The sequence below is a fragment of the Hevea brasiliensis genome, chromosome 17, assembly GCF_030052815.1.
Source record: "Hevea brasiliensis isolate MT/VB/25A 57/8 chromosome 17, ASM3005281v1, whole genome shotgun sequence".
Lineage (NCBI taxonomy): Eukaryota > Viridiplantae > Streptophyta > Magnoliopsida > Malpighiales > Euphorbiaceae > Hevea > Hevea brasiliensis.
The window spans coordinates 18196387-18267459 of NC_079509.1; the positions used below are offsets into that span (position 1 = coordinate 18196387).

The 71073-nt window shown below is 33.5% G+C and overlaps 7 protein-coding genes across 10 annotated transcripts; 4 read left to right on the forward strand and 3 right to left on the reverse strand.

Annotated features, from left to right (window-relative positions):
- Positions 1-5117: 5117 nt before the first annotated feature.
- On the forward strand, positions 5118-7708 carry LOC110639555 (3-ketoacyl-CoA synthase 11). Its single transcript, XM_021790558.2, has 2 exons — positions 5118-5329; positions 6003-7708. The coding sequence occupies exon 2, from the start codon at positions 6009-6011 to the stop codon at positions 7542-7544; it is 1536 nt and encodes a 511-aa protein (XP_021646250.2). The 5' UTR covers positions 5118-5329; positions 6003-6008; the 3' UTR covers positions 7545-7708.
- Positions 7709-8841: 1133 nt separating this feature from the next.
- On the reverse strand, positions 8842-11046 carry LOC110639558 (probable histone H2A variant 3). The gene is made up of 3 exons (XM_021790560.2): positions 10898-11046; positions 10680-10796; positions 8842-9466 (listed from the first exon to the last, which is right to left on the reverse strand). Exons 2-3 carry the CDS (start codon positions 10785-10787, stop codon positions 9170-9172), a joined length of 405 nt encoding a protein of 134 aa, XP_021646252.2. The 5' UTR covers positions 10788-10796; positions 10898-11046; the 3' UTR covers positions 8842-9169.
- A 415-nt stretch (positions 11047-11461) lies between these two features.
- Positions 11462-17527, reverse strand: LOC110639557 (uncharacterized). The gene is made up of 8 exons (XM_021790559.2): positions 17360-17527; positions 17112-17242; positions 16619-16754; positions 14711-14792; positions 13986-14161; positions 13358-13495; positions 13130-13269; positions 11462-12031 (listed from the first exon to the last, which is right to left on the reverse strand). Exons 2-8 carry the CDS (start codon positions 17227-17229, stop codon positions 11769-11771), a joined length of 1053 nt encoding a protein of 350 aa, XP_021646251.2. The 5' UTR covers positions 17230-17242; positions 17360-17527; the 3' UTR covers positions 11462-11768.
- A 147-nt stretch (positions 17528-17674) lies between these two features.
- On the forward strand, positions 17675-22481 carry LOC110639553 (26S proteasome regulatory subunit 8 homolog A). Its single transcript, XM_058139431.1, has 9 exons — positions 17675-17993; positions 18728-18825; positions 19613-19837; positions 19958-20020; positions 20110-20273; positions 20724-20880; positions 20972-21070; positions 21625-21735; positions 21976-22481. Exons 1-9 carry the CDS (start codon positions 17792-17794, stop codon positions 22114-22116), a joined length of 1260 nt encoding a protein of 419 aa, XP_057995414.1. The 5' UTR covers positions 17675-17791; the 3' UTR covers positions 22117-22481.
- Positions 22482-31513: 9032 nt separating this feature from the next.
- On the forward strand, positions 31514-32436 carry LOC110639544 (EG45-like domain containing protein). The gene is made up of 3 exons (XM_021790543.2): positions 31514-31727; positions 31813-32113; positions 32204-32436. Exons 1-3 carry the CDS (start codon positions 31595-31597, stop codon positions 32208-32210), a joined length of 441 nt encoding a protein of 146 aa, XP_021646235.1. The 5' UTR covers positions 31514-31594; the 3' UTR covers positions 32211-32436.
- Positions 32437-39275: 6839 nt separating this feature from the next.
- Positions 39276-43423, forward strand: LOC110639546 (uncharacterized). Of its 4 annotated transcripts, none has more exons than XM_058140281.1 (7): positions 39276-39953; positions 41092-41177; positions 41284-41430; positions 41871-41994; positions 42633-42919; positions 42994-43063; positions 43157-43423. In XM_058140281.1, the coding sequence occupies exons 1-7, from the start codon at positions 39734-39736 to the stop codon at positions 43171-43173; spliced, it is 951 nt and encodes a 316-aa protein (XP_057996264.1). In that variant the 5' UTR covers positions 39276-39733; the 3' UTR covers positions 43174-43423. The 4 variants fall into 4 exon arrangements, with proteins under 4 accessions (XP_057996264.1, XP_021646239.2, XP_021646238.2 ...); XM_021790547.2 differs by having other exon boundaries at positions 43006-43063; XM_021790546.2 differs by lacking the exon at positions 42994-43063 and having other exon boundaries at positions 39281-39953.
- A 1300-nt stretch (positions 43424-44723) lies between these two features.
- On the reverse strand, positions 44724-49891 carry LOC110639545 (potassium channel AKT1). Its single transcript, XM_021790545.2, has 11 exons — positions 49544-49891; positions 48035-48406; positions 47841-47898; positions 47423-47743; positions 47058-47303; positions 46844-46942; positions 46628-46660; positions 46328-46513; positions 45985-46179; positions 45794-45869; positions 44724-45662 (listed from the first exon to the last, which is right to left on the reverse strand). Exons 1-11 carry the CDS (start codon positions 49729-49731, stop codon positions 44797-44799), a joined length of 2640 nt encoding a protein of 879 aa, XP_021646237.2. The 5' UTR covers positions 49732-49891; the 3' UTR covers positions 44724-44796.
- Between the last annotated feature and the right edge of the window lie 21182 nt (positions 49892-71073).

A 71073-nucleotide genomic window follows, 5' to 3' on the forward strand; every position in this document is an offset into this window, starting at 1 on the left:
GCTAAAACTAGGTAAAAACAGTTCTTCTAAACCTGTGAAAATCAATTTACAGAAATATATCGTACACAATTTTAAACTCAATCAACTCAAGTCATCTTCTTTGATTCAACTAACATCAAAGAAATATATATTTCTCATATACAAATCAAAATAAATACTCTATACAAATTTACAACGAAAAGTTAACAAAATATTATTACAATTTCATGTGTACAACTGCTCATTTGTCTTTTATATACATGCAGGTCAAATTACATCAAAATAAATCTACACAAGGGTATACCTAATATATACCCGAAGCTATATCCAGTACTGCTCCACGCTACTCACTCTGCAGCTTTTTCTTTCTCCTTACCTGCGACAGCATGAAATAGCTATTGCTGAGCATAACACTTAGTGGTGCACAACAAAATTTTAAAACACAATAGAAGACATATTTATCAAATCATAACAAGAAATTTGAAATATATTCAAATTGACCACAATTCAAGAAACTGAAATCACAAATTTTAATAATTGTAAATCACTCATTTCAATCCCATTTTATCCAAAATTTTCACAATTTAGTGGTTTGCTAACAATTCTCACAGTTAGAACTATGACATAAATTTTCAATCAATGTCATGTTCTACACCATGACAAAGCCAATACGTTCCAATAACTAAAAGCTAAAGGGGAATACAAAGGCTAGATAACAAATATGAGTACTTATCCAATACGTCCTCAACTGGTAAACCAGAGAGGGAAAACTCAACCCACAAGTGGAGGAGATCATATCCATTATGTCTTACTAGGCAAGCTAATGAGGAACACAAATCATGTTGCCATGCTAACTGTGGTTCCAAAACAATTTCAATAAATTTCCATTCAAAGAGTCACAATCAATTCATCATAAACCCCTAAAAAGGGTTGGGAACACACACTTTCATTTCACAAAATTTAAAGTTCTCAAGACAAGGAAAAATCATCATTCATTCATAATAATCTCATTCAAATCAATTTCAAATTGAAAAATAAAGAAAAAGGTTAGTTGTGCGCAAACCTTTAATGAGTCTCCTCTTTCCTTGACTCACTTTTCCTTATCCTTCAAGGTCTCCTTTTGTACTGAAAATACACAATTAAAATATTTCAATAGTTCTCCCAATTACCTCCAATAGCTAATCAAATAAATGCCTAATGCATCCCTAAGTAAATTTTGAAATTTTAATATATTTTGGGTTAAGGGTAATTCTGGACCCTAGTTTTGTAACCCCATTTCAGCCTAGTTTTAATCACAATTTAGTGAAGTGTTCTTCATGAAACTTATTCCTCTATGTCTTAGTTTTATTCACCTTTTTGAATCACTCAATTTGGAGATCTGGATCTCAAGTTATGGCCAAATTACTAAATATTATTCCAAGTGCCATATCCTGAGATTCTAGTTTTTTCAAGATTTGTATCCTAACTTTGCATTCTATATCCGAGCATCTTAAACTCATAATTTGGCCCTATACCTAAAACAATGTTTAGGTCTTTGTTTTAGGTTTCCAAATCAATTTCAATCGCTTCAATTGGAGTTTTGTAGAGGAAGTTATGGCCTGATAACCATTCGGAGGTCATAAGGCCAATTAGCTAAGGTGCAGGGATTTCAGGTTTGGGATTCCTAACTTGTCCCAATAATTCCCCTACTTTGCCCTAAGAACTGGATTCTAGTAAAACATAAGTTTTTAGTTCTATGTCTTACGAGAATTTTGGCTTTGGAGTTACCTAATTTGCATAATTATAGCCCAAGTTATGGCAATTTTGCCAAAACTAGTCAGATAACTCATTGTTCAGGATTTCCAGGTTAGTCTAGAATCAGGGTAGATTTACTGGACCAATTTTATCTAGTAATTTGATCAAGTTAGGGTCATAATTTGGCTCTATGATCTTCATAAGAATTGTTCTCCTATGTCTCAGGTTTCCATTGGTTTAAGAATCACCTAATTTGAAGTTTTCTAGAATGAGTTATGCCTAATTTACTAAGTATTGTTCATTTAGTCATTTTTTGTCAGATCCAGAATTACAATCCAAATTCAAGGCTCATTTAAGGTAACTTATGATCATTTTCTGGGTAGGGTGTCTTCATGAAAAATTTAGCATTATGTCTTAGGTTTCTTTTTTAATTGGTTTCATATCAATCGGAGCTGTGTAGCTCAATTTATAGGCTATTAAGCACACTGGACTCAAGTGTCCAGATTTCAGCAATTCCACACACTACCAATCTATTCATTCCTTTCATCAATTCACATCAATTCTCAACCAAAACATACCAAATGACCATAATTTGCTCTTATAAACATCAATTGCATCACATACCACAAAAGCTCTAATTTCTCATAAACCTTAATTCTTCATCTTTTCAAATTCATGCAAACTCATGCAATTTAGCATACTAATCATATATACCACATCACTTAAGCTCTAATTCATGTTTAATCTCATCAAACACTTCAAAACCCCAAGTTCCCTCAAGCTGGCCAAAAATCAACTCTCTCATTTCATGCATGATTCTCATACTTTTTCATGTAAATTCATCAAAATCAAACTTAATTCAAGGTATATATAATAAATCAAGCATGAAAGAGAGCTCACCTCAATTGAGAATTTCCCAACATCAATTTCCTTCCAATTTTCTTGTTTTTCTCTCTCCCAATCTTCACTTTGAGGCTTAATTAGAGGTTTTCTGCTAATTTAGTGGAAAATTTAAGGAAGAAAGGTGGGGAATCAAAGCTTGGAATAATGGAAATGGAGGATGGAGATGATAAAGAGGGAGTCAGCTAATCTTTGGGAAGAAGAAATAATTTTTGGCTTTTAATTTATGTCTTGTCATATATATATATATTTATCCCAAAAATGAATTAAATTAAATTATAATTTTAATTGTGTCATGCTTGTATCATGCTTATGTCATAATAGTGATTAAAAATTTGAAAAATTCACTTCTTTCTTTTCTTTTTCATACACATTTCTATATTTTTAATTCTTTTTTAATATTTTAATCTCATACAATTTAATGGATATTTAGGTCAAAAATCACCTCTTAAAGTGAAATGACCGAAATGCCCCTCATCGGTTATAATTTATCTTTTTCCATAATGCCCGATGAGTCCTTAGGTTCTGATTCGCTTAATTGTGCTTATTCCCTTTTTATTTCTTTGATTTTCTAATTCTCAATAGTTTCATAATTAACCGTCAACTAAGGATGTCATGGGGTCCCACATGAATTTAGGGTAGCAACTGAGCTCACAGTCGCTTCCTAGGTCGGTCACCCATCGCCGGGACATTAGTCACCAAATAGACATTAGTCACTGGAACAGTAGAATGCACATGACTACTTACTTTGAGGGTGTTATAAAAACCATTATGAACTCCGAAGTACCCAAGATAAACTCCCACCGCCGCAGGACCCAAGCCATCAGATCTAGCCAAATCATAACATTCACCATAGGAGACTAACCAAATTCACATAGATCCAAGGCATTTTATTCTTTGAAGACTTGGGTCAGCCATTTAAATACTCGTTAGCGAACTTCTATACTAACCACCCTCCTTCTTCAATAGCAAACACCACCATCTAGCCAAATCACCCACCAACACAAGGTACCAAGATGGCTCTCTCTTGTTTTCCACACCTGTGCAAACTAGTAAACCAAAACCATTTGTGCACTAACCTCAGAGAGAGGGAGAGTTGACCTCAAGCGCTAGTTGGAGAAACCAAAACAAAGATCTCTTCCCCTACCCCCAAGGGGTTAGGAAGCAAACTTAGGCTGCTTGGCATTACCAAGAAAAGGAACCAAGAGAAAATTGTTGAGAGAAAAAGTTCATTTTTTACATAGAAAGCCCTTGTAGCTTGTTGAATCATCTCCATTTTTCTTTCACATTGGGGTTCATTCATTCGCGCAATGCTAAAGACAACAAGAAATATTGATGTAATAGCATAAAAAAAAGGTACATGTGATTTTTTTTATATTTATTATATTTATATCTAGCAATTTTTTTTGAGTTTGTGATAGATTCAATTTTTTTTGCCTCTAATGATAAAAAAATATAAATATTATTTTCTAATTTTATGCAAGATTGTAAAGTAATTTTATTTCAATAGACATTGTTGAACAAGTTTTTAGTGCTAGGATGCACGTGAAAAAAAATACCAGATATAACTTGATTTAATTTGAACTTCGAATTAAGAATGACAACGAGTAGGATACCTGTAAAAATCATCTTACTCTAATCCAAACTTGAATAATATTCTCAATAACTGAATTCATACTAAACCCTATTAAAATTTATATTTACTATTCGAACTCGTCTCAAAATCGATTATTATTATTCAAAAAATAATGAAACCTATTTAATTTTATATATTTTAATTAATAATTTACATAAAAATATTTTTAATAATAATTTATATTAAAAATATTTTAAAATTTTAATATTTTTATGAAATATTTAAATTCTATTTATTTAAAATATAATATATATAAAAATTTATAAATATTATTATAAATATATATATATTATATTTAATTAATTAGTTATATAAATAAATTTGAGTAAATAATACCTAATATTATACAAAATTTAAATTTGATTCAAACTTTTCATGAATATTATTTTTTAAATTTAAATTTATTTTAAACTCAATTATATACTATTTAAATCCATCCTATTAAGATTCGGCCAAATCAGATACAATTCATTACTATCCGTGCTCCAAATCATTAGAAACATGTTATTGTATCAAAGCCTCACATGGGCCAAAAGAAATTATAATTGAGACTACTATGGAGATAAATATTTCCTCATTTTTATTATTATAACTATTTAAATATCCGTAATAATTTCGGTAATTAATTTAATAAAGTGGTCTTGTAATATAAACTATTTAAAATTTAAAACAAATGCATAATTAACACGTGCATACTAAAACATAGTAGTATTTTATTTTAAAAGAAATTAAATTTTCTTTAAAAAAATAATAAAAAAAGGAGGAAAGGACTAAGGAGTCCATTTCCGTGGAAGGAAGGAGGAAAAAAGGGTCTAGAAGGAGGCCACAGTCAAAGATTTCAAACCCAGTTGGCGCCGCCTGTTGCTCTCTCTCTTGCTCTTGCACTCTCAAAACGCGTCCATTTTGGGGCAGCTTCCGATTTCAAGCTGGCTTCTTCTCTCCACTATAAATACCCTCTAATTTTACTCCCATTTCTCTTCACGAGCTTCTTTCTTCCTCTCCTCTCCTCTCCTCTCCTCTTCGCTACCTTATTAGTTTTTTCTTCTCTTTACTCGTTTATTTGGGGCTTGCCTATTCAAGGTTAGTATTTCTTTTTTCTTTTTTCTTTTTTCTTTTTTTTTTCTTCCCATTTCGTTTTCTTTTGGGCTTTGTTTAGCAATGCAATTTATATTATTTAATTGTTTTTTCTTGTTTTGTTTTTGGGGATCTGGGTTGTTTCATAATGTGGTTTTGACTGGGAATGGCGGTCTGGGTTTCGGTTCGTGGTGTTTCTAAACGCATGAAAGTTTTGCCTTTGATGTAAAATTCTGATCTGGGATTACTGTGTTCCAACTAATTTTGATCTGTAATGATGGATGATTTTTGGGTTTATACAAGGAGGGAGATTTTCTTATAGTAATATAATATTTTTTTGTAAAATACATATAAGTTAACGAAATTAAATTGCCTTTCTTCACATTTTCCTGACTTGGATCTTGGTTGTTTCATCTTTTCATTGTTCATATCACTCTAACATTTGTCGATTAGAGATAACCCAGTTTTCAGAACTTAAATTTGAATTCTTCAAAAAGATAGAAAAGACAGCTAGTCATTTTAGAATTGAAGTTAAGATTTTAACTAAACTAGATCATAGGATCTTTTTGAGTTTTGATCTCTATTCGTTGACTTCTTCACTTTCTTGAAATTGACTGTATTGTTGATCTTCACTTGCATGTGTTCTCAGTTCTCACCTAATTAATTGAACTTTGAACAGGGAGAGATGGCAGAGCCAAAACCAACTACACCCTTGATCTCACCATCGTCATCAAGAAACCTTCCTGATTTCAAAAAATCTGTGAAGCTAAAATATGTGAAATTGGGTTACCATTACCTCATCTCCCATGGAATGTACCTTTTCCTTTCCCCTCTTGTAGTCCTAATTGCTGCTCAGCTTTCAACATTTTCTCTCCAAGATTTTTATACTCTTTGGGAGCATCTACAGTACAATCTCATATCTGTGATAATCTGCTCATCACTACTTGTTTTCCTAATTACACTCTATTTTATGACTCGTCCTCGGCCTGTATACCTTGTCAACTTTTCCTGCTACAAGCCTGCAGAATCTCGTAAATGCACAAAAAGGATTTTCATGGATCAATCTCGGATGACCGGAACTTTTACAGAGGAGAATCTCAACTTCCAGCAGAGGATCCTTGAGAGATCTGGCCTAGGGGATTCAACTTATCTTCCAGAGGCAGTCCTCAACATTCCCCCTAATCCATCAATGCAAGAAGCTCGAAAAGAAGCTGAGGCTGTGATGTTTGGTTGTGTTGATGAGCTTTTGGCCAAGACCTCCATTAAACCCAAAGATATTGGAATCTTGATTGTGAATTGTAGCTTGTTCAATCCTACCCCATCTCTTTCTGCGATGGTTATCAACCATTACAAGCTTCGAGGTAATATAGTTAGCTACAATCTAGGTGGGATGGGTTGCAGTGCAGGTCTGATCTCAATAGCTCTAGCTAAGGATCTTCTTCAGGTTCATCCCAACTCCTATGCATTGGTCATCAGCATGGAGAACATAACACTGAATTGGTACTTTGGAAATGATCGATCAAAGCTTGTTTCAAACTGTTTATTTAGAATGGGAGGGGCTGCAATTCTCCTTTCCAACAAACGGTCTGACAGGAGGAGGTCAAAGTACCAATTAATACATACTGTCCGCACTCACAAGGGTGCTGATGACAAGTGCTTCACTTGTGTTACACAAGAAGAGGACTCCAATGGGAAGGTCGGTGTTACTTTGTCAAAGGATCTCATGGCAGTCGCAGGTGATGCTTTGAAAACTAACATAACTACGTTAGGGCCTCTTGTTCTGCCAATGTACGAACAGCTGCTATTCTTTGCAACATTAGTTGGTAAAAAACTTTTCAAGATGAAGATCAAGCCCTACATCCCTGATTTCAAGCTAGCTTTTGAGCATTTCTGCATTCACGCTGGGGGAAGAGCAGTTCTGGATGAATTGGAGAAAAACTTGCAGCTATCTGATTGGCATATGGAGCCATCAAGGATGACACTTTACCGGTTCGGCAATACCTCAAGCAGTTCCCTTTGGTATGAATTGGCTTATTCAGAAGCCAAAGGAAGAATGAAGAAGGGAGATAGAACATGGCAAATAGCATTTGGTTCAGGGTTTAAATGTAACAGTGCAGTTTGGAAGGCATTAAGGACCATAAACCCCGCAAAGGAAAAGAGCCCCTGGATGGATGAGATCCACCAGTTCCCAGTCATTGTTCCAAAGGTATCAGCTATCTGAGCCTCGGAATGGTTGGTTATGATGCAAAATTCTTGAGGACAAGTGAATTGATTGGTGTATGACAGGCATTTTTTTAATCATTGTCAGAATTAGGATGATGTTTATTCAGTGGATTGGAATTGGTATTTTTAACTGATATGTTCTGGCATTTTTTCTGCTTTCAATGTTAGCACCACAAGGATGATGCTCAAAATGCTTCCCATTCTGTTCTATCATATCACATTTTTAGCATAACGAATTGAATATTTAAGAGGAAGATAATGCTACGAGGCATTATGAGCAAGGGCAGAAGGTGATAAAGCACCAGCTCTTTCCTGATTTACTAATCCCTGCGAGGCAATATAACAAAAAACAATTTTTATGATTCCCTAGTTGCAATATTTAAATTATTTCCTTTAAACTATTGTCTAAACCATAAACAGCATGAATATCAAACATATCTTGAGAATTTCACAGGTACATTGTACATTCATTTACACTGCCAATTCTGCTACTGTTTAGCTGCTGATGGCGGTCAAGCTAATTTGGTATAGTTGGAACCGCAGTTTATCTTGCATATATACAACATGTGTAGCGTTAGCAATGGAATGAACTGTTAATTGAGGGGTCATATTGGCTGTTATAAGAAGAGGTTCGGACTCCGTAGTTTCTTTTACGTTTTCGTTTTCCATGGCCCCATTTCGAGGGCCCATGCAAATTTTTTCACGTTTCTGTAGAATTTAAACAGAAATAGATAGACGGGAAATGAATCTCGACTACCACTGGCTATTTTTGCTTTATGGTACAAATTGTCAAATGTTGATAATTTCTTAATCCTGTAGCTTGTCAAGTATTGTTCATTGCTTGGTGCAACAGAAAAGATTTTTGGAATTGAAATCGTAAATATCCATACTGAATCTTGAAAGCCATCATGCAGTCCCAGTCACAGTAATTTCTTATGTTCCAAATTTTCTAGCAGACTTTCAAACCCAAACCTCAAGAGAGGCTAGCACAGACCAGGAACACAAATACATGGAAAGCGGATGAAAATCTGGCCAATATAAAGATGGAATCATTAACAGAACACAGACATACCTTCTAATCCAAGTCTTTTTGTCCGTGCATGCCCATCATCAGGAGCTGTGCTTTGTCACCCCAAGGAAGATTTACTCTGGTAAATAAAGGAGTCCTGCACATCTCAAAGGTTAAGAAAATATAATACCCTTTTGTTTTTAAAATATTTGAAGAAAAAACAATGACATCATTGGCAAAATACCAAAATTTATAATTATTAAAGCAACTATTTATGCAAAAGATGTATGAAATAATATCACTCAAGTTGATATTAACATTAGTATAGTAATGTTTGAACAAAGATTAGATATGTCAAACACTGTTGATGATATATCCAACATAATTTGCCTAGTCCTAAACAAAAAGGAAACATTTATGAGAAGTATACTAAGTCCTCCAACTGAAATGAAAGAAAACAAGTATAAGCTAACAATTTAAAACTTAAATGCATAACCCTGATCACACAACAGGTTTTGAACAAATCCATGGCTGTGGATGGCAGGCTCACTTCAGCAAGGATTTTTTTTTTTTTCGCCATGGCAAACGGATGCACATAAAATCCTTTTAGAAAGCTATTCCTTGGATGATTTGTTGATAAGTGACTTGTGGATGTGAGGGATGACTCCACCACCAGCAATGGTGCCCTTGATAAGAGTATCAAGTTCTTCATCACCTCGAATTGCAAGTTGCAAATGCCTGGGAGTGATACGTTTCACCTTGAGATCTTTGCTAGCATTTCCAGCCAACTCCAACACCTCAGCAGTCAAATACTCCAAAATAGCAGCAGAATAAACAGCAGCCGTTGCTCCTACCCTTCCATGAGCCATGGTCCTTGACTTCAGCAATCGATGGATCCGGCCAACTGGGAACTGCAAGTTATGCCAAAGGACACAGTTGAAATGCGACTATCATCCCCCATTGAGGTTGCAATTCATAATAACTCCACCAAAGATCACCAAAAAAAACTGTCTAGAGAAAAAAGGTAGAAGAGAAAAGAAGGGACAAAGAGCATAGATACGCAAGGGGAAGGGAACCAGTCAGGTGAAATCAAATCAGAAAGTGCTACCCACCCCCCAGTACCTGATAAAAAATAAATAAGTGTGGGGGGTGGGTGGTTGGGGAGGGGGGTGGTGAAGTCGGGGAACAAAGATGCAAAACCAGAAATTCCCAGCCTTCAAGATTCACGCATGTTTCCTATGTTGACAAAGTAGCTTTTTGCAGAAACACCACTAGATCACCACTAAACAAATTCACTTAGGAGTTCCCAAAGTTTTTCCCAATTGATAACACTCTAATTAATCAACAGTTATTAATATGCAATAAACTTCTTAAAAGCATGGTAATTGTGTCAACAAATTTATACAACATATTTCACCTGACGTGCATAAAGGATTCACTAGTTATCACAGAGTAAACAGTTGAGAAAAATGTGAATCTCATATATTGCAATCAATGAGCACAGTGTTTATATACACCCCAGAGAAAAATGTCCAGCTGTATTATAGCTGAGCTGGCAAAACTGAAAGAATAAAATAAATACTAAACTAAACTAATTTCTTTTCCTAATTAACTTCTCTGCTGCAACTCTTTGTAAGCTCTTCTTGCTGCTTTGATTGATACTAGTGAAGGTACAAAACCTTGTAAACTCAGACAACTGTCTACATTCACGATTTAACGAGTTGATAATAGCAAATAAGAGTTCCATTTTCACTGGATTATTAGATTTTCTCTAAGAAATGTTAACTTCAAACCTTGGAATAAAGTCACAGAAATCATCCCCCACGTTTTCTGTAAAAAAAAGTTTTACGCATACCACATTTATGAAAAGAATTAAGACATCAAAGCCAAAAACAGAAAATAAAGTGCTCTATGTTCATACACTAGGGAAAGTTATAATAGCTCAAATGCTAAACATAAATCCCAAACCAAAATCCCAACAGTTTCAAAACCTTAAATCCTCAACTTTAAAAAAAGTAAAGAAAAAAAATCTATGCAACTGGGTAAAGTTCAAATACAAAGAAGAAAGGCAATTCAAAGCAAGAAAAAGAAGAAGCGTTGAGAGAGAGAAGGAGAGAGTAAAACCTGAAGGCCAGCGCGAGAAGAGCGAGAGGTGGGTTTCTTCTTGTTCTTATCCTTGTCGGTAGCTGAGGTCTTGCCCGTAATCAAACCCTTGGCGCCTTTTCCCGACATCTTTTGCCTCTAAAAACAAAAAACCAGAAACTAACAATTTATTTAGATACGAGGAAATGGAAGACAAAGGCGGTAAGAGTCAATGAACCAGAGAACAAAAAAGCACAAACCTTCCGGTCTCTGAGAGGGGGGGAACGGAGGATTACATTATATTATATTATTTATGACTATGAATAAAGAGGGTGATGAAGTCTTGAAAGATTACTTAAATAACCCTATTCTTCGATCAAATTTACCACACTGGTACTACTTTTTTTTTTTCTCGTTGGACTTCCGCGATGTTTGCGACACAGTTATTGTTGCATTCTGGTCCCTCTAACTCTTTTTATTTACAGTCATAACCAGGGTCGCAATTTTTAAGCTCTCAGGCTGGCCCTCAAAAAGTCTCCAAAGTAAATTCATCAATAAACTATGTTCTGCCAGAATGGAGAGGTCCTTCCGGCTAACCCCTAAATTCAATTGTGAAATCACATCAATTTTAGGAAACATATTTTTCTAGCATATAGTAATACACTACTTATTAGAATTAGAAAGAGACCGCTTGAAGAAAAGAACAAAAATACGCATACCAGAAAACAGACCAAATAATAATCGTGTGTTCCGTCGAAAAACAAAAAAAAAAAGGAAAGAAAGTGTGTTCCTGTACCTAAAAAGTGGAAGCCATTGTTCAAAACTATCAGGAAACTTTCCAGGGCTTTCATAAATGGAAATGAAGCTGCATTCAAGAATACGTGTATAGGGTTTTCCCAGCCAAACACAATGTAGACAGTAGAGGGGCAACAAGACTTGAGCGATCGATTTTAAGGCTAGCTCAAATGCAAAAACAGTATGATCCAGCCTATCTATGACATGCATTACTATCTAGGCCTCGTACAAAAATTAGGTGGTCTTAAACGGTAACAAGTCGGGTCAACCACATCAAACACCACCACCAAATGAAAATATATAAAAAAGAAAAGATGCGGTCAATTTTTCCTTGCATCAGTCCTTCCCTGCTTCTTCCTTGCCTTTGGCCTTCCCGTCGTCTGAAATGTGGAAGCCCTCAACCTTAAGCGAAACTTCTTCTGCTGTTACTTTCACCTTTCTAATTGATCCATTTTCTGTGAATCCCTCATTCTCATAATGCGACAAAGGGCCTGTCTGCCATATTCTGATGGTTCCGTCCTCAGATCCAGAGGCATATGATTCCCCTCCTGGTGAGAAACGCACACAGTGCACAGGACCATGATGACCCTTGTTGCATACTGCAAAAAATGTATAAGTCACTTACAGTATAGTATTTAAAACCAACAAAGAGTAATTTATAACATAGTCATTGAGTTATGCTAAAAACTACAGGGCAATCTCTATTGGTAAGGTGAAACAATTTAGCCCGAGATTTGATTCTACTCATAGACTGATCATTCCATTTAAATTTAGTCTAATTTACCATTAGTTACAAAATTTTGTTTTATTAACAAAACAGTCTCCATCCAAATTTTATATTTAAATAATAATATAAACATATATTATGTCTAAAAATATAATAAATATATATTTTTTATTAATGTCCCTTACACATCATACCCTAAGTTTTTAAAATTATTTGTGCTAAAATATTTATATCTTACGTTTATTTTTTGTCCATGTTTATAATTTATAGACCCATTAGATATATATAAGTGTGATAAGACACTTTTAAAATTATGAGGGTCAAAATTATTTCATCATAATTTTACATTATTAATAACTACAATCTTACAAGTAAATATTATATTGATAAAATTAATAAATTGTACAATGATAATTTTCTATTTATATAATTTTATCAGAAAATTGTCTAATCACACTTATCTTTTAAAAAAAAAAGCCAATTATACTAATTATGATATTATCATGAAAAATTACGATAAAATTATTTTAATCCTCCTAATTCTAAATATGTCTTAATAATTCATAAGCACGGAAACAAAATTCATTTTATAGTATATATATATATATATATATATATAATCATTCTTAAAAATTTAAAACACGACATATAAAACATACAAGGGACATGTTAATAAAAAATATATATATATATTTATTATATTTTGGATGGAGAAACTTTTTTTAATGAGACAAAACTCGAGTATAATCGTTTCAAATTGAAAATAGGTTTAAGAACATTTTGGTTATTTAATCTGTAATTAGTGGTAAATTGGATCAAATTTAGATGGAACGACCATTTTGTTGACAGAATCAAATCTCAGAGACTAATTCGTTTTAATTTGAAAATTGAGTATTGAATTGTAGTTTTTGACATCCTTAGAAGACTAATTTGTAAATTACCCATGAACAAATTATGTTTGAGAATGTACCTATCTCATCACCGGTATGAAAATCATATACATGAATCCACATATCTTCTCCCCCAACAATGAACTTATTCCCGTACTTGGGTTCCAATGAAGCTGATTCTACTGTGCAAGGCATGTTGTAGCTCTTCACTAACCCAAAACTGGATGGAGAAAAGGTCAAAATATGTTAAAACTGGCAATCACAGAACTTTTGCAATGAGAAACAGACCAAATTGGCCTCAAACTTACTGATTTGCATCCCAAAACGTCACCATAGAACCATCACAAGTTGTTATATACCGACCATCTTGACTCACTTCAGCACTGGTCACAGATGACTTGGTCTCAAGGGTTTGCACTATCTTTCCACTTCTAACATCCCATAGTCTGCATGATCATCATTTATTCCAAGAAATAGAGAAAAATGCAAATCCCAATAAAGTCCTCAAACAAACACCACATAACTAGACAAATCAATGGCTTCCAATTCTAAGTAATTAGAAAATATTTTCAATAGAAACTTAATGCTTGCAATTGGGAGTCTTTCCAACAACCAAAAACTTTCAAGCAACTGCTCTAAATTATCAAATATGACTAAATAGCTAGTCTTTTTTCAGATGGCCTTGATCCCAAAAATTTAACAAGCAATAAACCTAAGCCCATGCATGTTATCTCCCACAAAACTGCAATGCTAATCAAAATCTAGAGCTTATTTGCACCAGAATATTCCACCAAAAGGAAAACTTCAGGAAACAACAATTTTTCTCTTTTTTTTTTTTTTTTGACAAGTTACAGTTTGGTATATCTATTTCTCACACAAAATCATGCACTATCATAACAGCAGCTAGCTTTAAATATAATTAATAGGAGAAGTAACCTCACGCCCCCCATATCAGTGCAAGAACTTAGTATTGTCTGATCACTGTGTAGCCATGCAACAGTTCTCACTGAGCCAGGAGACTTGTCAACTTCTCTTGGAGGTGCATCTGGACGACTCAAATCAAAAATTCGGAGGACTTTCTCCACTCCCCCAGTGAGCAGAAGGCGAGTATCCTGAGGCCAGATTGTAAAAACATTTGCATGAGAATTGCAGAGAAACATAATGAAGTAAAGCATAGCACACCAACTCACCCACATCCATAAAATATGATTCCACAAGAGTCACATAAACATATAAATACATAGGTACAAAAATTACCATCTAGAATGGCCAATGAAGGTTTAAACAAACAATGTGAATACCATCTTAAGGACATGAAAATTACTATAAAGGTTTACCCTCTCCAACCTTAAACCCCCATTCTAAGAAACTATAGGAAAAAGTTTACCAACTCTGAAAAAAAATACTTTGACCTAAGTTTAATTGTTTTAATAAATTGGCAACTTTATCTTAAACATTACATCAAATATATAGCATGAGAGGTATCCAAGAAATGGAATGATTCAAAAAATATTCAGAGTGGGTAAATATTACCAACTTCATTGACCATGAGTACAAGAGCTCATGTCTTTAAGCATGTTAGTTTGCATTATAAAACTTGAATAGGACCATCCTTTATCAACTGAAAACTGAACAGGAAAAACAAATACTGCTAACTTTACCACTGAAAATGCACAAGATCGAACAATGTGTTTGTGTTCAAAAGAATGCAGTTCATCCCCTGTTAATGCATCCCACACTTTCCTGCATGTGCCATTGTTGAACATGTTAAATTCTCACCAATTAGCTGCAATTCCTTCACAGTAGTAATGATTATATCAATGTAACAAATGACGAACACAGACATTACCTATTCAACAACTAGGAAACTCAGCACTTGATCTCATGAAACATGATTATTACATTACAAGAAAACAAATCCATCTTATATATAAATAGGAACAGCTAACAGAGATAGCATATAGAATTGTCTGTTATATGCATATCAGATAAATCACATTATTAACATCTTCAAGCCTCTAGCAAACAAATAAAAGGATAACATGGTTAGCCTCCAGTAATTGAAGAATGACTCAGATGCGACAGGTTTTCGAGGACTATAAGAAGCTCATGCAAAACATGATGTTTAAGTTCATTCAGCAAACAACCAAAATGTAAATGCATTTCAAGAAGCCTCTGCCTTTGTAAAAGACACAATAATGGTACTAAGGAATGAAATAAGCATTGTTCTTCCCTTTTCTGAGCTCTTTTTAGTCGGCTAAACAGAACAGGTGATTGTATTTCTGCGACATCATAGTTCATAGTTGTCAAATCAAGATATGAATAGAGAATCAAAATTTTCATTTTGTGAATTGAGAATCGAATTGAATCGTAAGATTCAATAAAAATTCTCACAATTAATTAAAAATGATATATTTTTTAAAAATAAGTAAAAAAAATATCACGATGATATATTTGATAAATATAGAATTATTGTTTTGCTAATGAGAAGGATGCTTTATAATAGAACAATATATTCTTATTATATTATGCGGTTTGATGTTCTAAATTATAAATTCTTAAACTGTAGACAATGATTATCATTGTGCATATGCTCAAACTCTCATTTATATTTGAACAAATAATTAAAAAATAAAAAATGATTAAAAGGTCAGAATATATTAGTATAAATTGTCATAATTTGACAACTATAATTAGATAAGTATATTAACAAAAAAAAAAAAACAAAGAAAGGAAAACAAAAGAAGAGGGAGAGGGAAAAGAATTAGCTAGTGGAAGAAAAATAGGTAAGGAAAGGTTTAATGTGTATTTTTTACAATAAAAAATAAAGTTAAATATTAAATTTTGAAGCTATAGAGTCTAACAACCCTCTAAAAAAAAGAATTGACCAAATTGGTAGATTCATATCAATTCACCCGATTCACTATCGCATTGTATGATTCGGTTAAAATTCAGGTACATTTGATGTTCAACTATAGCTTCGAATCACTAGGATGGAAAATTGAATCAAATTGAAAGAATTGAATCAAGAATTGTAAGATTCTAACTACAGTGTGCAATATTTCAATGTTAAGTTTTTGATTCATGGAAAAGCCCAATATTGAAACTTGTAAGAACAGATAGGACTTGAATTCATCATCATATGCAAACTTATTATAATTGTATATGCAAAGGAAACAACAAACAAGTGAAGGTATCCACACATGCAAAGGGAAAATCCAAAGCCAATAGGAAAAGTAATGTGAACATGCTAACATGGACGGAAAACAAAATTTTAAATTAAGTGATGTGCAACATCCAACAAGATACCTTAAAAAAAGTTCAGTTATGCCAGACTACAGGGAAAACCTTATCAGAAAGCATTTAGAGAAACAATTAAGAAAATTCTCTGGCTGTCACAAACATACATTGACAAGTCGGCTTAAGGTTCCACACACATTCATAATAATGTATGCACATAAGGTGCGAATAGATGGAAAAGGAGACAACATTCACCAAGAAGCAGAAGAAAAATGATTATGGACTTTCAGAGCAAATAAAAAAAATTCAATAAATGGATTAATACATACGCAGTAAAGTCAGCAGAACCAGAAGCAGCTCGTAAAGCATTAGTATCCAAACAGCAACTCCACACCGCACCCTTATGCCCTTCAAACGTTCCAATCCAATCACCAGTCTCTCCATTTCTAAGCATGGGACTAGAATCTGAACCCACAAGAGTAAAACTTCCAAATTCAGCAAACGTACAACTTGTAAGATTATTTAAACTAATATTTTAACTCTCTTCAAAGTAGGTCTATGCTGATCATAATCTTATCATGAAAATGATCCAGCATTTAACATTGGAATCTCGTGATTGCCATAATTGACAAAACTCATAATAGGCAAATTTAAATGTTAATTAAATCGCCAAACGAAAAGGGTAAGCGATAGTTAAGATTATTAGTGGAGGTTTTTAACACAAACAAAATCCAGAACCATCAAATTTATGAATTTATGACAAATTAAAACCTTCAACTGAATCTAGAATTTACCCCAACGAAAGCAAAAATTGACGCGTACCCTTGCTCGCACTGATGAGGAAGAAGCCATCGGGAGTGACAGGACTGTAAAACAGATCAACAACAGGGCGAGAATGACCATGGCACACAAGTGGAACCGCCACCCTTTTCTTATCCATCTGGTTGTATTCTCTTTTTTTCCCAAAAAAAAAAAAAAATCAATTACCTAAATCTGTTGCAAAATAAACCCTTTTGATTATCTGAAATTTTTGAGAAATTAATAGTATAACAAAATGAGCGTGTCTATACAGAGACTAGATTAAAGAGAAATGGCGGCATTTGACACAGGCGGGAAAGGCTTGAATGGCTCTGCAGGACTGAAATGCTTGAAGCAGTTCAAGGGGAAAAAATGAAAATGTAAGTAGAAAATAATTTGGTTAGTCTACAGAGCTGTGAAACGGGGGCCAGGCGCAAGAGAAAAAGCTTCTGGGTCTGACCTTATATAGATTCTTATAGGGTATGACTTTTGGGTGTCTTGTCCTGATGGGCTTATGAAGCCCAATATCCTAATTGGGGTTAGTAGCTTTAGGCCCATTACCAACTCTACAAATATGCCTCACCGTAGCTGCGTGAACTTCACCGACGGTGCACCGATAATTCGAATCTCATTAGTCTTGTTCCCAAAGGAACCCCTCTAGACAAATATCTGATTTTCATCTAAAGCTTGCAAATCTTGCATTAATGGCAGCGGTAGGGGTGGAGACGAAGCAACCGGAATCAATTATGGTGGACGAGACATGCTCTGCCAAGGCGGCGGGGAAGCAAGGGGAGGGGCTGAGGCAATACTATCTACAACACATCCATGAGCTCCAGCTACAGGTCCGCCAAAAGACTCACAATCTTAATCGTCTTGAAGCTCAGCGTAATGAGCTCAATTCCAGAGGTACTTGCTCGAAATTTGTAATATTTATCCTCACCCTGATATATATTATATATAATTGAATCTGGGTTTTGTGGTTGCGTTTATTCACGTTTGAATTCGATATTTGGTTTTGGGATTTTAATCACTTGTCATATGGATTTAGTAGCTAGGGTTTGGCGCTTTGATTGCGTTACCATTTTTATTTTTGCAAAACTTTAGGTATAGACTCTGCAACGAGCAGCATTTTGGATTTAAAATCCCTGACAACCGTTGATGAGGAATTTTTTAGCTAGGATACTGGAAATTTGTTATGTGATTCAATCTAGAAAACTTGCAGTGGAACTGTATTGTCATCTTGTTGAATTAAGATGCTATTGAATGAGCTGGAATTGATAACTTTCAATGATTTGCATCCTGAGTTCGAATTCCTTGTGTGCTGCAAAGTTATTCATGATTAGATTAAGGTTGAGCTCTGGGCTTTGATGCCAACTTCATGGGCCTTTTGGAACTTGGAAAGTGGTTCATAAAGGGTAATGTTGCCTGTTGGAATTTGTGATTTTTCACGGCATTACCCTATGGTTGAATAATTAGCTCTTTTAGCTGGTTGCTTCTGTTATGAGGTACGGCTAACATGGCATGCGTGGCCATATTATTAATCTGGCATTCTTCTCTTAGTTTTAAGTTTGGTTGAAATTGTTCAGTTGGTCTATTTTCTCTATGATAGTTGTTTAATGTTTTATATTTGATTTGGCCAGTGAGAATGCTTAGAGAAGAATTACAGCTTCTTCAGGAACCTGGTTCATATGTTGGTGAAGTTGTCAAAGTAATGGGGAAAAATAAGGTGTTAGTTAAGGTACTGAGCTTCTTCCCCTGCTAGTGAAGTGTTTTGGGTCCTTATAATGCATGTTGATTTGTTTGTAGTTATCATATGAACGGTGATTCAAAGTTTGGGTTCTTTGTATTATTAAGAAAATAAACACAAAAGTTCTGGCTTTTTTTTGGGTTTGTTTCTTGTGAAAATCATATTTTTCTGCCTCTTTGTCATAATTTTATGGACTTGTTTGTTAATTTCCCTAAATGTTTGGATGCGCTACAATTTTTTTACCTGTGGATCCTTACCAAAAGAGGGATCTTGTAATAAATTTTCTTAAATCATGTGTATTAATAATTTAATATTTGTTTTGTACATGTGTGATTTATTAACATTTATCATAAACTCATTCAAACACACAAACAAAGCAACTATTATGTCAACTTCACAGTTTTATGACTATAATTGACATGGCTAAAAGCAGAGAAAAATGTTGATTTTTTAACCTTTTTTATTGTCTTAATTGCTTAATATTTTAGTTTTGTTGTCAACTACTATGTCATTCATCCATTGCTTAGTATTCTGTATTGTTGGCTATTCTTTTAGACTTGGTGAGTTTTATTTGTTTTACAACATAGCTGAGTGTCTCAGGCTCATATAACACAACAATGTAAGCAACACTTTTACTCTCTGTTCACCTGAATTTTTTAAACCCTAGTTTATAATATTTTTTCTAAGCTTGTCCCCCAATATATGAATGTGTGATGCTAAACCTGGCATACAAAAATTAGGAGATTTCTTTATGCTTTTTTACACGCTTGTTTTCCAGGTTCACCCAGAAGGAAAATATGTTGTTGATATTGATAAAAATATTGATATCACAAAGATCACACCATCAACAAGGGTTGCCCTCCGTAATGACAGCTATGTCCTTCACTTGATCTTGCCAAGCAAAGTGGATCCATTGGTCAACCTTATGAAAGTTGAAAAGGTTCCAGATTCTACATATGATATGATCGGTGGTCTTGACCAACAAATTAAGGAGATAAAGGAGGTTTGTGGATATCTTAATCTGTTCTGCCTATTTAAGCAATTCTAAATTGTTAATTTATGGCTTTCTTGTTAATTCGTTTATTGATTTCATGGTTAACCTTCTTTTTGTTTATCTCTTTAGGTCATTGAACTTCCAATTAAACATCCTGAATTGTTTGAGAGTCTTGGAATTGCTCAACCAAAGGTACTATAATGTTGTTAGCTATTGCATCCATTAATTAATTTTTTTTGCTGGACATTATTAGCACCAACTCTCTTGCTCTCTAATGATAGGGTGTTCTTCTGTATGGGCCACCGGGTACTGGAAAGACACTATTAGCCAGGGCTGTAGCCCATCATACTGACTGTACTTTCATTAGGGTTTCTGGCTCCGAATTGGTTCAAAAATACATTGGTGAAGGCTCTAGAATGGTCAGAGAACTTTTTGTCATGGCAAGGTTTGTGTCCTCTCTTCCCTTCGCTCTCTCTCCTAGAAGTGTTATAATTAATTTGTTATTTCAATGTCAGCTTTTTAGTACCTACTACAGTCCACTTTTGTTTATTTATTTGCATTGCTTATTATAGGCATTGGGACTGACCTTTTATAATAAATACAAAATCAGGAAAAGTGGTTATGCAATTGAGTTTCGTAGAGTTGGCTGGCTACAATGTTAATATGAGATGAAAGAGAATGCACATTATATTTATATCTTTGTGGAGATGTAAGAACTGATGACGGCTGAGTTAAAACTTTTTGTCTTGTGAACATTTTAGCATTAGCCTAATCTGAAATCACTGTAATGTCCTTTCTTGTTAAATTGTAGTGTAGAAAACTGCTTTCTTACATACTTCTGCTTAGAATTTCAGATCTTATGTCTAGTGGTTCTTACTTTTTGGTTTTTCTGCAGGGAACATGCTCCATCTATCATTTTCATGGATGAAATTGACAGTATTGGATCTGCTAGAATGGAATCTGGGAGTGGAAATGGTGACAGTGAGGTCCAGCGGACTATGCTGGAGCTTCTCAATCAGTTGGATGGATTTGAAGCGTCAAACAAGATCAAGGTACTATCAATTCCTGCAAAATGACAGTAGAACATTAGTTTTGGTACAGTTCTTGCTGTTTATTACCTATCATGCCATAACTTTTGAACAGGTTTTGATGGCAACTAATCGGATTGATATTCTGGATCAAGCCCTCCTCAGGCCTGGACGGATTGACAGGAAAATAGAATTTCCAAATCCTAATGAAGAGGTATGTTCCGTTGTTGATGGTTTTATCTTTTTTTTTTTTTTCTTTCTTTTTCAGCTGGCTCTATGAATGGGAAAACCTGATCCGCTCTGCTGGGGAACCCACCCCTGACCTGAACTCGGTGGGGAATTCCTGCCACACCAATGGTAATGAGGCAGGGATGGGATTAAGCCATCCTGCCTCAATTTTCGTGTTAATATAAAAATATATTTTATATTATAATTTTAAATTATATAAATATAAAAATATTATTTTGCTTTAAAAGCACCGTTTATTATTCATTTTTTTTAACTACAATTATGTAAGATATAAAATTTAATATAAATGTGTATACTATTTTATGATAATATATATATATATATATATATATATATATATATAAAGTGATTTGAATTATTATAGAGTTAAAAAAAAAAATTAAGCGAGGCCACTTTCCCACTCCAATATTTTTTTGCTCTGCCCTGATAGCCATTGGGATGGCAAAATCCAGGCCTGCTTTGCCTGCTGCCGTCCCTAGCTGGCTCAAAGAAGTAACATGCTGACTTTTGAATATGCAGTCACGTCTTGATATCTTGAAAATCCATTCAAGAAGAATGAATTTAATGCGTGGGATTGATTTGAAGAAGATTGCAGAGAAGATGAATGGTGCATCTGGTGCAGAGCTCAAGGTATTTTTCTCCCTTATATCAGTAAAATCTTTCCTCTTGCTTTTGGCATTCTCCACTTTTGGCCCGTAGTTGCTTTTTAAAAGATATATTACCTCAGCTTATGGTCTATTCATGTTAGATGCTGTTGTTGAATATTTTACGCAAGACAATTTTATTTTGTTGTATATATTTACAGGGGCAGAAATCAGAAAGTAGCTTCAAACTTCTTTTGTATCATTGATTCTCATTATACTTTTACAGGCTGTGTGCACGGAGGCAGGAATGTTTGCCCTAAGGGAGAGGAGGGTCCATGTGACTCAAGAAGACTTTGAGATGGCAGTAGCAAAGGTCATGAAGAAGGAGACAGAGAAGAACATGTCATTGCGAAAGCTTTGGAAATAAATAAATTAAATTCCAAATTTAATGTTGTGTTTTTTGGACCAACCAATGGGATCACGAAGAAAAAGAATCAAATGGTGTACCCATTGGTTTGCAGGATTGGTTATTCCTGCTTGGACTAGGTTGGCATCATGCATGTGCTTTTTATTCACAGGGTGTAAAGACGTCATTTTCCTAGTCAAGGGGCTCTAAGAGACGCATAGTTTTGTATCTTCTGTTTTAAACAGAAGGCCGAGCCTGTGGATTTTCTTTTTAATCGTGGATTCTCTAAGTAATTATGACTATTGCTTCTCTTGATTTGACTCCTATATTTTTCGCATCTTAGTATTACTTCTACAATGAGAACTCTACTTCCATTCTTTCCCTCATTCCTTGTGTATTTCATCTTTCAATCATTGGGCTTTCTTTTGATTTCTATTTTCATCTTTCAATTAAGATGTTTTGATAAATAAAGGAAACCAGAAAAGCCCTAAATTCAGTGCCATTGGAACATACACTCCTTTAAATTTATAGATATTTTAATAAAATATCTATAAATTAGTTCATATTATTTAGAATTATCATTAACTTACTATTAAATTTTACAAAAATACGTAGAAAGTTCTATATTTTGAAGTTAAAATAATTTAATTTTTGAGATTTTATTTTATTATAATTTTGTTTATTCTATTAAATTAAAAAATTTTAATTTTAAATTATAATTATTTAAATATAAATTAATAGTTCATTATGAAATTATTTATATATTGTATAATTTGGTCATTAAATATTATAATTATTTATAAATAAGTTATTATAATTTTTATAAAATTCTATTTATTTGATTATGATTCTAATGATATAAATAATTATATATATATCTATCAATTTATAATATTTCATATATTGTATTATATTATATTATTTTAAATATATATATATATATATATATATAAATAAAAAAAAATATAAATTTAAAAGTGAATTATTAATAAAATAAAATTTTAAAAAATAAATTATTTTTAGATTTAAAAACTGGGTAAGGTATTTTATTTTTTTTAATTAAATTTAACAAAAAATTAACCGTAATTCATTCTAACAATAGAAATTAATTTATAAATTTATTAAAATGTAATATATGAAATAATTACAAATTTATGAATTAAAAGTTTTTTTTTTTTTAATGCGTATGAAGTATATATATTTCCTCTGGATAGGGATCACTTAAAATTTTGGGAGGTTGATTGTGTATTTACGTGAATGACTTTTGGCATTGGGAAATTTGATATTTATGTATAGGAAAAGTTTTGCTTTGTTCTTTCTTGGTCTATAACCAACAGAAGTCCATTAAGCTGTTCTGTTTTGAGGCAATAATATATATATATATATATATATATATATATATATATATATATTTGATAAGCATCAAATCCAGGCTATCATTTGTATAATTTTGAAATTTTCTTTCACTTTCAACAAAATAATTTTTTAATAATTAGTATCACATTTTTTATTTAATTTATTTTAAATAATCAGTTATTTATCTTTAAAAAAAAATTAATTTGATCAATTTAAAATTAGATATCAATCAAAATTTGATCAAATCAGTCATAATTCTAACCGTAAATTAAGCTAAAAATGAAATCATAATTTTCCTTAATTCGTCGATCTATAATTCTTAAACCTAAAAATAAGTGAACTGAAATTATCAATTCGGCCTGTTGGTAGAGAAACATATCAGGTTAAATCGAAATTAAAAGAAATTTAAATCAGAAATAAATTTGAAAAAAAATTAAAACCAAAATCAAGTTGTTATTTGGAATTTATATTTCTAAATTTTAAATTCATATATAAATTTGAGTCAAATCCAAATTTATTTATGTTAATTGAATTTAACATTTAATTTATATTTTAAATTGTAAATCTAAATTAGTAGAGCCTAAATCTATCTATTCAAATGGACCCTTATATAAATATAGTATATAATAATTTGTACTGAATAATTGGATTATCGACATAAATGGATTTCACATTTGTGTTGTTGAATAGTGAGATAATTTTCTAGAAGATCACATTTATGGTGCCCAGCTAGATAATGGCCAACAAAATTGATGAGGAAGAGTAATAGAGGACGTTATCATATATGCTTGCATTTAGACAAAGCAATGGTTAAAGTATTTATAGAATTCAGAGTGTTTGAAAACTATTTAATTTATATATGTTTCCTTAAAAAAATAATTTATTTGGCTAATAGCCTGTGATTTGCAGGTATGTCAAATACAGAGTATATCTACTAATTGTACTTATGACTTATAACACAAACAATTACAAAAATTGATTTTTCTATAAATAGTTTCACCAATCTCATAATTAATTATGAGTAAAGTGTGTTGATAATTATAAGAGAGTTCATTTGATTGTTTGAAAAGTAAATATAGAGTTTTGGAAAATTAAATACAAGGTTTTAAAAATAAAATTGACAATAATAAAATAAAGGATAAAAGATTAATAAAAAGCCCTAGATGCCAATGTAGAGGAAAGTTACCACAAGTTATGGTAATATCCATTTATGAAAATAATTAAATTAATTTTAATTAATTATAGGTCTAAAATAATTAATCATTATAAATTAATTTTTTTAAACAATCCCCTGCATGTGGATTGGCTGAACAAGTTATTTTGCATTGAATTTTAATTTTATTTCAACCTGAGCACTTTAATATATATATATATATATATATAAAAAGCAGGGAGATTTTATCTTATTAGTGTCATGCAAAATTCTAAATTTTGATGTTGCTATATAGTATAATAAAGTAAAAAAAAATTTTCCTTATTATTGCTACATGTCATTCTAAATTTTAGTGCTTAAAAATTGTTATATTTAATAATTTTAGTAATTAATGTAAGTAATTATTATTATTATTATCATTAATTATTTTTACTATTATCATTATTACCATAATTTTTATGTCTGATTAATTAAAAATATTATATATACTTTAATAATTTTATAAATTTCTCATTTAATGGTTCTTAAATTTTTAATTATTTTATTTAATTATAAAATTTAAGAATTATGTATCTTAAAATTAATAAAATAATTTAAAATTATACTATAAAAATAGTCACTTATAATTAAATACTTTGCTATCTCTCTTCTTTTTATATATTTAATAAATTTTAATTTACTTTAATGTTATTTTATTTTTTTATCCTATTTTAGTGTGAATTTAATAAAGATATATTTTCAATTATTTATTGAATACTATATATATAATGAATTATGAGAAAATGAAATAAAATTTTATTTTCATAGTTATGGTAAAAAAATTTATATTAATATTTAATTTTATTTTTTTATATTTTGTATAGTATAATTAATAAATAATTAATATTATTACTTTGGTTAATATTAATTATGTTATATTATTTTATTATTATTTAGAAAAATTTTTAAATTATATATATAATTTCATTAAATTCTCTCTATTTTTTATTAATTAATTATATAATTTTTTTAAATTATGATTAAGTTATTAATTTCATAATTATGCATATATAAGTTACAAATTATTTAATTATTACACTTTAATATTATAATAAGTAGATTTATTATTATTATTATTATTATTATTATTATTATTATTATTACAAATGCCTAGAAAACTCAATTTAATTAGATATAGGAAAAACTAAGAATTAATTAGATTAATTTATTAATTATACTCAATAAACACATATGCTAATTCTATATATATTCCATTTTTGCTTCCTAATGAAGAGATGATTTAGATTTTTATAAAACAAATTCAAAAGAAGATAAGATTTTAATCTATCACATTTATACCAAGTAGTAATATTCAATTAAATTTATTGCTGACAATTTTTTCTATATTTCTTAAACATATATAATATATATAATTATTATATAATTTAATTTTCTAAATACAATCATTAATTATTTTGATTTTTCAAATTTAAATAATAAAAAACTATTGATTATTAATATAATTATCATCCACTATGAGATTTTTTAATTTTTAATTTAAAAACCTTAATAGTAATTTTTTTAAAGGAAAGTGAAATATTTTTAAACATATTTATTATAATTAAATTTAGTATTTATTTGCTGATAATTTAACAACTCAAGATATTTCATTTTAAAATTCAACGAATATTATCATAATTATCCAATTATTACCACAACAAAAATTTTAATTTCTTTTAAAATATCTGCTTTAAATTAAAATTAAGTATATTTTAATTTTTGTGAGAAATTAATTATTAAATTTTCTTTTAAACATGTCCAATTATTAAAGATAATGCATATTCATTAATTTTTAATTTTTTTAAAAGAGAAAAGTTAACATTAAGTTTTTTTCTGTATTTTTTAAACGGCCGTAATATATAATTACTAAATAAATTATCACATGTTATCATGTTCTTTAATTTTTAATTTTAAAAACGTCAATCACATTAAGTTCAAGACCCATATTTGTTTTGAAGAAAAATTAATATTTAAAAATTTTTTCTTTCCCTTTTATATATTTAATAAATTTTAATTTACTTTAATATTATTTTATTTTTATTATTTTAAAATAATTTAATAATAATAATAATAATATTATTATTATTATTATTATTATACAAAAAGAATAACTTATGACCATTAAAAAAATAGCTTATATGGCTATTAAAGTTATTAATTTGAAAGTAACTGTCAACTTATTTTATCAAAATTTATTACTAACGTATTAGAGTTTCAATATTTTAAATAATAACATCAAAATTCTTTTAATTAAAAAGTAATTTTTTTAATAGATAATAACTTAATGACTTAATTAAATCTGATATAAATTTTCTTTATCTCTTTATATATATATATATAATGCATAACTTAGATATTCTGCTAGTTTTCCCTTAAAATTAGATCTAAAGAATTTGCCTTATATTTAGGAATTTTAATTTTGAAAATGAATTTCCAATTTAAAGCTAATCCAAACTCTAAAGAGATAAGTTCTACCATTCTACACCAATTAAAAACTAACCCACCAGCAACCAAAAAAGTAATATTCATTTTTAATTTGAATTTTCTGCTCTCACACTCGCCTTCCTCTCTCACTTTCACGTTTCTTATAATTTTCCATCTTTTTTTTTCCTTCGATTTTTCCTTACCCGTGCGGGTGTTTCGTGTCTCTTCATTATGCATGAGCCACAATCGACGTTTCTAACACTGATAGCTGCTACCTACATTGTCGGAGGTCCCCTTGCCGTTGGCATTCCTCCGTCGGTCTCACTTGGCTGTTTGAAACATTCTACGCATTGGGGTTTTGTTGGTGTTAGATCTGAAACATAAATTTTGCAAATATCTCCCTTTTCATCAAGCGCTTTTGAGATTTGAATGAGTTGTAGGCTTGAAACTTGTTTTGACATTGAAGAAATTGCCTCTAGACTTTGTTGGTGGAAAGATGGCCTTTGGACTTCGGCTTCAAATACGAAGTCTACCTCAAGTACCTACAATCCCCCCATTAAGTTTTTAGAGTACCTTTTGCAGTTGTTGTGTTATAAATTGGCTAACTATTAAAAAGTCAATTTTCTAGATGATTGTACTACAGAGGAGAATTTGTCAAAATTTTTACTAACTAGGTACCTTCCATGACCTTGCACCACCTCCACATGTGCCTCCACATGTACCTTTACAGGTACCTCTTTATCAGATGCCTGTATGGGTCATTAACCTTATGGGTGCTTCCACAGATACTTTATTTCTTTGTTTTTCTTTTTTGCAAAATCTACACATAGATAATGTAAGTATAGATCCTCTGGCGCTTCCTTATCAGGCACAATACCAGATATCAGGGAGTTGCCTATCTAGTCTTATTCTAAAGCTGCCAATTGATTGTAAGTTTCCTCTAAGAATTTTTTTACATGCTGCAATCATTTTATTTCGATGTAATAAATTTAGCATACATTTGAACATTTGAGTACTTGTTGAATAAGAAATTGCATTTCGGCTTTCTATTTATGAATGAAAGTGATCATGAGACCTACTTATTATATTAATCTTCTATTTGTTTTTCAAAAGTGGCAGAAATGCCTATTTGAGGATGTTAATCATAGGATTAAAGCCGGATGGTTGAAGTGGAGATGTGCCACGAGAGATTTATGTGATCGTAAAATTTTCAATAAGTTAAAGGAAACAGAGATGAGAATGTTGAGGTGGATGAGTAGCTATACTAGACTAGATAAAGTCCGTAATGAGAGTATTAGAGAAAAGGTAAGAGTTGTGTCAATTGAAGATAAGTTGAGAGAAGGGAGATATGAGATGGTTTGGTCATGTGAAGCGTAAACATACGGAGTCTCCAGTTAAACAAGGAGTCTCCAGTTAAACAAGTAGAGAGCATATTAAGTTAGAGGATAGAAAGAAAAAATGAGTAGACCTAAATTGATTTGGAGAAGAGTAGTACAACATGATCTAGAAGTATTACACATTTCTGAAAATTTAATTCAAAATCGTTTAGAGTGGAGTTGAGAATTAATAATCATTCACCATTTCATATTTTTCTTCACACAGACCTAATTTATCATATACTTAATATACAAACATGTATATTCCATGTATTTAATATGTAAGTCATACTCTACATAGTATATTTTAAATTCATAATAAATTAAATCTAAGCAAGAATTTATTCTTAATCCTTTTCACACGTTTGAAAATTCACCCTTTATTTAAGCCTTAAGGCTAGGATAAGAAGCTTTCATATCATTTGCCATCCTTTAGGAACACCCATGAAAATAGCACAAAACCATTGGGTGGGAACACATGAAAAGTGATCTCTCTCTCTCTCTCTCTCTCTCTATATATATATATATATATATATATATTTACTAGTTTTCGGAGACATCCTCGGATATAGCTGTAGTACTCAAAAGTCTACCATATAAATGATATCTATATTGTGATCATTTAACATGTCTATTCCGCTTTTAAATGTTCCAACTAAATGCTGTCATTACATTCTATTGATTTCCTCTCATTCATTTTCTATATTCATCCTCCAGTTTTCATTACTGACTAAAGATAGTCCAAACTAACAACCTATTAGTCATTAATTGTTTTGCATTTTCATATATATGTGAAGATTCCATCACAATTTATAATTATCTTCTTACTTTGATTTTTTTTTTTTTAATTTTATCAGTAATCCAAAAAGAAAAAAGAATTTTGATCCATGGGAATATCACATACTTAAAGATTTGTATAAGAAGAAGCCAATGTATATAACGTGCTCGCACATGTTATTCAGCGATTTACCTTGGGCTCTCCGCATCACCCGTTTAACAAAAAAAAATATATTTTACATTATTGGTGTTGAAGTTGTGAAAATTATTTTTTAAAATATATTAATTAAAAATTAATTTAAAATGAAAATTTGACATATTTTAATTATAAATTATTTAAAAATTTACATAATTTTTTAAATTGTTTTTTTAATGACTTCTTTTTTATCATGAACCTTAATTAGCTTTATTTATAATAAATTATTTAAAAAAAAGAATTTAATTAATTTTTTACATGATTATATTTGATTTTTATTTTTTTTTTAAATTTAAATTAGAAAAAATTAAATATTTTTATTATAAATATGAAAATTAATAAAAAAATAATAATTAAATTAAATTCTTATAAAATTTTAAATTTCAAGAGTAAATAATGATTAAGTTGGCTAGCTAGTCAATGGAATTTATAGCAAAGCAACTCCTACCTAATGATGTTGAATTCCGAAAGCTACAGCATTAAAGTCAGCAATTTTAAAGTCAACTATTGGTGGACATTAATTATTATTATTATTATTATTATTATTATTATTATTATTATTATTATTATTAAATTTTAAATAATAAAATTCTTTCTATTCCCAAATCTTATTTCACTCAAATAATTTAAAATAATAATAATTATTAATTTTAAAATTTAATTTTAATTTTCTTTTTTCATTTGAACTGCTAAACTAATAGAATCATAAATATTATCCCCTAACTAGTTGTTACAACTCCCACAGCTAACTATGTGATGGCCTGCAATGGTGGACTAACATGTACATCAACTCATATGTCATGCAAGTGCTTAAAAGATACACCAGCCACAATTAAATTGACTATATAATTTATATCCATGGATGTATATATATATATATATATATATATATTGAAAATACATTATTAAAGGGATAAAAATATTTTTAATTTTATACTATTTTAATATTTAAAATTTTAATGATAGGGAAAGTAAAATTATATATATTAATTATATTTTATAGTTTTTAATATTTATACTTAATATACTTTTATAAAAAAAATTTTCAATAATTTTAAAGAATAAACATTAATTTTTTAATAAAAAACTTTAAATTTTTTATATTGAGTGAACATAGTAATAGTAATTATGCTCATAAATTATAAATTTAAATAATATTTAGAAAATTTATTTTCTCAAATTGTATTTTTTTATAAGTTTAAATTTTATGCTCAGTATAATAATTAATATTTTATATTATATATTTAATTTTAATTATTTATTATTTAAATATATTTTAACATATTTAAAAAAAAATTCTTTTATATTTTTTAGTTAATTACTTCATATCTTATTTTTTATGACCTATTTTTTATATATCAAAATTATATTAATTAAAATAGTATGTTCTAAATTTATTAAAAAAAGAAAAAAATGATATTAACAATTATCATGTGAAATGTAAAATGATAAAAAATAATGATTAACGAATTTTTATTAATTTTAGGTTAATTGAAATATATAGTATTCTTTATGCATATAGAAATCAAATTTTTCTACTAATATATAGATAAGAAAAAATAATTAAATTATTAAATAAGAATCTTCTTACATAATATAAAAAAAATTAAAAAAAATATTTTCTATTACTTAGGTTATAAATTAGTTAAGCAATGAAAACTAATTTATTAATTAAAAAAAAAGAAATCAATTACAGATTGTTTAAGAAAAATTCTGATGAAAATTAATTTATTAATTAAAAATAAAAATCAATTAGAAAATAATTAAGTAAAAAATAAAAATCAATTAGAAAATAATTAAGTAATTTTCGATTAATGTGAATGAAAATTTTTCTTAATTATTAAGTAAAAGATAATAAATATGGAATTTTTTTTAAATTTAATTAGTAATTAAGTTATTATTATGTTAACAAGCTAACTTTTTTTATTAAAAAAAATTAAAAAAACTTGCGTATTATGATTTGCCATCCAATTCCGCTTCAGCCGACAACGTGCATGGGATCCACCGGAGCTTGACTGACAAGTGGCCGTTTCTCATACGTTATCCATACATTAATTGACAATTTAAATATTCAACTTTTTTTTTAAAAGCAAATTTAAATATTCATTTATTCTTTCTATAAAATAAAAATGCGTTCAGTCATCACGTTTGCCGAAAGTTTTTGAAAAACAAGCAAACATGCCCTTGAGAATCCCATCTCGTCTCCTTCCATGGCAGCCTCTCTTCCTCTTCTTATTAGTAATCTCATGGCTTCTCTCTTCTTCTCATGGTGACGTTGGCACTGCTGCCCATTACAGTCCACCATATTTACGTAAGTACTCTTTCAACCATACCCCTACCTTTACCACACCACTCCACTTTTTTTCTCATTAATTTACATGTTCTTTGCTGTATAGCCACCGCCTGCTACGGCAACGATGCATCGCAGTTTCCTTCCAATAATTTATTTGCGGCGGCCGGCAATGGAATATGGGACAATGGGGCAGCCTGTGGGAGAGAGTATTTGGTCAGATGCATTAGTGCCACGGTTGCCGGTTCTTGCCAACCCGGTCAAACGATTCAAGTCAAGATCGTTGATTATGCTCTTTCAACACCTACTCCGCCGTCGGCTAGCGGAAAGACCATTGTCTTGTCGGAAACTGCCTTTGGGAGAATCGCCAATCCATCGGCTACTTCTATCAATATAGAATTTCAACAGTAAGTTCTTGATTTGTTCCTCTAATTTTCTTTAATTGTTATATTATATCTTCTGCTCTGGGACTGATATTGAATTGTATATTTATGCAGGGTATGATAGAGAGGAAGGATCAGATGAATGGAGGTGAGCGGAAGGGAAGAGGAAGGAAGGAAAGAGTTTCATAATTAATTAATTAATTTTTGTGTAATGTATTAGTAAAAATTTTGTTTCTAGATTGATAGTGAAATTTGAAAAGATTTGTCACATCAATATTCTGGTATAGTTTGGTATAAAGTTTCGTAATAATAAAAAAAATTGTGTTTATTAAAGAATGTTATTTTAATTATTATTTATTTTTTACTTAATATTTCATTTATTTATATTATAAAGAGATTCATTCAGTCTGAAAAATCTCAAATTTAAGTTCTTATATAAATCTCTTGATGTATTGACATATTTATATTCAATTAATTTCTTAAGTGATTTCATATTTGTATAAAGTGTGTAAGAGGCACAATATTTTTTCTTGAGTATGCGATCGATTTATTTGTATACTCAATTTTTTTTTAACAAAAAGAAAAAATATCCCATTATAAAAAAAAAAAACAAGTGCATATAAAGCAAATATACCATCAAAAAATGGTAAGGGAGATAATTTTTTTTTATATCACTCTCTAGTTTTTTAGGGGAGAAAATAGATATAATTTTTTCTAATAACAAAATTATGATCATTTAGTTTTTAAAAAATTATATATGACAAGGTGCTGGATAAAAAAAAATTATATAAGTGGGTAAGGGTGATATATTTAATAAACTTTTGTATAGCTTGCAAGTTGTAACTTTCCAAACAAGGAAAGGGATCATAACTTCTTTAGGATTAAAAAAAATAATTAATTTTGTAACCAATTTTTATAACCAAGATTGTCATTAGTAACTGATTTTGCAATAAATTTGTAATTTCTATTTTTTTAGTAAAATAATTAATTTTTAAAAATTTAACTGTCAATTTTAAAATTGATTACTATTAGTATCCGATTGAGAAATCAATTATTATTAATAACCGATTTAAAATTTAGTTACTAATAGCAATTAATTTAAAAATTGATTATTAAATTAAAGAGTTATTTTATTGGCTTCCAAATTTAGCAACCAATTTGCAATCGATTGCAAAAATTAGTTGCTATAAGTAATTAATTTAAATTAATTGTAGAAATCAATTGCTAATAGCAATCAATAAAGAATCGATTGTAAATTTTGAGCATTTAAAAAAAAAATTCCTAAATTTAGCAACCGAATGCAAATCAATTACTATTAGCAATCGATTTTTACAATCAATCAGGTAACCGATAATTGGTTGCTAAATTTTTCCCTTAAAAATTTTCACCCATTTTTTTTTTATTTGTAACCGATTTGTGAATTGAATTGATTAGTAATAGTAATCAATTTTTACAACCAAATGAAATTAATTACTGTTAACAATCGATAATGAAACGGTTGCAAAATTTTCTCCTAAAAATTTTCAATTAATTTTTTGTTTTGTTTTTTATATTTGTAATCGATTGCCAATAACTGATTAACAAATCGGTTACAAAATTTTCTTTCCAAAAATTCTCATCTAATTTTTTTAAAAAATTAATAATCGATAATTAGTTGCTTATTCGTTTATATAAACCATTACTAATTTTCTTCTATTTCTTTTGTCTCTTTTCTCTTATTTTCTTTATCTTCTTTTTCTTTCTCATCTATTTTATTCATAATCTTTTCATTTCTAATATATTTTCTTCATCATCTTTTTCTTTTTCACCTATTTTTTGCTTAATTATCTTTTTCTTTTTTATTTTTCTTCTTCATTAACTTTTCTTTTTCATCAATTTTTCTTCTTCACTATCTTTTCCTTTCTATTATTCTTCTTCATCAACTTTTTTCTTCTCATTTATTTTTTTCTTAGGCTCCATTTATTTAATAAAAAATAACTTGTATACAAAAAATATTTTTCATGGAAAATAATTTTCATAAAAATATTTTCCATTATTTGTTTGTAATATTAAATTAATGATATATATTTATTTCATGTATGTATAAATTCTATTCACATTTTAATAAGATTATTAAAGTTTAAAAAACGAAAAATGATTTACTCTTTTAAACAATAGAAGTTATTTTCCTTAAAATGATTTAATTTTTCTTTAACCAAGAAAATATTTTCTTTTCATCAATTTTCCTGAGTGTACCAAGTATCATAAAATGAGAAAAATATTTTCTAGGAAAATATTTTCAATAAAACAAACAGTCTTAATCATCTTTTTCCTTCTCATTTTTCTTATTCATCAATTTTTTCTTTCTTATCCATTTTCTTCTTCACAATCTTTTTCTTTCTATTTTTCTTTTTTATTAATTTTTTCTTTCTTATCTATTTTCTTTTTATCATCTTTTTCTTTTGCATTTTTTTCTTTATCAACTTTTTTTTTCTAATTTCATATTCATCTTCTTTTTCTTTCTTGTCTTTTTTATTTAATTTATTTTTATTATAATTTATTTTTTGTTCATATATTTCTTGATAGTAAATTATTTGTAATTCTAATTTTAATACTAATTAATTTTTTTAATTTTTTATTATAATATATATTTCAACTTTTTTACTAATTTATCTTATAAATATATTTTTTATATATACTTTTTGTTATTATTTTGATTAATAATTATTATTAGTAATTTGTTTTTTATAATATTTCTATATTAATTTTGTAATCTAATTTTTATTGATAAATTATTATTTTAGTAATTTTAGAATAATTTATTTATAAGAATTTTTATTTGTAATTTGAAAATTTATTTTTTAAAATTTTTTTAAATTAGTAACCGATAATCAATTGCTACATCAATTGTAAATAACAACCAACTTATAAAATGGTTATAAAATTATAAAAATAAAGGCACCAATTAGAACTGATTATGTATCGGTTACTAAATTAATTGCTACTATCAACCAATAAATTTTTAATTAAAAATTTTATTATTTTAAAATTTAATTATTTTATCGACCAATATTTATTATTTACAACCGATTTTCAATTACTAAATAGGATACTAATAACACTTGTTTTATCAGTCGGTTACTAATTTTTTTTTTTCAATGGTGCCAATTAAAAATCCAATTTTGTAAAATGAGAACGATAAAATCTCTCATCAATGAGTTATAACTCTTCATAAATATTAAAAAAAAAAAAAAGCTATATACTTCGGAGCTAACTTGGATCAGTTCCTGTTACACTTAAAATATAATTAAAATAAAATTTGTGAAAATGTAATTTAATGACATTTTTAAATAATTATAAAATGCCAAAGTTGCAAAACTATATAAAGATACCCTAAATAATTTTTTTTTCTTTTGTGTAGATACCATAAAACAAATTTCTTTTTTTTTTTAACAATTCAAAATTGTTCCAAACTCTCCATTTCTTCTTGAGTCGAATTTATACTGATTTGACCAAAAATTGAAACCTATATAATGGGATTAGAGATGGTAAAGTACCGGGTTTTATGGGTATTTGACCCTATTGAATTTTAGTAGGATATATAATCAGGTTTAAAATAAATTTGAATTTAAAAAATAATATTTATAATGAATTTGGTCGAATTCAAATTCTGTATATTGGGTATCTATTATCTGAACATTTATATAAATATTTAATAAATATAATTTTTTTATAATAATAAATATATTTAATTATATATTTTATATTAAATAAAATAAAATTTAAATATTTTATTGAATTATTAAATTTTCAAAACATAAATTATTAATAAATTTTTTATGTAGATTATTAATCAAAATATATAAAATTAAATGAATTTAGATTTTTTTTATAAAATAATCAAATTTGGGATAGGTTTCGATAATTGAAAATATATTTTAATTAGATTTAGAATGGATTTAAATTTAAAAATTATTTTATTTATTTATTTTTTTTTTTTTTGCCGGCCATCTACTTTGAACTTCTCCAACTTGAGTTCTTCATTCCTATTTTATTTTAGGGCAAACTATAATTTGGTTTCTATGATTTAGTTAGATCTGCAATTTAGTTTTTATAATTTTAAAACTAAACAATTTAGTTCTGACATTTTAATAAACCTATAAGTTAATTTTTGCTGTTAGATTTATGTTAATTTGCCTTTAATTCTAAGAAAAATATCAGCATAATCTTAACTTTATTTTCAATATGAAAACAATTTGATCTTTGAGATTTTATTTTATAAAGTTTCCAAAATTTAGTTAAATCTACGACTTAATTCTTGTAGCTTTAAAATCAAGCAATTTGGTCATTGACATTTTAATAAACCTACGAGTAAATCCCTATCACTAGAATCGCCATTAATTGCTATTAAATTTTGTGAAAATGACCAAAACACCTTTAACTTTATTTTCAATCCAAAAATGATTTAGTCCTTGATGTTTATTAACAATTAACGTTATATTTATATATATATATATATATATATATATATATATATATTTTTTTTACATTTGACATTATAATATGATATATGAGAATATTATAAATTGATAAAAATATAAAAATTATTTATATATCATTAAAATAATAATAAAATATAATTTTATAAAATTATAAAGGTTTATTTATAAATAGTTATAATATTTAAGGATCAATTTGTAAAATATATGAATAATTTTGTAATTAACTAAAATTTTTAAAGACCTTAAAGTAATTAACTCAATTTTTTTAATAATTATAATTTAAATTTAAAACTTTTTAATTTAATGGGACCTAGAGGCTAAATTGGTGATAAAACAATAAAACTTTAAATATTAAATTGTTAATAAAATAAAATTTTAGAATTAAATTATTTTTAAATTGAAAATAAAGTTAAAAGCATTTTAGTTATTTTTGTTAGAATTTACGATAAGTTAATTAAAATTTTAACGTTTATTAAAATTTCAGGGATTTGATTTTAGAATTATAAATTTTAATCAAATTCTAAGAACTAAACTTTATTTTATTTTGATCCATCATATTCTTTTTATTATTATTATTTAATTGGGCCACAATCCAATTGGGCCTTAAAATTAAGATGAGAGTGTAATTGAGCTCAATTAGGTTTACGGTTTTAATCAATTAAACCCTTATCTAATTACATAAGTAATTATGTTTTTCGGGCATAAAATTTGTGTGGAACTTCCTCTTCTCCTGGCAAAATTATAGCATCTATAGACTCAGACATCAAATTTCAGATTTTATTTTTTATTTTTTATTTTTTATTTTTTATTTTTTGTCTAGAAGGAAGTGGGACTCATTTACTCAGAGAGAAGCATATCTTCTGGGAACACTGAATAATCCTCCTTTTTCTCAACTTTCTTTTCCTCAAGCACAATACCATTCAAGAGATTGCTTGTGCACGTGCATGACCTTCCAGTAGCTGTTCTTTCTTGATTTAAGAATGACTTCTCATCCTTGTCTTGGATTTTTGCAAATGACCCATCTTCAAATGCTTCTTCAAGGGTCTCGTGCAGCTTGTTCTCTTGCTGTTACCTATATGCATTTTGTTGTTTATTGCTTATTTCCTTAATCACATCCCATACCAAACTCAAATCAAGCACAATCAATATCTATATAGGATTTAATAAAAGTGAGTTCTGAAAGGAACAGTACTTCCAAATTGATTTGGGTGAATTGAATTACAATTATATCCTCCAATATATCCTCCAAATTGAGTTACATATTTGCCCCTTCCTCTATGCTTTTTTTTAGTTCACAAGTGACATAGCCTGAACTTTTTGGCTCTTTATTGCTTATTCTTTGGTCATATTTGGCAATATTAGTTATTTTAGTAGCCGTTAACTATTAGATATTGGCTATTAGTGGTTGATTATTTATATAGCTGTTAAAGTAGAAATATTTAGTAAAAATAACTGTTGAATTAGCTGTTAAATATAAAAATAGTAATAAAATTTTGTTGATAATAGTCAAAACACTCATTCAATTTCTAAAAGCTATGAGGGATAATTTTTCATAAACCACTCTCTTAACCTTTAAAAGCTAATATAAATATCATGTTATCGAACAGTATAAAGTAGTGTTTTGATTCAGGTTAAAACACTAAATACTACTTTAAAAATTGTTACCGAACAAGACCTTTATAAGAATATGAATTTAATTCATGGAAATGGAGGAGTCGATTTTTTTCCCGCCCTCTCAAAATATGCAGACTTAATTAGTTGAGCATCCTTTTCTTAATTTTCTGCTCTATAAAGATTAAAGCTACTATTTTCTTTTTGGTTGAAGATAAATACATCAAGATAATTTTTTTTTCATGTAATTTTTGGAATGTCAAATAAATTTACTTTGCATTTTAAATATATTATTTTCATGATTGTGAATAAATTTCTCAACTTGTTTCCTTTGAACACTGTGGTAATTTTGAGTTTTGTTTTCTAATAAAATATTTTTTATCAAAATATTTTTTACTGTTTGCTTGTAATATTAAATTAATAATATAATATAAATTTACATTTTAATAAGATTAGTAAAATTTAAAAATTCACTTCTTTTGTTAAAAAGAGAATTGTTTAGGTTCAATTCAAGTTAAAATAATGCAATTTTTTTTTTCAAATTTTTTACTTAAAAGAAAAAAAGAGAGTTTGAACCTTACAAGATCATGTGGTTTATCTGATTCATTATTTAAAGGAGGGAGGGACCAGAATCGGCTCCATTCCAAGATGATTTCGGTTTGATGGTGTTTAATTTTGATTTTAAATTTGATCAGGCGAATTTTAATTCAGTTTTGCACCTAATTCGGACCCTGGCCGAGTCTAGCTCTGATGGGTAAAGAGATGAGTTGGGCTTCTTGGGCTGAAATGACAAGTCAGCTAAAATGACAAATCGTTTTACCAACTTGTGTCAAAATCAACATGGATTCTACGTGGAAGGCCAAGGGGTCAATATTAAAATTTATATATAATTAATTAAAAAATATATAATAAATATAATTATTAAATTTAATAATTATTAAATTATTTTTATATAAGCTGAATAGCGGCATTTCAACTACTTAAACCAATGCAGCGCGCTGTACGCCAAAGGCGCAAACTAGGTAAGGACATAGTCACGTCTAGGGCCCACAAGTTTCTGGCGAAACTTATCAGAAAATAAGAAAAGGAGTTGACTTTACCTCCCCGAGAAAAATTATAGGTTGTTAACGCCAATTAAATCAATACGAATAATTCAATCACGGCTTCTTATTTTATTTTAAATCAAATCATTCTATTTTTCTTCTGTAAATTAGTTAATCTTAGTCATTATCGAAATCGTGTTCCTTTTGCTAGATTCTTAGCTCTCTGTTTGGCAGCTTAGAAAATGCATCGGCATTTCCAATTTTTAGAGTTCTGAGTCAAAATCTGAAAACCTATAAAATTTCGATATTTTCCTTTGCCTTTATAGGGGTAACTAGATTGTATAGTGTTTGTCTATTTTCACTGTCTCTCTTTCCCCGTCATTTTTATTTGAGCTTTTGGTTTTCGTTCAATTATCGTTTGGTGTCTGCCAATTTGTGAATTGTGATCAATTAGGGTCTTGCGACCTCTGTTTTGTTGGATTTATATATATCTAGAGAGAGGGTTATCGATGATAGGGGAAGTGCAGCTGGAGCCAGTGGGTACAGGGAATCCGAGCGACTCTGATCCTCTGCTCGTAAACAAGGCTGATTCATCATCGCTGCTACCAGGAAGTTCGACTGAGATTAACATTGAAGATGATATCGAGAATGATTCTATTCCTTGTTGCCGCATTTGTCTCGAGAGCGATTGCGAGCTAGGTGACAAACAAGTTCTTTTTTTCTTCCTCGGTATCCTTCTTGGATGAATTTTGGATGTTTAGTTTAGCTTTATTGATATCTGAAGTGGTGTGCGAATTTTGTTGATATTGATTCACAGAATAGTTGTTTTATCCTTTCATGAGTGTTTGTATTAAGTGGGCAACTAACAATCGAAAGGAATTGATTCAGTATACGAGTAAAATTGGACGTCACACTTGAAGAAAAAGTTAATACCTTGTTTTGCTATTCCATTCGTTTGAGATTTACCTGAGCCAAACCTTTATTAATTATGGTCCACGTTATCTGGGAAAACTAGAGTGATCAAACCCCAATAGGGTTTCTATCATGTAGCAGCTTGATACATGCGCTGTTTGTCTGGTCCACATAGGTTGTTGACTATGCACACTGAGTAATGTAATTGTTTGTTCAGCTTAGTATTGTAATGAATTTAGGTATGTTTTTTATTTTTCCATTCTAAGAGAGGACTAATTGAACTTTCCTTGTTTGAAGAACATGAATAGTCCAAGGCTAATAGTTAAGGAAAATGAATCATTCCATAAAAATCCAGTACTCGATTAGGTGGGGGGGGTGGTGGGGTTGTTGGGTGGTGGTGGATTAGTGTTGGAGAAATATGATGAGCTTTTCCTTCACAAACTATGATTCACTAGGTTCAGCTGCTTCTACTTCTGTGTAATTCCCATGTTATTTAATTCCACCCTAGAGCATCCAGCTGAATATAACATCATAACATGGACACCATTGCTTCCTATTTGTACATTTGATAGAATCAATGGATACCCTGCAAGGTAACTGATTTTCTGGGTTTCCCTTCTCAACCTAAGCATCCTCATTGGTAGCAACTTCTGTGCACTAAGTGTTGCCATTTACTTTTCTCCCAATTTAAATTTGATATTATAAAATGAAAAATGAACTTTTGAGATCAGCCTTCACTTGACATAAAGCTCTAGTTACTGAGGAAAACATCTTTCATTCGTAATTGTTGACAGGAAGTAGTGTTTGCGCATTGAAGTTTTTCATCTTGTTTCCATGTTTTTGTTGGATTGCTATAAATTAATATTCTTGGCTTGTATTATATGTTGAAGTTATATTTTTGTTTTATATATTCTTCTTTTCTGATTTGCTTTCCTAATGGTGTTTTATTTTATAGGTGATGAATTAATATCTCCATGCATGTGCAAAGGCACCCAGCAGTTTGTCCATCGTTCATGCCTTGATCATTGGCGCTCAGTAAAGGTAGTGCAATTATTTTTCAATTGATATTAATAATAAATTTCCATTTTTCAGGTGTTAATTTATTGTTGCCATTGATCTAATGAGCCCCTTCTGTCTTCTTTGATAGGAAGGATTTGCTTTCTCTCACTGCACGACATGCAAGGCCCAATTTCATCTTCGAGTTGCATTATTTGAGGACAACTCATGGCGTAAAGTTAAATTCAGACTTTTTGTTACAAGAGATGTTGTCATTGTATTTCTGGCTGTGCAAACTGTGAGTGCTTTCATTACAATAGCTTTTTCCTTTTTCTTCTAGTTCATTTGGAGGTTGGACCTATGGTTGTCCAGTGGGGTTAGACCTTTCTTATCTCATCACAACTTCCCAGTCCAGCGGAAATAAAATAATAAAGAAGAAGACAGGGTTCATAGTCACATGCAAAGTGGCAAACATGTCAACTTTTTATTTATTTTTTTTATTTTTTACTGTAAAAGACATAGAAGGGGAAAAAAGAAGAAAGATTAATCCATGGAATCTTAATTTTGAGATGAAGAGGTGTGAACCAAGTCATCTGACATTTCTTTCTAGTGGAAAAAGCAGATTTATTTAGCTCTACTTAAGCATCTTTATATGGCTTGAAATTAAGAAGTACATTGAATTCTGCATGCATCTATATTTGAAGTTCTATTTTGTTTCTGAGAAAATCGATTATTCAGATGATTGCTGCAATGGGTGGCTTTGCATACCTTATGGATAAAGATGGCGCCTTTCGGAATTCATTCAGTGACGGTTGGGATCGAATCCTGTCAAAACATCCTATACCATTTTATTATTGTATAGGTAAGTTTTATGGTTTTGGCAGCTGGAAATTTTTTTCCTTGCTAGGATTGGAAGTTCTATTCTAAATTTCTAGTGCTAAGTAATATTGATATGCCAGTTTACTAGCATATTTCTATTTCTCTAATTTCTGGCATTTATCCTCTATTTTGCTCAATTAGAAAACTGATGATAAGGATATAGGCTACGGAGAAGAAGGATTATTTTGTTTCTAAATTGAACTCCTACCTTGGACTTTTCTGCGATATTTGCCCCCTTCTTATGTGAATGTTACGTACGCTTAATGTGCACTTCTCTTTGTTATCTACCACTAGAGTTGTATCTGACACCTTGTGTTAAAATACCCTCCTTTATAGCAGGGAATCTTCTTTGAAAACTAACTGCTAGTGGATTTGCTCCAGAATATGGTTGAAAAGTGGCCAGGCATCGTGGCTCACTATAAATAATTGCTTGTAGTTTTTGATATAGGATTAATTTGATTGTTGTGTCGATTTGTTCACATTGGTATGATTTTTCTGTATATGGTAATAATGTAAAAATGGAAGATACTACTTGCTTTCATACCTCTCCCTTGCTGTCCTATTGAGTGAAGGATACTGGTTGATTATTATTCTTTGTACTGTGAAAATAAATTGTACCAGGTGTACTAGCATTCTTTGTGCTGCTTGGGTTTTTTGGCCTCATACTACATTGCTCCTCCCTCAATAGTAATGATCCACGAATGGCTGGCTGCCAGAACTGCTGTTATGGATGGGGAATTCTCGACTGCTTTCCTGCTTCTATGGAGGCATGCTTTGCCTTGGTTTTGGTTTTTGTTGTTATCTTTGCTATTCTAGGCATAGCTTATGGTTTCCTTGCTGCCACCATGGCCATTCAGAAGATCTGGCAGAGACATTACCACATTCTTACTAAGAGGGAGCTGACAAAGGTAATCTCTTAGTCCTTGCTATTGCTTCTGTGTTATGCCATAGAGATGTTGACTATTTGAATCTCTATAGTAAGACCTTTGTGCAGTGCTACCAACATCTGACTGATCCAAAAGAAAACACGCACCCACACACAAATATTTCAAGTCAGTGCTGGGTTTGATTCTGCTAACATTACCTTTTAGGACTTGATTTTACAATTTAGGAATCCTGACCGACTTATTGTTAAAATTTGGCAGGAATACATAGTAGATGATCTTCATGGCTGTTATACACCACCAAAGTTGGATTCAGAACATGAAGAACGTCTGAAAATGCTTAAGCTTTTATAATAATGGGAGGGTTAGTGAAGCTGTAAGACACTCCGAAGTGTCTCTAAGTAATCAGGATTTTGAAAAGCTTCATATTGTTACTTACCGAGATAAAGATGCTGCATTTTCAATTTGTTTGCCAAGTTTGTCTGATATAACAAGGACGAAAGAAAGTGTATTCTCATTTTCTATGAATGCGTTATGACTTGCGACGGCTTGTGGAGCTTATAGTGGGATGCGAATCAATCTCTGCTCTTGTATAAATTTAATTTACATTCACCCACTGAACTGAATGTATGGTTGCTCAGCGTCTTTCAAAGATTCCACTGCCTTAAATCTGGGAAGGTTCGATCTTTCCCTGAGAACTTTGAAAACACCTGATCAGAGGATCCGTCGGGTGCAAGCTCTTGATTTATTTTATACTCGGCTTGGTCTTGGTGTATCGCCTATTTTTATTCATTATATCTCAAGTATTCTAGTCTTACATACAAGTATTATATTTGTTTCAATTAAATCAATATCCATCAGCAAAGTCCCTTCTGAGGGTTCAGTTCTTGTTTCAGCGAGTAGAGCCTGAGGGTTTAATGATTTTCCAATCTATTGTGAGGTATGGATGCAAGGAGGATTCAAGAAAGGATCAGGAATCATTTGAGGAGATGCTGGTGAATGAGTTGAAGGACTTCATAAGAGAAGATAATCGAGAAGACATGCAAAGAGAATTGGCAGCGGTTGATAATGCGTTTAGAGATGGGTTTGTTTATATGATGGGTGAGGCAGCGAGGGAGAGATGGCTGGCTGCAAATGGGTTCACGTGGTTGAATAAATTGACTTCCTTTTTCAATTGGTTGAGTAGATGTGTGAGACAGCCGGATGAAGTTTCCTTAATACTACTTCGCAAGCATTTACTCAGAGGGGATGACTTATGATGTCCAGAGAGGTGCTAACCTAGAGCATTTACAACGACAAAAGGTTAATTTCACCCTCTAAATTGAGAGTAAAGTTTAATCAAGTATAAAATATAATAGTTGTATCAATTACACTTTGAAATTAACAAATTAAATTAATTTGACATAACTTTTAGCTATATGCTGTACCCTATTTATGGATTAAATAGAAATTTTAGTATTTTACAAGTTAATCCCTAAAGTTTAAAAAAAATAAAATTACAATTCAATCACTCTCTCTCCATGTTCTTTATCTGTTCATTCAAAAAATAAAATAATAATAAAAAAAAATCAATACGATCACTCTCAATCTCACCTTAAAATTGAAAAACAAAATCAAATATTCAAGGATTCCGACATCAAAAATTGAAGCAAATTAACCCAATATGTCAGTTTCAGGATAAAATTGACCTAACTTTGACATTTATGTCTAATAGAATTTGCTGAGGCAAATTGACCTTCATTATGAATTTTCAGCATTTTGAATCTTCTATTTGTAATGTTTTGTGTAATGGAACTTTAGCTAGTTTGTTTTAGGTGAAAAGTTGAGCTGATCCTTAATTTCAGGATTTGTTGAAAATTAATAATTCCTATGAAATTCTTAATACATTGGCTTTCAAATTTTTAATGATCAATTCGATCACTTACAATTAAAATATGATCACCATCTCTAATTACCTCAATATCATCAATTTCAGCTCTTTCCTTGCTCAGAACTTTGGCATTCGTCAGCCCAAATTTCTTAGCACCAATCTCCGATAACTCCTCCAAGCTCTTGGGGAGTAGAACAAGCTTCCCTGCAATTTCTACCTTTTCTGGGCAACTAATTATTACTCTTGCAGGGTTAGCTCCATAGTTTTCTGCTGCTATAGGATGGCTAACTGGGAATGGCAATTCTTGCTCCCCCTTGTGGGCAGCAGACATCATCCCAAAGAGCGAGTTGTGAAAATTATTAGTTCTGCGTCTGGGACGATTATGGCCCCATGATCCATCTGTACCTGAGAATGAGCCATCATGAGACACGGGACGTATAGTTGGCTCACTTGTAAACCTGCCAAGATATCTAATTCCAGGCTCCTTCTCCTCAGGAATTGCAACAACAGACTGAGTTTTAGGCTCTTTACAAGTTTGGAAAATGAATTTTATTTCTTCATGTCCTTGTTGGTCAGCTAGATCCCTCGGAGTCCAGCCATGAATATCTGGTTTGTCAGTATCTGCACCATGGTCTAAGAGAAACCTGACTATTTCAGTGTTGCCTTCACAAACTGCGGCATGGAGGGCTGTGGTTCCACTCTTCCTGGAGCATGTAACATCCCCGCCATGATCGACAATTTCCTTCAGCAATTTCAAACTATTTTGCTCAGCGGCAGTGCAAGCAAAATGACCTACATCTCCAGCATTTATGCTTGCACCATTTTGTATCAGCAGTCTGGTCACTGCTTCATGACCACCCAGCATTGCCTCCCATAAAGGAACATTTCCATCTGAGTCTGCATTCACATACAAATTAACTAAGACAGCGGAGTTTATATAAATAAGAAAGATCTGCATTCACCCAGTATGGAAAATGATTCAAATAAAACTGCCCTGATCATGGATTTGGCAATAGAAAAGAAATTACCTTTACAATTAGGATCTGCCCCGTAATCTAGTAAAAGAAGCACACAGTTCTCACTTCCTTTTGAGGCTGCTATATGCTAATAGACATAATTTTTTGGGGGAAAAAAGATAGTGAGCATTAGTATTCTAGAGAAAATCACATATTGATGGGGGAAAGAAAAACAGTTTATAAAAAGTTTCACTTTCACATACCAGAGCCGACCTCCCATTGCTATCTGATTCATTTGGATCCAGCCCCCTTTTCAACAACTGATGTAACAAGGAATCATCTCCCCTAAGTGCAGCAAAACATAGACTGAGTGGTAGGTCCATTCTACCACGAGCTAGCATGTTCTCTGTCTCAAGCAAAACTCCCTCCATAATTGGGTTCTTTTGTTCTTTCAAATGCTGCCCCACCAAGAACAAAAAGTTCGTAACATTAGAAAAGTTTCACAAGCAAATACAACCAAACACTGTGGAAAAGATCTTTGTTTAGGAAAAGATTTGTATTCTAGTTATGGATTCAATGTCACCAGGTTCATTTGAGTTTACGGACCTGAAGGAGATTATTCATGATTATGGTCCCATCTCCAACATTGGCCTGAACAATGTTCAAGAATGTAGTACGGTTCAGTCGTAGTAGCTGGCTCAATCTTTTGGTGCGCACAGTAAAAAGCTGTGGCCTATAACAAAGCAACCCAATCTCACCGCAAAGATCACCACTTTTTACTTGCCCAACAACCTGCAATGATCCAAAATAATTTTCTTCTGCAAAAGTTGAACTATAAAACCACAGTGCTTGATGCCAACAGTATTGTCCTTGAGGTTAAAAGCTGTTTCAAGAGATGGGACTTGCCTGTTCAACTCCACTTTTGTACACAAGTAGATCCTGTCAAGTAACTCAAATATTAGAGGCCATACTTTGATAAACTTTTACTAAAATTGAACATCCTATTTTTACTTGAAATATGTGTTTCTACTAGCAACAAAGTGAACCCAACTTCAATTTCAAGTGCACAGATAAAAAAATTTGGGGGCAATAGTGCCCATGAGGTTGAAGTTGGGTTTTTACCGCAGCACCGGTGACAAGTATATAGAAGTCTGTTGGAGCTTCATTCTGCAAAATCACATCTTCGTTGGGAGGAAAATACTCAGCTTTCATCTCTGAAACCTTTGAAATTCATACACAGAAACAAAAAAAAAAAAAAATTCCAAACGTGAACATTCACTTAAGAAAGCAATCACTCCATCGATACAAAGCAAATACAAAAGTTTGGGTGAATTACCAGCTGGAAAAGCAAGTCATTGGAAACCCCATGGAACAAGTAAACCTTGTCCAGGAGAGAGTAAAAGAGATAATGTGAAATGCTCGAACGAATTGCTTTTGGAAGGGAATCAAGAATTTCTTGCTGCTGCAGTCCTTCGGAATCTGTCCTGAACTTCAAACACAGATGTGCAAGCATCTGATCTTGCAGGCGAAGAGGCAGTTGGTTCCTCTGAGCAAAACTTGAAGCTGCTTGTATGGCATCTCTCTGCGAATTTTAAAAGTACAGGGAAGGCTATAAATAATGAATGCAAGAACCGGAAAACATTCAGCACAGCTAAAAAAGTCAGATGCAGATCAAGATATCAATGAATTAGAATCACTCACAAATCTTCTAGTTCGACTAGTCCCATGAACAACCAAGTTGGTCATGTTTCCAATCAAATATGCTGTCAATCCAAGGTTAAAAAGCATATAGAAGATGTCAAAGATCATCTCCCTTGTATTCACAGGATGGAGATCACCATAGCCAACAGTTGTTAAAGTAGTAATAGACCAGTAAATTGAAGTCACATATCGGATCCACAAACTCCTTTCAAGAAAATTGTCCCCTAAAGATACTCCAATCCATGTCTTATCAGGGTTATGATAACGTGCAGCAATAAGATAGTAGAAGCATCCAGCAAAGTGAACTGCAAAAAGGGTGACCTACAGGGAGAATCCATGTACTAATAAGACATTGAATATCCAGAAAAACGCAGTGTAATTTCACATCAAACACATTCTTCTCATCATGATTACTTACGCAAATAAGCTTGGCACATCGAACCCAGAAGTAGTTGTAGTTCCTATCCTTCTCCAATCTGTTGAAAAAAAGTATATAGCTGAAGTTACTAACTAATAAATAAAACACTTCCTTCAGGGGCTGCATCAAACTACCAAAGCCCCAAAAGTCCAAATTGGTTAAATTACAAGCTAGCTGAGGGAAAAACCTGTTACCTGGAAAATAGAGCACTAACTCTTCTAAGCCGCCAAAGGCGAAGCATGTTGAACAAGCCATATGAATATGATAGGAATAATTGCGGAGAGATTTTCCGAGCAAGTTCAGATGGGATTGTGGATATGAAATCGAAGGCAAACCAGGAACTCAAATACTTCCAAGCAATCTTTTTTGGATTGTCAACAAGTAGGTACGTGGTCTTGTCAAGGTAAGCTACAAAGAAGGTAAGAACTATGTCTACAGCAAAGAATCCATTGACAACATTATCAGCAATGGAGAGTGGTCCCTCTGGTTTCTTGAGAAATCCGAATTCAAAAGGCGATACCCAAGCAGTATAGATGACTAGAACAACAAGAAAAGTCTCCCATATTCTGCATAAGTCATTTAAAGCCTTAGCTTTAGCACACTTGTTCTTTACGGCTACTACTTTTTTATTATAGCACAGAATATGTAAAATTAACAACTGAAAGTGCAAGTATTTAAAACTCTGCTGCTGATTGGTTACTATCTGCAATTAATCATCCCCGAAAAGCAATACCAGTCAAAGCTCCAGGCTACCCCGAGTTTCATTATTTTCTAATTTTACATCAAGAAGTAGAAAAATTTTAAAAATAAATTACAAAAGGGCATTGCAGAAAGGGGAAAAGAAAGCAAAAACAGATACTAAAGAACCTGAAGAATGCTTTCAGTACTAGTCAAACCAGAAGATTCGCACGGCCTCCAGTTAGGTACATTTCTGGCATGACCGAGTGACAATTCAACAAAATCATTTTAACCCTCTAAAAAATGATTACTATCAACTCTCTCTTTTAGAACATGACAACAAAAATAGAGTTTATAATGAATAAATAATATCTTTGATTGCCGTGGAATCATCAAGCAAGAAAAGGCCCATAGTATTTGGTTGACAACATAGCAGAAGGCTGAAACTACCAAAGATTTGAGAAACCGACCTTCTCCAACCCCCACGCCCCCTCTCCACCACAAACACCCCCCCCCCCCCCTTCAAAAAACAAAATAATGTCACAAACCATTAAGTTACTGAAATTAATTACAATAGAAAAACCAGAAGACCTCTCTCCAAATACCTGCAGACAAGGTTAAAAAACAAAAAGAAACAAGAAAACAGTAAAGGAAATGCAACACAAAATGGAAAGAAAAAAGATACTTATCGCTATAAACACAAAATGACAAGGACGTACTTTGAAATCTTCCACCCCAGTAAGAAGAGCCCAGAAACAGAAAAAGCATAACAAAATAAAAAAAGAAAAGTTAATAGTAATAAACAAAGAAACACGGAGTCCAGTGTCATTCTTTTCCACATCCCCGAAAAAATTAAAAATAAATGCAGAAAATAACCCAATAACAGAACTCAAGTCAATACCAACCAGTTCAAAATAAACCAATAAAAACAAGCTTAAAATCATAAACAAAAAGATCAAAACAAGAAACAATAACCAGAAAATCCAGAAACAAAAACAAGAAAGCAACATATATATGATCATCACCTGTAGCGACGGTCATAAGGAGATACAATGAACCTCCTGAGCTTGACTCTGCGGTTACTTCTTGCACCAAGTGAAGGTAAAACCGCAGTAGAGAGGCTGTAATGGCTGCCATCTCTAGACAACTGCTCTATCTCTTCTTGGCCGCACACTGAAACCCTAAAGACTCCTCTGTTTCGCAGAGTGTCCATTCTTGATTGACGTAAAGAGAGCTTTCTTTCTTTGGTTCCTAAAGCCTGCCTGGGAATTTCTATTTGTTATGTTTATATCGGTCGTTATTGGTGTTATTGGCTTCTTTAATATCGCCTTGTCCTATATATATATATATACATATACATAAGCTTTTCTGCAATCATAATTTCTTTCTTACACATTGACCTTACAGTTTACAGATTACAGTTACTCCCAGCTCTGTCCACATCCTTAATTTTCAAGAAACAAGAATGCATCTTTTTACTTGTTTGCCCCTACTCGATCGTTGGTCCAACTGTCATCTGTCAAGTAAATCTTTCTTTCTAATTAAAATATAAAAATCATTTATATTTTAGTAGGTATTTGCCTATTTTCCATTTTGTACAGATAATTACCCTCGTCGTTTTAAAATTAAATCTTTATTAAGAATTCTGAAGAAAACTTAACAAAATACACACAGTTAAACCAGTCAGCAGGAAACATTCAAATAGAATGGCTTCGGTGTTCGTAAAAATTATTTTATTTAAATTTAAATTTAATTAATATTTTTTAAAATAAAAATTCATCTTAAATTTATTTAAATTTTATTTTTAATTATTTGAATCAACCATAAATTCTATTATTATTATTTAAAAAATATCTAAATCTATTTAAGTTTATATATTTTAATTAAAAATTTATATAAAAATTATTATGAATAATATATATTTTATATTTAATTAAATATTTATATAATTAAGTTAAGGTAACGAATATTTAATATATATAACTCAAATTCGATTTTAAACTCAAACTCAATTATACACAGTCTAAACTCTTTTTATTAGGGTTTAATTAGATCGAATATCCGTAAAAACTCGACCCATTACCGTCCATATCAAACCTAAAACAAATAGTACTAATTGAAAATACTTGGCCAAATACATCACAAATCAATATTTCTTACACTTAAAAAAAATTAATTATCTTTAAAATAAGAAAAATGAGTCTTATGAAGTTGTGAGTTACCATCGAAAATACCTAATAATTTGACAAGGTCTCTGTTCACATTTTTATTTATTTTTAATTCAATTCGACACATTAAAAATATTTTTATAATTTTTCATTTAAATGGTGTATTTTAATATTTTTATATTGTTTCCTACAAAATTAATTTTTTTATTAGACTCTGGCAATATTATAATTATAAAATTAATTTTAATATTGAAATTTGTCAATAAAATATATGTATAAGAGCTTAGTCGTTTGGACTTGCCTAATTGGAATGAAAATTTCACAAGTTATTTGAATTTAAAAATTTTACTCAATATTGAGATTTTTTTTTCTTTTAACAAATTTGGGGAAAAAAAACTTCATTAGATGAAATAGTAATAGAGGATCTATAAATTGTAAATCATATATATAGAGAGAGAGATGGAGATGGAGAGAGAGAATGCTAACAGTATTATTAATTTTTTTAGTAGGATTTTTAAATATTATTTTTCTGTATGTCATTTTTTATTTTTTAAATGAATTTTTTCCGTCCTTTAACATGATTTTTTTTCCCTTTCTTTTGTGGAGTGAAAAAGTGAATTTTATTTTTTTTTGGTATTAATAAATTAATGATAACTATGAAACTTTAAAAATCTTAATAATACAAAAAAGATATGATGTTTAATTTTAATAGTAAAATTAATAAAAAGAAGGGTTAATTGCTAAAAAAATCATGAAGCTTGCTAATTTTTGTAATTAAACTCTAAAATTTACATAATTATCAATTAAACATTCACGTTTGATTGATATCTCAAATTGATCCGATCATCAATAAACCGTTAGTATGTGGTACTTAGGAGGTAATTGTAATGATTTTTGTTTTAACTATTTTAGTTGGGAGCTGCACTTTATAAGTTTGTTGATAACTGATATTAATTGACAATGGATTAAAGAGAATAAATGTTCTTCCTTCCAATAGTTTGATCCACCTTACAATGGTTCGGAGAAAGAATTACTCACATATTTGTTTTAGCAAAGAAATGTTTTTAAGAAGAAAGTTATAGAATTAGAAGAAATTGAAAATAAAATCACTGAGAAATAAATACATTTTAGTGAATAGTGTGATTAAAATAATACACCAATTAATTATTTTATGAGAAGAGTTGAAGTGTTGATAAAAATAAAAAGTATAACAGAATTTAATTTGTAATTTCTTATTTGTTGAAATATACCAATAGTTTATTGACGGTCCGGTCAATTTGAGACACCAATCAAATGTCAAAGTTTAATTAGTAATTATGTAAATTTTAGGATTTAATGCAAAAATTGACAAATTTTATGATTTTTTTAGTAATTAACCCTAAAAAGAATCGAAAACATTGACACCTTATATTCTTAAATTATTTTTGTTGTCGTAATTCGTAAAGATCATTGTGCCATTGAAGTTCTAATATGTATGTTTAGTAGTTAAGTGTCTATTTTATAATAGGGTGAGTAGAACAGGCCACGTTCTAGTTCAGACTGTGAATCGGATCAAGATTAATTTAGGTTGAATTTGAGATTTACCGGAATCGGTCTTAGAGAAAGTCGATTACGATTCTTCTCTTGCTGAACTAGAACCAGAATTGGTCAGTTCGAACATATAGTTTTAAACCAAAATCAGAATTAGTATATTTGTACCGACAATTCCAAACTAAAAAAGGCTCAATTTGAATTTTTTTAACATTAAGTAGATGATTTTCAACATCTTTAATTCTTGGACCATTCTCAATAAAGTACACAATAATTTCTATGAATTTTTAAAATTGATTAGCATATTTAGATTTTTAGGTTCAATTTGAAAATTTGAAAATTATATTTTTTTAACATTTTTCTAGATTATATAGATGGTCGTGAACATCCTTAGTTCTTGAACTATTCTCAAATAAGGTACACAATAGTATTTATGAATTTTCAAAGTTGATTAGCATATTTTATATTTTTAGGTTGGATTTGAAATTTTTAAAAATTCTATTTTTCTTAAAAAATTTTCATAGATTATGTTGATGATTGTAAGCATATTAATTTTTAGATCATTCTCAATCAAGGTACACAATAATGTTTATGAATTTTTAAAGTTGATTAGCATATTTTAGATTTTTAGGTTCGATTTTAAATTTTTAAAAATTCAATTTTTCTTAAACATTTTTCCTAGATTATATAGATGATTGTGAGCATATTAATTCTTGGACCAAATGAGGTACACAATAATTTTTATGGATTTTTAAAGTTAATTAATATACTTTTAAATTTTTAGTTTTATTGAAGTTTATTGAATTCAAAAATATACTTTGGGTGCTTAAGATGTCGAAATATCTAAAATAAATAAAAATATCAATAAACATATAAAATTAAAATGAACATGTTTTTTAATCCTAAAATAAATAAAAAAATATTGAATAAATATAACTATAAATAAATATTAAGTAAAAAATAAATTTGTAAATAATTCAACAGAATGATTCTATATAAAATTAGTTAGAAAACTATGATATTATCACAAATTTATACTAAGAAAAAAAATACAACAATTGTTAAAATTATGATTTTAATTTTACATACACATAGCAATATTTCTAAATTAGCAACAAAATTTTAAATCAATAAGAAGAAGAAGAAGAAGAAGAAGAATGTCACGACTCAACCTATGGGCCGGACCGGCACTAGGACCTAGGCCAGCCTAAAGCCCCCGAGGCCCGCAGTAAACCTGACTATTCCTCAACCCAACTCTAAGGCCCATTTGGGCCCAATTTCAAGAATTCAACCGGACAGAGTCCAGCCATAAAATGAACCATACAACGGGGAGTTTTTGACTCACCCGACCTGTAAACACAATATATAATCATCTGGGGAGCTCAGCTCACCCACCATATAATCATGATGCCATAAAAATAAATGGGAGCTCGGCCCCCTCATCCAGTCCAACATACATGTTTTTAATAAGTTTACAGGTCCAACATGGCAAATATATTACAGACCCAAATCAAATAAATATTTCTAACACATGCGGAATTCTAGGAGTTAACAGAATTATACAAACATTAAAGACATTAATAGACTACCTACGAGGGAGAGAGGCAGGTTAGAACTCAATAAGAAATCTCCTGTATCCTGGAAAAATAAGTTGAACAGGAGTGAGCGTTCGACTCATAGAGTAAAATATCAATTTTAACCATAATCTCTATAGCTATCTAAATCTAATGCACCCTGTAGAGTGACATGCAATATCATCATAAATTTTTATATAATTCACATTATAACAGCAAAAAGGCAACTTGAAGCACTCACACACCCAACACTGTCAAACAATACATATATGGGAGCTGATCCCCTATACAGCCCTCTTTATCCAACCTCTGCCAGTGAGTATCTCTCAAGCAGGACTTTCGCTTAATAAACCAAATACGGGGTCCCAGCGAGTGTCTCTCAAGCCGTGTCTACCCCATAGGACCGGGTCCCAGTGAGTGTCTCTCAAGCCATGTCTACCCGTCCTGTCCATATCCAATACCATATCACACGCACGCAACGCACACACACTGCTCCAAATTACCACAAACAACATCCATGACACTTCAACATTTATGAATGCAATGTAAAACGTGCCTAGTGTTTAACTACATAGATACATATTTATAAGTGATGCATGGACATGCTTGAACATATAATAATATCGAAATTACAATTAAAATTAATATTTTACTCACAAACTCAACCGAAGTCACTGTGGCGGTTGGGCGGAGGAGGAAGGCTGTCCCGGCTCACCTGACAATTTTATTACAATTATTTAATACATTTTACTCAATACAAACTGAGAAAAGATCAAAGATGTTCTAAGTCATGCCAAAAATCCGGCAGAGTCTCCCCTATACCTAGGACCTACCCAACCTGCAAAAGGGCTTAAAACGCACTTCTATATCCACAAGCCATACACCTACAACTCAATCACATCACACAGCCCCTCCTGGGCCCATCCAAACAGTCATCAATCACAATATGTAAAATTACAGTTTAGTCCTTATAATTGACCCTTTTGCAAAAACTATCCAAATAAGCTCTAAAAATTCTAAAACTTTACCCCGAGGTCCTTAGCAATATTTTATGGATTTTTAATTTTCTAAGCTACCACGAATATTTTATGGATTTTTAATCCCATTCAAGCACTAGATAATTAAGAAAAAGTAAGGTTCAAGTTTACCTATGCCGATTTCGACCCAGGGACGCGCTCGGGATGTCTGACAACAGTGGGGTAGTCAAAATCTTGACCCAATTTCAAGACTTTTTCGGTAGCCTGTTTGTCTAGCCAGAAATTTACAGACCCGGGCAACCGTTGAATTTTCACGAATTGAAGGTACCTACACGAAATCCACAATACGGGGGTTAGTACATAATTTTTATGAAATTTTCTAAGCTCATTTAGTGTTTGGAAAAACACTACGAAGTTTTGTTGGACCCATCGAAAAACGGTATCGGAAAATTTTGAAATTTATATTGTCGCGAAGCTCTCGACGAGTGGAGTGCTCCGATACTCTCGATTTTCTCGTGGGGTTCACAGTTTGCGAGAAATCTAGCCCAAAAGTCTAAATGGGCTAAAACTTCCCGGACAAAAATTGAGCAAATCGCTCGATGGATTTTGGTGTTCTTGATGTCTATGGAAAGCTCTCGAGGTGTAGAAGAGTTTTGACACAAGGGGAACTTCGCGCGCATTTTCCGGCGACCTGGAGCGTCAGCCGGCGATGGGGAGGTGCTGGGGCAGTGCGCCGGCGAGTGGGGAGGGCTGGGGTGGAGGTGGCGCGGCGAGGGGAGGTGAGAGGAGAGAGAAAATGGGAGAGAGAGAGAGGAGACATCGGGCGCGCGCGAGAGGAGGAAGAAGAAAAAGAAAAGGTCGGTCCGATCCGATCCAGTTCGATTCGGCCGGTTCGATTCAAGATACAAAATTTTAAATTTTTACTCTGTCTTGGGACCCAAAATGAGGGCCAAAAATTCCGAAAAATTTCTAGAAAACTCAGAAAAATTCGTAGAGTCCAAATATATTTTTAGTTTTGCCACGTGATCTTTAAATTAATTTTTAAAAATCATCAAAGTTTTATATTTTCAAAAAATCGAACCCAATTTCTAAAATCTGAAAAATTTTAAATAATTTCCTAAAATTTAAATAAAATAAAATATTAATATTTACCCACAAAATAATAAATTTAAAAATTAGGGGTGTTACAAAGAAGAAGAAGAAGAAGAAGAAGAAGAAGAAATTAAATTATGATTTTAATTTTACATACAAGAAGAAAAAGAAGAAGAAGAAGAAGAAATTAAAATTATGATTTTAATTTTACATACATATAGCAATATTTCTCAATTAGCAACAAAATTTTAAATTTTGTTAATGTTTAAAGTAGTTGTCGCAAGGTGTTTTGCGGTCGCCTGGACGAGCACTCACCGAAGTGGAAAGAGTGAGGAGTCGCCACTTTGATTTTGAGGGAAATCAAAGGAAACCATTTCGAGAAAGGCAAATTAAAAATGAAACCACTTCCAATGTAGAGATTCTAGGTTCGGGGTCCGTAAACGGGTGGAGAAGGTGTTAGGCACCCCACCTCGTCCCTTAATGTGGGTAAGCAGATTTAACTTTACGCTCTTTATAAATTAAAATGGATAGTTAGGGGGGATCGAATGGAATGTTAGTCCTTTAGATGAAAGGAATGTTTTATTTTTCACTAATTTGGAATGCCCAGATACACAAGTAAATGAGACAACCTTAGTGAATTGACGTCGTGTATCGTTTTTATTTTTGGGATTATTTTGTGCACAGGATAAAATTTGGTTTGAGAATCGGATAAGAACCCTCCTCCGATCTCTATTAAATAATTATTAAAATTCTGAGTGGAGATCGGATAAGAATCCTCCTCCGATCTCTTTTTAAGTATTTAAAATTTTGGATTAAGAATCGGATAAGAACTCTCCTCCGATCTCTTTTAAATATTTATTAGAATTTTGAATTGAGAATCGGATAAGAACTCTCCTCCGATCTCTTTTAAATATTTATTAAAATTCTGAGTGGAGATCGGATAAGAACCCTCCTCCGATCTCCTTTAAATATTTGTTAAAATTTTGAGCAGAGAATCGGATAAGAACTCTCCTCCGATCTCTTTTAAATATTTAAAATTTTGGATTGAGAATTGGATAAGAACTCTCCTCCGATCTCTTTTACTTGAATGGGAGTTGGACAAAGGCTTTTCCGACCTCTTGAAGTCTCACATATCGTGGGAGCCTAAGGCTAAGGGTTCTGACCTTCAAAGATACCGAGGACCAGAAAGAAGGTTCTTTTAAACTCTTTGTCACCTCGGGATTAGACAGGGATACCAAACCGAACTTTATCGACCTCCTATGTGGTCGCCTTACTGATACCTTTTAACAAGCGATACCCGATCTATTTCGTTTATTTAGCTGAGATTTGGTTTTGTTCCGCCTTATGGCAATTTACCCAATTGTCATCTGTGTTAGTCTAGTGATTCAACTTTACTATTTTCCTGACTTATCGTTCAGACCTTTTATTATTTTAAAGAAACACTTAAGATACAGTTACCTATAGTTTATCCAACTACTTACTCGCTACTCGGGGCTAGAACTTTTGCATTTAGAGGAAATAAGGAATAACAAAACTGACTGACTAATAAAGAAATGAACTCGGGAATAACCTTTTTCGCGTAATGTAAACTTAGTGAAAATTACAAACGTAAAGGCAAAGGAAATACGTAAAATAAAACGAGCACTTAATAAAGCAGCGATATAAACACTTACCTGTGGGGAGCCGAATCTATTGAACCAACTGTAAAATCACAAGACGTGATAGGACTGCGAGCTGATAGCCTGATGACTAAGGTTCACCGTGAAATGAAGGATACTTTTCTAAAAATCAGTCAGGTCAAAATAATAACCGAGTTTGGATGAAATAAAGCTTGAACAACGGGGGTGAAAATAAAGATAACAAAGCTAGAAAGCGAGAGTGTCACAGGATGATGAACGGCCTGAAAATAGAGTTTCAGTATTCACAAATCCCCTTGCAAGAAAATACTTTAGAAAACTAGTTTCAAAAGTCTTTCTTATGAAAGCTCAAAATAGCAGAGTAACGAACTGAATTAAGTTTCAGAGTTCTCCCACTATAATTACCACCTCTTTTATATTTTTTCTCTTTTTCTTCGTCCCTTTGAACAGTTTTCATACAGGTATTTATAGGAACCGGGTGCTCTCCATGAAGGGTCAAGATCTATTTTGAGGGAGATGGAGGGTCAGGATTTCAAAGGACATGATCGGATGCTTGAGAATTAAAGAGAATCAAAATGAACGGCTAAGATCATTCTCAGGATACTTGTCCTTTTCCTCTTCTAATCTGACGGTCCCAAACTTTGTTGACCTGGGCGATCCAAGGGTTGGGAATAAAAGGCGTCGGTCTTGTCGTCTTCTTCTTTGATCTAAAGGCTCTGGGCTCGTCCTTGTAAGTGAGATCAACGGTGGAGATTGGGATGTACAGGACTGTCATGACATACTCTGGCACCTGTCAGCATTGTGGGCGATTCTCAGGCGTGCGGTGGAGATCTCGTCTGCAATGCTTTAACTACCTCGGCTCTGATTCTGACGACAGTTATTGGGATTTGTCTTATTCTCCTTGCCTTCCGATCTCTCCTCTTTTTCGATCTTCTTAACATGCTCCTTTTCCGATCTTTCATACCGGCCTCCCCTCTTCCGATCTCTATCATTCCGGTCCTCCCCTTAATCAGGTCCGGTCCGGTCAAAGCATTAATTTCCCTCGATTCCCGAAGCGTTCGCTTCGTTTTCTGCTTAGCAATAAATGCTTGATCTTCCTCTATATATACCCCAGACAGAAAAAACTTTCCTCATTCGATTTTCCTCTTTTTCTCCTTACTTTCCTGTTCTAGCTGTCCTGGCAGTAGTTCCGGCCATGATTGTGGCTTTTGATCCTTTTTCGATGGACTTCTTTATTCCCCGACTGAAAATTTACAATCCCGGTGATCGGAGAATTATGATAACCTCATTCGATGATAGTGGGAGAACCGAACTAACTTACCGACCTGGATCGAGGACCTCAATCTCATTGATCTCGAATCGTTCGACCGATACAAATGGCGAACTGATTTCGGGCGAGAAGACTGCTAATATTCCCCTTAACACTGGTGACTGCTCCTTGGCGTTCATCTGGCTTCTGACCACACTGGGTGTTCCGACAGTGGCTCGGTTTCGAGCGGTAACTTTGATGACGACCTCTCTCATTCTCATGAGAGTCATAATCCCCCCATCTAAGCTGTACATCTATCCGATGTCAACAGCCGGTCTCCTGGTCAAACACATCTTTTGACTCAGCCACGAGACTAGGCTTTGACATAGGCCTTTTAGATAGGATGTTCCACCGGTCTCTAGAGATCGCCCAAATGATGTAATTTTACTTTCAATGTAATCCGATCTCTAGAGATCGCCGAAATAATGTAGTTCGACTTTTAATGTAATCCGACCCCTAGAGATCGCCCAAATGATGTAATCCGATCTTTTGGAAATAAAAATTTTATTTTGTCAATTATCATCTTATTATTATTGCATTGATTATTTTTCGATCTCTGAAGTATTTACCCGATCCGACTCTTAATTTGAATGACACTTATCCGATCCGTAATTCAAAACACCTTAATCTGCCGCTCTCTAGTTAGCCGATCTCTTTATGGAATTTGCGGAATATTCGTGAGACGTGTCAGGAAAGGCTGGTAGATCTCGTTAACCGATGCGCCGCTTGGGACACCGTGAGCATTAAATGCTCGGACGGGTATAAATAGGGGATGGGCCAGCCATTTGCTCCCTTATGTCATTTTCAGCCTCTCGCGAACAACTTCGAAATTCTCTCATTTTCTTGAGTTCTTCCGACACCGATCAGACTCCGGTAAGGGCTTTGATCTTTCTTTTAGTTTAAATTCTTTATTTCCTTTGAAAATGAGCGGCGCCGAGGGTCAGAGAGTGGCGAGTCCCCTTTCTGTTCACGTTTCATGGTCATCATACGAAGTTGAGGTGGTAGGGCCAGTCGGGCGACCTGAACCTCCTACATCCTCCGCTCCCGCCCGTGGCCAAGCGGGACCCTCAAGACGAACACATTCTTCAGGGAGAGAAAATCTTCCCATGGACGAGCTGCCATCAATCTTGCAAGAAACCGACCTGCAGTCGTTCAGTCAGGAGTACAACATTGAGCCTGATTCATACGAACTTATCCGGTGTCACGGCGATCTCCGAGCCGATCACTTCTTCGAGGAGAACGACATGATTATAGTATACGAAGAGCAACTAAAAGCCGGGCTGAGGTTCCCTCTTGACGACTTCTTCAAGGAAGTCTTAAAATTTCACCAAGTATGCATAGCCCAAGTCCACCCGAACTCGTGGCGGATCCTAGTGGCCTTCAGAGGCCTCTGCCGAGCTAAGGGATTCCGTCCTACAGCTAAGGTATTCGCCGAACTGCATAGATTAACTCGTCGAAAGGACGACGAGTATTGGTTTTTCCAGGCGAAGCCACATTGCGGGCTCTTTACCGATCTGCCCTCCTCCCTGAAGAATTGGAAGAATCGCTTCTTTATCCTGAGGAGCAAAATTTCGAATGGTTTTGAGGGTTTCCCACGTAGCTGGCTGCACCAGGGTCCCTTGCTCCCAAGGCACCTCGCCCTAAGTAGGGAAGAGGGTGCAATGGCGATGGAGTTGAAGGATCAGGCGTCCAGAGAGAAGTTCTCTTGTTTGGATGCTGTGACGGCCGAGCTACATCACTGGACAATGGAGTTGATCACTGGCCAAGATCGCGGGCTTCAGCTCTCTGACCTCGGCATCGGTATTTTCTATATCTCAGATCTTTGGACCTTAGCGATCTCACTGACCTCTTCTTTGTGCAGGTATGGCAAGCGGCGAAGCTTCCAAGGAGAGCCGAAAGCGAAAGAGGGAGATCTCCCGGAAGGTACGGGAGATGAAGCGGGCTGAGGAAATGCAGACACCCAGGCATGAGCCCGGGGAAATTCAAGGAGGCTCGTCTCATCCTTCAGGACCGCCGATCATAGAAGTGGTCCGATCTCCCCCTCGCCAAGAAGAGCCGCCTCCACCTCCTCCAGTCGCTTCGAGTGCGGAAGGGGGTCCTTCCCAACCTCCTGTAAGGCCCCTTTCTCGAGGCGCTCAAGTTCTGATCCACTCGCTGGAGAAGAACCGGACTGTTCGGGAGAACCCAGGTTTTGCTAAGGTATTGGGGTCCTCCATCTGCCTTCGGGAGGATCGGGACAGGCTGTCTCCGGATAGTCTTGATGACATCCTGACCAGATCTATGAGCCTGAACGTGGAGTGCTTGGTGAACCAGCACATGGTCCGGGAGAAGGCCCATCGCCTGGGTAAGGAGGTCGAGAAGATGGGTCATGAGGTGGCTTCCCTCCGATCCCAACTCTCGTCTGCTCAGAACTACATATCACAAATTGAGGGGCGAATGAAGTTCTATGAGGATAAGCTAGCCGAACAGGCTCAAGTTCTGGCCGAGCGAGATCATGTTCTTGAAGAAGTTCAGGCGCTCCGAGCCGGTGAAGTTGCTTGCCTTACTGAGGAGCTCAGAGCAAAAGAAGAAGAGGCGATGACACGGGAGGCCAGTGCTTATGTGACCGCTCATAGGGATCTCTTGGCCGAGCTCAAGAAGCAATATCCTGAGGAGGACTTCACTTGGATGGTAGACCTGGCTCCCCAAGACGAAGAAGAAAGCGAGGAGGAGGCTGAAGGTGAGAGAGGGAACGAACCAAATGTAGATCAGGCTGGGGGTGATCCTCCAGCCGAATGACTTGTACAAATTTAATATGAAATGAAATCCCCTTTTTGTTCAGTGAATGGTTGTGATCGGAAAATCTCTAAATTACTTAAGCACTCGATTGTCTGAGTATATTGAAACAACTAGAAGTGATCATTAATCTAAGTGCGAGAGATCGAAAAACACAATAAGCATGAGATCGGTAGGGAACCAACGCTAAACGGGACTTGATTAAAATTGGAAATTTGGCTTAAACACTTAAGATCGGGATCATCATTAAACTGGATTGGAACCTTAACTTGATTATTCCTAAACTTCCAAAAGGGAGATCGGCGAATATAACTGGTGACAAAAAGATCTGGTGTTGGTTCAATTTCATCTGACAAGAGAGATCGAGAATGTAGTTGACTGGTCAGGAGATTTGACAATTGGTTTGAGAGGTCGGTGAGTGATTTGAGAGACCAGTAAGGCTTTAACTGATACGAGGACTTAGCATCGATTCAATTCCTTGTGAGGAGAGATCGGAAATGTGGTTATCTGGCAAAGAGAGATCGAAAATGTAATTGGCTGGCAATGGGAGACTTAGTACTGGGGATCGGTTTCGAAGTTTATTGATTCTGGGGATCGGCCAAAATATGGTGTCGACAGCTGGCCCTCTTTACATAATTTCTATTAAAGGGAAAAAAATTTTCCCGTGTAGGAATTATGTAAAGATTCAGACCCATATTTTGGGTGATTAGGTGTTCAAGGTTAGGAAACTAAAGTCTACTTAAGTTAGTGACCTAGAGATTGGTAACAGGAGTTAAAATGCTAGAAAATTAAAATCAACTTAGATCAAGGAACCAGAGGTTGATAACAGGAAATTTAAAATGCTGAAAATTAAAATCAACTTAGATCAAGGACCCAGAGGTTGATAACAGGAAATTTAAAATGCAGGAAAATTAAAATCAACTTAGATCAAGGAATCAGAGGTTGATAACAGGAAATTTAAAATGCAGAAAAATTAAAATCAACTTAGATCAAGGAACCAGAGGTTGATAGCAGGAAATTTAAATGCGGGAAAATTAAAACCAACTTAGATCAAGGAACCAGAGGTTGATAACAGGAAATTTAAAATGCTGAAAATTAAAATCAACTTAGATCAAGGAACCAGAGGTTGATAACAGGAAATTTAAAATCAACTTAGATCAATGACCCAGAGGTTGATTAACAGGAAATTAAAATCAACTTAGATCAAGGACCCAGAGGTTGATAACAGGAAATTTAAAATGCAGGAAAATTAAAATCAACTTAGATCAAGGAACCAGAGGTTGATAATAGGAAATTTAAAATGCTGAAAATTAAACTCAACTTAGATCAAGGAACCAGAGGTTGATAGCAGGAAATTTAAATGCAGGAAAATTAAAATCAACTTAGATCAAGGAACCAGAGGTTGATAACAGGAAATTTAAAATGTAGGAAAATTAAAATCAACTTACAGAGTAAGTCTAACCCGACACGAGAAGTCCTCCCTGATGAAGTGTACTTAACAGAATCCCGAAAGCCAATGATTAATGAATGACGAGTCGCAAGACTTGACCTACGACCCCATTTCTTCGAATGCCCCTTTTCTGACTTTCTTCTTATTTTACGAAAAGCGCCCTTGCGGGTTTTCACTTTCCTTTTGTCCATTTTGACTAGAAGCCCCCTTCCAGGTTTTCACCTCTAGTTTTTTTTTTTTTTTAGGCCATTCCCTGCAAATCTCATAGTAAAGTACGTGAGGTTATCAATTGTCAAATCCTAATCTTATGGCAAAATTTTAACTGATTAGTAGCACATTAAATAACGAGATTGCAGAAGGATAAAGTTAAGGAATGAATATAAGGGAAAGATAAAAGCATAGGGAATGAAGTATGACTTTATTACGATTTTGATTAAAACAAAGATAGAGTTTCAAAGAAAAAGGGTACAAGGATAGATCTCACATATTCCTTGTGGTTAGCTTTGAAGTTCCTTAACTGCCATTATTTCAAATACTCTGAAGTCTCATGCTATGACGGTTTATTTCCCTTCTCGGTTTCATGCTTCTTTCCTTATTTCTCCCTCTTGGTTCTTGGGATGCCCTTTCGGGTTTTCACCCCTAGATTTTTTTTTTTTTAGCTCGCTCTTTCAGGACGCCCTTTCGGGTTCTCATCCCTCACTCATTTTACAGGAAGCGCCCTTCCAGGGTTTTCGCCTTCTTTCACACATTTTGCTAGGAGCGCCCTTTCGGGTTTTCACCCCTACTTTTTTTTTTTTTAATTTTTTTTAGGCATAGTATCTCTTGACGGTTTCGGCATTCACAGGTCTTGGAAATTCTTCACCGTCCATGTGGGTCAAAATCAAGGCCCCACCGAAAAATGCCTTTTTAACCACATAGGGTCCCTCGTAGGTTGGTGACCATTTGCCCCGGGGATCGTTTTGATTTGGCAGCACTTTCTTCAGAACTAGGTCCCCGGGTTGGAACTCACGTGGGCGAACGCTTTTGTCAAATGCCCTAGCCATCCTCCTCTGGTATAACTGCCCATGACATTCTGCTGCTTGCCTTTTCTCGTCCAGCAAATTTAATTGATCTAACCTCGACTGGATCCATTCTGACTCATCAATCCCTGATTCCTTCAGAATCCTCAGGGAAGGGATTTCAACTTCAATAGGTAATATAGCCTCCATCCCATAAACCAGCGAGTAAGGAGTTGCACCAGTTGAGGTCCTTACAGAAGTCCGGTATGCGTGAAGAGCGTAGGGAAGCATATCATGCCAATCCCTATATGTGACCGTCATTTTTCGGATTATCCTCTTGAGATTTTTGTTTGCGGCTTCCACCTCTCCGTTCATCTGGGGACGGTATGGGGAGGAATTGAGATGTCGGATCTTGTATTGATCACATAATTTCTGAATCTTCAGACCATTCAGATTCTTGGCGTTGTCAGTGACGATTTCGTTGGGGAGGCCGTGCCGGCAGATGATATTATTTCTGAAGAATTTGAGAAACGTGTTCTGTGTAATGTGGGCATAGGATGTCGCTTCGACCCATTTAGAGAAATAGTCGATAGCTACTAGGATAAATCGGTGCCCGTTGGATGCCTTAGGGTTGATGGGACCAATCACATCGATGCCCCACATTGCGAAAGGCCATGGTGATACGAGATTGAACAATTGGTGAGGTGGCACATTTATCGGATCCGCATAGATCTGACACTTATGGCACTTTCGGAAATACTCGACGCAATCTTTCTCCATGGTAGTCCAGAAATATCCTCTTCTCATGATTTGCTTAGCCATCATATGCCCATTGGCATGGGTTGCACAATTTCCCTCATGAGTCTCGAAAAGGATTTTCTTCGCCTCTTTTGCATCCACACATCTCAACAATTCGCCATTGGAGCTCCTTTTGTATAGGGTTTCTCCACTGGGGAAGTATCCCAATGCTAATCGCCGAATCATCCTCTTCTCATTTTTGCTCGCCCCTGGAGGAAATCCTCTGGTTCTAATGTAGACCAGGATGTCATGATACCAAGGTTTACCATCGGGCTCTTCCTCGATCATGAAGCAGTATGCTAGTTCACTTCTTGCCTTAATCCTTAATACTTGAGTTGTCTGCCCTTCTTCCATTTGAGCCATAACAGCCAGAGTGGCTAAGGCATCTGCAAATTGATTCTTGTCTCGACTAAGGTGAGTGAAAGAGATTTCTTCGAATTTCTTAATCAGCTCCAGTAAGTACTTCTGATATGGGATTAGCTTCGGATCCGCGACATTATTGGTGAATCAAACCTCAACTTGATTGCTATCGGAAAGTGTTTCCCATCCGGGGATACCAATACAGCTCCGATTCTATTACCGGACAAATTGACAGCTCCGTCGAAATACATTTCCCATACATCCGCTGGCTCTTCCCCTCTGCAGTCTATTTCGTTAATATGCTTATCAAGGAACTCAAAATCCAAAGCTTCATAATCCTGGATAGGATTTTCTGCTAGGAGATCGGCGATCACGCTACCTTTCACTCCTTTCCGGGTCATATAAACAATGCCATATTGGGAGAGTATGACTTGCCATTTAGCTATCCTTCCTGGCACGAATGGGCTTTCGAATACATACTTGATAGGATCCATCCTGGAGATGAGCCACGTCTTGTGATGCAACATGTAGTGTTTGAGGCGATTTGCTGTCCAGGCTAGTGCGCAGTAAGTTTTCTCTAGGAAAGAGTACCTTGACTCGCAATCGTTGAACTTCTTGCTCAGATAATAGAGAGCCCTCTCCTTTCGACTAGTTTCGTCATGTTGCCCCAAAACACATCCCATTGAGCTTTGTTGGACCGCCATATATAGAATCAGAGGCCTTCCAGTCACTGGTGGAACCAATACTGGTGGATTTGACAGGTACTGCTTGATTTTCTCAAAAGCCTCTTGACAGACCGGATCCCATTGAGTGGTGTTGTTTTTCCGGAGTAGTCTAAAAATAGGCTCAGCCTTAGCGGTGAGATTGGAAATAAATCTTGATATGTAGTTCAACTTCCCTAGGAAACTGCGTACCTCTCTTTCTGTTCTTGGGGATGGCATCTCTTGAATGGCTCGGTCTTTGTCCGGATCAACTTCTATTCCTTTCTCGCTCACTATGAATCCCAGCAATTTCCCAGATCTAGCTCCGAATATGCATTTGGTAGGGTTCAATTTTAGCTGATATTTCCTGAGTCCCTCGAATACTTTCCTCATTACCTGCACATGGCTCTCTTCTCCCCTGGATTTGATGATCATATCATCCACGTACACCTCCACTTCTTTATGCATCATATCGTGGAATAATGTGACCATAGCGCGTTGGTAGGTGGCTCTAGCATTCTTTAACCCGAAAGGCATGACCCGATAGCAAAATACTCCCCATTGAGTGATAAAAGCAGTCTTCTCCTTGTCTTCCTCATCCATTGGGATTTGATTGTATCCCGATGCCCCATCAATACACGAACACCTGCCCAATCCCGCAGCATTGTCTACTAACACATCAATGTGAGGGAGAGGGAAGTCATCTTTCAGGCTTGCTTTATTAAGATCCCTGTAATCAACGCATACCCTAACTCTCCCATCCTTCTTCATTACCGGGACAACGTTAGCTACCCATTGGGGATATTTGACCACTTCCAGAAACCCAGCATCATACTGTTTCTTGACCTCATCCCTAACTTTGAGCAGTGTGTCAGGGTTCATTCTTCTTAATTTCTGCTTTACCGGGATGGTCCCCGGAATTAGGGGAATCTTGTGCGTTACTATATGGGGGTCCAATCCACTCATGTTGTCATAGCTCCAAGAAAATACGTCTAGGAATTCCCTAAGCAAACTGATCATATCTTCTGATTCTTCACTCTCCACAACCTTAAGTTCCCTTTTTACTTCTTCCGTGCCTAAGTTTATGGTGTACGTTTTATCCCCGCAAGGCACTAGGGAAGGTTCATCTCTTTCATCCCTTTCTTCTGTGAGCTCCACCTCAGAATCACTTGAAGTAATGGCAGTTATGGGGATTTCAAAATTAACCAGAGGAATTTCTGAGACTATTGAATTATTAGGTGTTAATTGATGAATGGTCCTGAATGAACGAAAATAGAATATATTATAAGGATGGACTTCAAAAGGAAAGAAAAAGAGAATTGGTTATAAAATGCGCTATTAATTCATTAACATTTATGGCATAAGAAAAGGGTCCATTTACAATATTACACTTGCCACCATGGACAAAATGATCAAGTGTAGATAACCAAAGGTACTTTACTCGAAATTGAGTACAGGGATGTCCTCTGCCGTCCAGTTGTCCAGTTCTTGCCCCTCAGCCATCGGCGAGACTAGAGCTTCATACAAGTAATCGAGATGGATGACGTCGATGTATGGTTCATCGGGTGATTCTTCCACCTCTGCCGGATTTTCAACGATCGGCTTGGTGAAGACTTCTGTGATTTTAGGGACTACCTTCATTTTCTCGAGTTTCTGATCAAATCTCTGGTCTCGAAGTCTATTCCTCATCCAGAATCGCCCATCCATGAGGGCATCTTCCTCATAACCCAAACCACAGCGGCCTACCTTCTGGATAGCCGGTATAGGTTCAACAATCCCTTACAATGCGGCGCCTAGGCCTTTGCCCTATTCATACCCATTCTTTGACATTATCTTGGCTACCATAGCCATAGCCCCTTCATTTCTTGAGACGTTTTCTTGTAGTTCGAGGGCCTGGAAAGAACTTTCCAATAATTCTTCAGCAGCTTCCACATAAGGAAGTGATTGTGGCTTGGTGACCAATATGGCTTCTTCCCCCCTCACAGTGATGATTTTGCCATCGATAATGTACTTTATCTTCTGGTGCAAAGTTGAAGGAACGGCATTTGCTGAATGGATCCAAGGCCTCCCCAGCAACATAGTGTAGGCCGGTTCAATATTCATCACTTGGAATATGACGTTGAAAGTGCATGCTCCGATTTGGAGAGGCAAATCTACGTCTCCCAGCACCTCTCTCCTTGTGCCATCGAAAGCTCTCACCACCATGGCACTTTGACGGATGTTCGATCGGTCAACTGGCAGCCTGGCCAAGGTGGCACTAGGCAGTACATTAAGCGCTGATCCATTGTCAATAAGGACCTTAGCCACTATACAACCTTTACATTTTACTGTCACATAGAGGGCTTTAGTGTGTGCCAAGCCTGCAGGATCTATCTCTTCCTCGGAAAAAGTGACAAAACTGGATGCCCGGATTTGTCCCACTATCTTCTCGAACTGCCCCAGTGTGATGTCGGGGTTCACAAAGGCCTGATCCAGGATTTTCTGCAAGGCTTGACGGTGCACCTCAGAGCTCAAAATTAGTGACAATAGTGAAATTCTGGCGGGTGTCTTCCTTAACTGCTCAACCACGTCATATTCACTCTGCTTCATAATTTGAAGCAACAGCTCCTCTTCCTCTCTTGGTCCGGTGGGTTCTACTTCCTCCGTTTTCTCGATCTCCTCTTCTGTACTCTTCTGCAACTCTCCCATTTTTACTTTCCCTCTCTTCTTTTCTTTTTCTTCGTTCCCGTAACATCTCCCACTTCGAGTTATAAACTCGACTTCTTGCTCAGGTGGGGAGGATCTTGTGGCAGTGACGGGCTGAGGATTAGGTTAGGGAGTAGCACTGCTGGTAGGTCCAACGTAAGTCATTCTGAAATGCTCATGGGGAATGAAGCACAGTTTTGGAGGTGCCGGAGGTAAAGCAAGACTAGGAGCCAGTGTACTGTTTGACGCTCCTTGGGTGAAAACCTGGAAGTCATAATTCCAAGGTATGGCATGGGTATTTGTGACAGGGAGCTGAGGCGGGGTTCATATGATTGTCACTGGAGGTGAGGATACTGGGGGTGAGAAAGTAATTCTGTGATTACGGGTGGAGGTGTTTTGGCTGAGTCGGGTTGTATTTATTCCGCCCTCCATCTTTGGTTTTGCCTGGCATCTCAGAACTTTGAAGGACAATAAGTTCTGGACCTCTTGCTTAAATTCTTCACAATTTTGCAGCTCATGGCCAGCCGCTCCTCCATGATAAGGGCATCCTGTTTCAACCTCATGTTCTGAGGCTTGAGGGTGGAGGTAACCTTCCCTTACAGCCATCTTAAAAATTTCCTCAAAGTGAGGAATCAGCTTGTCTACTTCTGGTGCCGACCTCTCTCCGTTTGACTCTATCATATTTACACCATTGCCCGTATTATGATTGGGCAACGGGTTTGAGGTAACATTGGGGAGGGAACCATTTCCCTCAATTTTTAACCATCCATTTCTAATTAAAGCGTGCACTCTCCCTCTAAGTGCCCTGCAGTTGTCAGTTGAATGTCCTTGTACTCCTCCATGATACTCGCACCGGGCAGTGGCATCATACCACCTGGGGTACGGTGGCTGAATTGGGTCAAGGGGAACCGGTACTATCTGGTTTATACCGACGAGATATCGGTATATTTCACTGAGCGGAAGGGGAAGGGGTAGATCAGGATTTCTTGGTGGCCTTGGGTTATTTTGGGGTGGTCTGGGTTGGGTAGGTGGAGGAGGTGGTCTGGGTTGGTAATTTGTAGGTGGTGGATATTGTGGGCGCGGGTGTGGATAATTTGGGAGAGGAGGTGGAATGTTGGCAATGGTTTGGCCAAGAGTGGGAGGATATGGCCGGTAATTATTTTGAGGAAGAGGGGAGTAATTGTTCTGCCGGGCGATGGAATGCACATCACCCTCTTTCTTTTTGCCAAAACTGGCAGTTTTCTTTGCAGGATTCTCAGTCAACTCTTGCAATCGTCCCATCCTTAAATTAGCTTATATTCTCTCACCAACTTGGATGATGTCCGAGAAGCTGTTGGAAGTGTTTCCAATCATTAAATTGAAGTAAGGAGCCTTCAATGTTTCGATGAACAGGGAGCATAGTTCATTGTCGGTTACTGGAGGATATACTTCTGCAGCCTTCTCCCTCCATCTTTGGGCATATTCCTTGAAGCTTTCTCGGTCTATCGGCACCAGGTTTTGAAGGTCCCTTCTTGTGGGGGCCACATCACAGTTAAATTTGTACTGCTTTAAGAATGCATTAGCCAAATCCTTCCAGGAGCGCAGTTTGCTCCTGTCCAACTGTATGCAACATCTTAGGGCTGCCCCGGAGAGACTCTCGTGAAAGAAATGGACGAGAAGTCTGTCATCTTCTGTCAAGGCAGACATTTTGGCAATGTAGGTTGCCAGGTGAATGCGGGGGTCTGAATTCCCGGTATACTTGTCGAAATCCGGGACTTTAAACTTGGGTGGCACTACTACATCAGGCACCAGTCTAAGCGACTCCACATCGACTGAACCATACATATTCAGTCCTTCGATTGCTCTCAATCTCTCTTCTAGAGCAGATAGTTTCTCGTTTTCTCTCGTCTTATTTTCTCCTCCCATTGCATGAAATGCTCCCCCAGTTGGGAGATGAGGGGTGGAGTGAACTGGAGGGATTAGTATTGAAGGGTCGGCATTTGAAACGGCTAGGTAATGGGAGTAAGGTAGGTCATTATTTATGGTGGCCGGATTGATAGTGATTGTTGGATCCGGGACAGGGGACTGAAAGGTGAAAGAGGTTGAAGCTTGATGAGGATCGATTGTTGCAGGTGGCGGGGGAGGTATTGGTAAATTGGACTCTGCAGTAGGTTTATTTTGGGACATCTCCCTCATTAATCTCATGAGTTCTGAGACTTGGTCTTTCAGCTCAGACACTTGCCCTTGTAGGTTCTGTACTTGTTCCTGGTCTTCTATTAATCTTCTTGTTCGTGATCTTGTTAAGTACACTCTTCTGGGTTGAACTGGGTGTCTGGTCAGGCTTGCTCTGTTTGAAGCAATATTGATTTTCTGTGGGGGAAATAAAAAAAGAAGAAAAAGAAAATTTTTAGTGAGTTCTTGATTAAAAAAAAAAGGGTCCTGATGTGGACAAAGGATACGGTGGCATCTGAGAGCCAAAAGTGGAATCTGCTGAAGGATAATTGCATCACTTTTATCATGAC

What these genes read in the sequence shown, in the direction of transcription:
- LOC110639558 (XM_021790560.2), bottom strand. Translation starts at nt 10,787, where the DNA reads ATGTCGGGAAAAGGCGCCAAGGGTTTGATTACGGGCAAGACCTCAGCT. An exon ending in CTTCTCGCGCTGGCCTTCAG is followed by an intron (nt 9,467 to 10,679) that starts GTTTTACTCTCT and finishes CATAACTTGCAG; the next exon opens with TTCCCAGTTGGCCGGATCCA.
- LOC110639545 (XM_021790545.2), bottom strand. Translation starts at nt 49,731, where the DNA reads ATGGACACTCTGCGAAACAGAGGAGTCTTTAGGGTTTCAGTGTGCGGC. An exon ending in TACTTGTCACCGGTGCTGCG is followed by an intron (nt 46,661 to 46,843) that starts GTAAAAACCCAA and finishes GTTACTTGACAG; the next exon opens with GATCTACTTGTGTACAAAAG. An exon ending in TCATGAATAATCTCCTTCAG is followed by an intron (nt 46,180 to 46,327) that starts GTCCGTAAACTC and finishes TTGGTGGGGCAG; the next exon opens with CATTTGAAAGAACAAAAGAA.
- LOC110639555 (XM_021790558.2), top strand. Translation starts at nt 6,009, where the DNA reads ATGGCAGAGCCAAAACCAACTACACCCTTGATCTCACCATCGTCATCA.
- LOC110639544 (XM_021790543.2), top strand. Translation starts at nt 31,595, where the DNA reads ATGCCCTTGAGAATCCCATCTCGTCTCCTTCCATGGCAGCCTCTCTTC. An exon ending in TTACAGTCCACCATATTTAC is followed by an intron (nt 31,728 to 31,812) that starts GTAAGTACTCTT and finishes TTTGCTGTATAG; the next exon opens with CCACCGCCTGCTACGGCAAC.
- LOC110639546 (XM_021790546.2), top strand. Translation starts at nt 39,734, where the DNA reads ATGATAGGGGAAGTGCAGCTGGAGCCAGTGGGTACAGGGAATCCGAGC. An exon ending in AGTTCTTTTTTTCTTCCTCG is followed by an intron (nt 39,954 to 41,091) that starts GTATCCTTCTTG and finishes TTTATTTTATAG; the next exon opens with GTGATGAATTAATATCTCCA. An exon ending in TATTTCTGGCTGTGCAAACT is followed by an intron (nt 41,431 to 41,870) that starts GTGAGTGCTTTC and finishes TCGATTATTCAG; the next exon opens with ATGATTGCTGCAATGGGTGG.
- LOC110639553 (XM_058139431.1), top strand. Translation starts at nt 17,792, where the DNA reads ATGGCAGCGGTAGGGGTGGAGACGAAGCAACCGGAATCAATTATGGTG. An exon ending in AAATTAAGGAGATAAAGGAG is followed by an intron (nt 19,838 to 19,957) that starts GTTTGTGGATAT and finishes TTATCTCTTTAG; the next exon opens with GTCATTGAACTTCCAATTAA. An exon ending in CATCTGGTGCAGAGCTCAAG is followed by an intron (nt 21,736 to 21,975) that starts GTATTTTTCTCC and finishes ATACTTTTACAG; the next exon opens with GCTGTGTGCACGGAGGCAGG.
- LOC110639557 (XM_021790559.2), bottom strand. Translation starts at nt 17,229, where the DNA reads ATGGATAAGAAAAGGGTGGCGGTTCCACTTGTGTGCCATGGTCATTCT. An exon ending in GGTTCTGCTGACTTTACTGC is followed by an intron (nt 14,793 to 16,618) that starts GTATGTATTAAT and finishes TGGCACATGCAG; the next exon opens with GAAAGTGTGGGATGCATTAA. An exon ending in ACTGATATGGGGGGCGTGAG is followed by an intron (nt 13,496 to 13,985) that starts GTTACTTCTCCT and finishes ATGATCATGCAG; the next exon opens with ACTATGGGATGTTAGAAGTG.